This window comes from Ostrea edulis, chromosome 2 (genome assembly GCF_947568905.1).
Source record: "Ostrea edulis chromosome 2, xbOstEdul1.1, whole genome shotgun sequence".
Lineage (NCBI taxonomy): Eukaryota > Metazoa > Mollusca > Bivalvia > Ostreida > Ostreidae > Ostrea > Ostrea edulis.
In genome coordinates this window covers 89,726,915-89,794,468 of record NC_079165.1, presented here as the reverse complement: position 1 = coordinate 89,794,468, position 67,554 = coordinate 89,726,915, and the positions used below count along the sequence as shown (strand labels likewise).

At 35.4% G+C, this 67,554-nt stretch overlaps 5 protein-coding genes and 2 long non-coding RNA genes across 8 annotated transcripts in view; 3 read left to right on the top strand and 4 right to left on the bottom strand.

The window, feature by feature from the left end:
• The window catches only part of LOC125681565 (uncharacterized), a 28,461-nt gene extending 10,050 nt beyond the window's left edge, over positions 1-18,411 (bottom strand). Inside the window, exons 1-2 of the long non-coding RNA XR_007372273.2 lie at positions 18,257-18,411; positions 9,118-9,314 (exon numbers count right to left, since the gene is read on the bottom strand). This is a non-coding gene — a long non-coding RNA (uncharacterized LOC125681565). The remainder of the gene's footprint in view (positions 1-9,117; positions 9,315-18,256) is intronic.
• The window catches only part of LOC125681550 (uncharacterized), a 35,260-nt gene extending 12,540 nt beyond the window's left edge, over positions 1-22,720 (top strand). The window contains exons 3-8 of the mRNA XM_048921695.2: positions 5,125-5,213; positions 5,958-6,082; positions 9,134-9,316; positions 10,902-11,049; positions 11,228-12,729; positions 18,134-22,720. Of these exons, the coding sequence (XP_048777652.2) occupies positions 5,125-5,213; positions 5,958-6,082; positions 9,134-9,316; positions 10,902-11,049; positions 11,228-12,729; positions 18,134-18,186 (2,100 nt within the window). The 3' untranslated portion in view covers positions 18,187-22,720. The remainder of the gene's footprint in view (positions 1-5,124; positions 5,214-5,957; positions 6,083-9,133; positions 9,317-10,901; positions 11,050-11,227; positions 12,730-18,133) is intronic.
• Positions 22,721-26,941: 4,221 nt separating this feature from the next.
• Positions 26,942-34,240, top strand: LOC130051533 (uncharacterized). The gene is made up of 5 exons (XM_056153517.1): positions 26,942-27,010; positions 27,290-27,473; positions 29,260-29,397; positions 31,038-31,376; positions 31,573-34,240. Exons 1-5 carry the CDS (start codon positions 26,942-26,944, stop codon positions 31,848-31,850), a joined length of 1,008 nt encoding a protein of 335 aa, XP_056009492.1. The 3' UTR covers positions 31,851-34,240.
• Positions 34,241-40,449: 6,209 nt separating this feature from the next.
• LOC125681563 (histone H2AX-like) lies at positions 40,450-47,608 on the bottom strand. The gene is made up of 2 exons (XM_048921717.2): positions 47,474-47,608; positions 40,450-41,006 (listed from the first exon to the last, which is right to left on the bottom strand). The coding sequence occupies exons 1-2, from the start codon at positions 47,529-47,531 to the stop codon at positions 40,714-40,716; spliced, it is 351 nt and encodes a 116-aa protein (XP_048777674.2). The 5' UTR covers positions 47,532-47,608; the 3' UTR covers positions 40,450-40,713.
• On the top strand, positions 44,827-47,578 carry LOC125681564 (uncharacterized). 2 transcript variants are annotated; one of them, XR_007372271.2, is made up of 3 exons: positions 44,827-45,298; positions 46,430-46,589; positions 46,841-47,577. It is a non-coding gene; the product is annotated as an uncharacterized LOC125681564 (long non-coding RNA). The 2 variants fall into 2 exon arrangements; XR_007372272.2 differs by lacking the exon at positions 44,827-45,298 and adding an exon at positions 45,508-45,587 and having other exon boundaries at positions 46,841-47,578.
• A 5,000-nt stretch (positions 47,609-52,608) lies between the features above and the next one.
• Positions 52,609-56,913, bottom strand: LOC125681557 (gamma-aminobutyric acid type B receptor subunit 2-like). The gene is made up of 5 exons (XM_048921713.2): positions 56,502-56,913; positions 56,072-56,407; positions 53,429-53,584; positions 52,961-53,097; positions 52,609-52,890 (listed from the first exon to the last, which is right to left on the bottom strand). Exons 1-5 carry the CDS (start codon positions 56,622-56,624, stop codon positions 52,626-52,628), a joined length of 1,017 nt encoding a protein of 338 aa, XP_048777670.2. The 5' UTR covers positions 56,625-56,913; the 3' UTR covers positions 52,609-52,625.
• Positions 56,914-66,666: 9,753 nt separating this feature from the next.
• The window catches only part of LOC125681551 (mucin-2-like), a 3,430-nt gene continuing 2,542 nt past the window's right edge, over positions 66,667-67,554 (bottom strand). Inside the window, exon 3 of the mRNA XM_048921697.2 lies at positions 66,667-67,554. This exon is cut by the window's right edge and continues 684 nt beyond it. Coding sequence (XP_048777654.2) covers positions 66,794-67,554 — 761 coding nt within the window. The 3' untranslated portion in view covers positions 66,667-66,793.

Genomic DNA, 67,554 nt, shown 5'->3' with positions numbered 1-67,554 from the left:
GGCGCCAAATTCAAATTTAATAACACTATTTACATTACACTACCCCCTCCCAAGAGGAGTGCGTCCCGCATTTCTACATTCTAATCATTTCTATGAATCCACTTAACTAAACTCTTCATACTAACTGTAACTCAAAAACATCTTGGCATTTATCTCAAAAGAGCTCAAGTAAGACAAAAATTTTCATCATATATCAATATACATGTACAATATAATATGCAATACTACTTTAAGCAAATCTCTACATAACAAAGAATAAACCACATGAGGAGAAAAAAAATGTTATATTATATAACCAGTTTACTCAGGAACAAATATGAGTATTATCTATACATTAAACTGAGTAAACTAGAAAAATTACTGTTCCTTTTACAGTTTGATAACAACTTCTTCCTCTACTACATGACTAACTCTAATGGTACCATCATCAGATCTAGTGGTGACAGTCTTTTCAACTCTGCTATACTGAGTTGGCTCAGTCTGCACTGCAACATGTTTTAGTGTCTTATCTTTATTATTCACAGACCGCTCTTGAGAAGGTCCAGGGATAGATGGTACAACCGCATCCACTTCACATCCATGACCTGAGTTTCTTCTCACGTCGGGAGCATGCATTGTCTTTATACTTCCAGTTGAGAACTTGGATTTCTTTGCAGGAATGAATATTTCAGGCATTGTTCTTTTTCTTACGACTCTACCAAGAATCAACGAATTCTGCACCTCCGCTTCTCTCTCACTCACTTGATCTCTTCGAGCTGAAGACTCATCAGGATCCTCATCGAAGTTTATTACACTATTGTCAGGTACAACGTTGCTTATGTTCGGTTCTTCTGCATCAGTGTCATTAGGACTTGAGTCACTGGAGAGCTGTAAGTCTGCACGAAGACTAGATATAGGTGCTGGAACCTTCTCATTTTGCTCAGTTTTCTCATTTGGGTGCTTAGACTTTTTGTGTCTGTTTAAATTAACTTTTCTCAGTGAAACATAAGGGCACTTATCACACTTGAACTGTTTTTCTTGTTGTTTCTTTCCGCACTCTAGAACATGATTAAGTAGAGCTTCGGGATTTGATGTGCAAAATGTACACATCGGACAATTCTCAGGCTGTTTCCTCGGGGTTGTCTTGGTGTTAACCATGATGTGATTCTACAAAGAGAAAAATCATGACTTTAAATGCTTTAGTACCATTTAGTGTCATAATCAGCTAACCATGTTGGTAATTGCTTGGTACGTTGTGGTCTGAGATTTTGCTCAAGTGGAGATGAGTTATCTGACTCATTTGGTACATTATTATCTGACTCTTGTGCATAACTGTCTGCGTAAACTTCAGGTAAATTCTCCCTTTCACCTGAGATTAATTGAGATCGTACAGGTCTCATACGATCTACATGAATTACTTGAGGTATCCCTCTTGGTCCGCAATCTACTTTGTAATTTATATTGGAACATTTGGCTATAACTTGAAATTCATAAAGTCCTTTCTTTGTTGAAAACGCTGTCTTTGGTTTGTCTTTTTGGTCCAACTCCACTTGCCAGTACCCGGAACTCAAATCTAGGGTACTGAACCAAAGAGAATCAGCTAAGTAGTCTAGTGACTCATCAATGCGTGGTAGTGGATATGCATCCTTTACTGTCACAGCATTGAGTTGGCGGTAGTCGACACAAAATCTCATTGTGCCATCTTTCTTCTTTGCTAACACTATCCCCGAGGACCAAGGACTCGAACTCGGCTGAATCACATTTCTTTCTAGCATGTCGTCAATCTGTCTGTCAACCTCTTCTTGCCAATGGATAGGTACTCGTCTCATTGGCTGCTTTATAGGAGCTGCATTACCGGTATCGATCCTATGCTTTACGACATTGGTTCGTCCGAGATCTCTTTCTGAAGATGCAAAAACGCTCGCATGTTTAAGTAGAAATCCTTTAACCTGGGCTGCTTGTTCACTGCTCAAGTTTTTGACTGTCCTTTCATACAAATCTTCTAAGAATGAAGGTAATTTTCCATGTTGTCTCACAGTCGTCTGAGTACTCATTACTTTGTCAATTGGAGTCATCGTTCCAACTATGGTTCCAGGATAGATGTGCTTTACATCATCGGATAAATTGAGTACTCGTATGGGCACGTCTTTAGTTCCAAGCGTAAGTGTTCGTCCAAGCAACATTTGATCTTCGCCTTTAAACTTTTCGGACGGCTCAATTATATGAGTCTTTTCGGTTAAATATTCATCGCTGGTGAGGCACACATGACCAACTGTGACTGTCTCAGTTCGTGGGGGTAAGTTTAGGTGTTCAGTGACTGCTATACGATAACATCCAATTTTTCCTTCAAAGAATAGTGAGTAGGATTTTTCATGAATTCTCAATTTATTGCTATGTACGTCAATGACACAAGAATGGGTTTTCATGAAGTCTAAACCTAAGACACCATCCACTTGTAGATCAGCTACTATCACTTGCTGTGTGTAGGCTTCATCATTGTCGAAGGTAATCGAGACAGCTGTTTTCCCTTCTACATTTAGTTTAGAGCCGCTTGCACACAACACGTCATTTGTGTGTTCTGTTAAGTCAAGGGACGATTTAAACTCTTCGTAAATACAAGAGGCAAGGATGCTTATTGTTGCTCCTGTATCTACCAGTAGGTTTACTGGACGATTGTTCACTACTGCCTTAATGAACATCCCAGCTTCGTTCTTGTGACGACTAATTCCCACCTTATTTTGGACTTATTTTTCTTCCTCGGTGCTCAAAGATGAGAAATTGCTGTTACCTTTCTCTGCATCTTTAGGTCTTCTGTCTCCCGAATAATGATCAGTTCCTCTGCTTCTTCCTTTGTCTTGACTGGGTTTTGGTTTCTTACAATAAAGACTTATGTGACCACGTTTTCCACACGTATAACAGGTCCGTTGAGACATAGGACTTTTGGGTTTCTGGATGGTCGAACTCTTCTCATAATCCTTTCTCTGCTCATGAGTAACATCTCTACATTTCTTCAGCTGAGAAAGCTCACGTAGCATAGTATCCAACGTCTTTTCTATCGAGGCCATTCTCGACTCAAAATCTGAACCTTTAAATTCATTGCCGGACAATGGACGAGCAAAGTTTTTTATCTCTTGATTTCGCCGGTCAGATTTAATATAAGCTTCAAGTTCAACGGCAAGACTAATTGCTTCATTCAATGTCTTTGGACGACTTTGTTTAATACGTATTCTCATGTCCGAGTCAACCAGGGCATCAATAAATTGCTCTTTTGCTAATGTTTCTTGTAAGTCATTACCAGCTGAAGGATATGCTAAGTTCGTGAGTCGTCTGATCGCTAGTCCAAGTTCAGGCAATGATTCTGTGGCCTTTTGACGTTTTTCTCTCAATTGTACTCTATACAATTCCATTTGGTTTGCAGGAAGAAATCTTTCCTCCAGTGCTTTAACAAGGATTGAGTACTCGTGAGTAATATCACCACTCAAATTACCTAGTATACCTTGTGCTTGACCTCTCAACGAAACCGCGAGGTAGAGTCCTTTCTGTTTATTTGTCCATTTATTTAACTCTGAGCAGGCCTCGAAATGAGATTTGTAATCAAGCCACGATCCGCTTCCATCGAATGTTGCTGGTTTGATAAATGTACTCATTGGTGCTTTATCTGTTGAGTTAAATTTCGTTTCTGCTTTATCACTCGCTCCCTTTGTCTCACGTGAACGATTTCGTCTCATTGTTATGACGTCTTCATCTCTTCTAAGCGCATATGGACTCTCATTTTCTTCAAAATTTGGCAACTTATGCTCATCAATTGTTCTACTCATTGATCTTGAGTTTCTCACTCTAGCCTCTAAATGTTTGTCATTTTCTGTCTCTTCTACTTTTGCTGTTGAGAATCTTACTTTAGGTCTGGCACCACTATATTCTTCTCGATCACAAGTCTCCGTACCTGGGAAGTCTGCATACTCGGAAGGACGCCCCGATGCTAGCCCAGAATCATGCTCGTCAACTGGGTTACTCACTGCCAGAGTCGACTTTGGGGTCGAATGCTCAATCCTGCCGGCCTCTCTCTTAAATGAGTTCTCAATTCTTATCTGCTCAATTTGTCCTTCAAGGGCAGTGATCTCGTTCTCTATTTCTTCTATACTTTTATCCATATTCCTTTCAAGAGTACAAAAAAAACCAAAAAAACCTGAGTCTCGAGGATCCCACCGCTGCCACCAAAAATATGTAACGTGTTCTCTTCCGTTTACGGGATCCCTCAGTTACTAAACTGAGACCGAGACTCTATAATGATGTTTACTTATATATAAAACTAATAATCGCCTGCCAAAATATACAAATACGGCGAAACGAGTTCCTCTCGTGAAAATAAAATGATTACCCTTAATTACTTAACTAACTAATCACTAATAAAAATCACTATCAAAATAATCAACTAAGATCAACCAACTCTATGCAAAATGTTACTTTAAAAAAAATATTACTCAACGGATGAGCAAAACCTCCTGCCTTAAAAAAGGTGAAATGAGTGCTCAACAAATGAGTACTCAGCTACTCAGCACTTTTATTTTATAACGATAAACACTATATCTGTCCACTAAGGACTAGTCGAGCTATTCCCGCGAGAGTAAGGATACTTTATCCACGTTCTCTTATGGGAAACTGTCGGCTTACCTAAAATCTTCTCGCAGCAACTTTACACTTCGAAAGCCAAACTAACACTGAAAGGTGCTGACGCTAGCGGGATGACGTTTATATACCCTTATAGCGGAAGTCAAGGTCACATGCCAACTAATGGCGCCAAATTCAAATTTAATAACACTATTTACATTACAATACAGTAATATTGTGTTGTTGTTTTTTTTAAATGAAACCTGAAATTCATTTCTGGTTCAAATTTCATGAAAATTTTACTATGGATAATTAAATGTTGTTTTGCATAATTACGTATGACATGTACTTTACAAGTTTTAGTAAGAATTAGGAAATGGTGAGTTGATTACAAAAGTGGAATTTCATGTCAACATACTAAATGTTTATAGGAAATTTTGAAGTCTACATCTCAAATCGTGAATATTAATAAACATCAACTTTGAAAATTCTTTGAATACGAAGATCTTTGGGTGACAAAGGCTGTTGTTTTTATAGGCAGACCTGCTGGACCTGTTTTCAGGTTGTGGAGTGGTAGAAGACCTGTTTATTTGTGACAGAAATTCAACATCACAATGTCTCTTTGGGTAAGAATATATGCAGTATTCATGAAAATTGTCTTGTTATCTTGTACATACAAAATGTCCTTGTGGCATATAGTCCATTATTCCAGATTTATATACAAAATGTCCAGGTCTTTGTAGATCAAGCTAAAGGAAGTAGAAATACTTGTCTAAATATCATGCTTTACTAGCTTGTGATTCAGGCTTTTATGAAATTGATCAAATGTCTTGATGAGAAGTGAATATTATTGATTATCAAAAAGAAGTAGGCAGTAGAAGGCAGTTTCCTAAAGCTGTGTATTGTAAGTTTATGGACATACAACAGTACTTTTTTATCTATATGATTTCAAAAATGACGCTGTGCGCTATTTGAGAGATCTGTATTTTAATCAGATTGTGGCCTAGGTTCTTAAGGTTGAAATCAATAAATTAATGAACTATGAATATTTAAAAATCATTAGTCCTGATCGATTTATATCAGAGATACAGGTGATTCTGGATTGAAGTTTGATTAATGGAAGAGGAGTTTACCACCATTCACATATTTGTTTTTCCATGAGCATAGTTTATACATTGTCGCAAACCACAGCCAATATGTCCAATTCTCCCGGGGAGAGCTATATGCGGACTCCAGACTGTGGCTTGAGACGATGAGTTTATAATGCTGGTGATATTGTAGTGAGCCCACAGAATCTGGCTGGGTTGAAATTATCTCCTTTAACAAGCAGCTTGTTAACATTTTTTTTTTTTTTTTTTTACCTTTTTCAGTTTTGTACGCTACAGAGACATAGAGTCAGTTTACAAAGCTGTAAAAACTCTACACAGATGGTCACTAAAAGGGAACAAGCTGGTTGTAGACATCGCCAAAGACACAGGGGATAGAATTAAGAAAGGTAGTAATTTGAAGTCAGTCATGGTTCAGGGGTCGAAATTAGCGAGAAATACTCGCAAAATGCGAGTACATTTGAAAAATAGCGAGTAAAAATAATGGACACTCGAAAATCTTAGCGAATGGTGATTTACAAACTATGATCGTATCGTATCCTTTTTATACGGTGATGGGCTATTCGCTTTTCTCAAACTTGCACTCTGAATCATACAAACGCTTACATGAACGACCGATTTCAATAACCGTTTTTATCCGGATTTTTCTTTTATGATTTTTTAAGAAACTCGGAGTCAAACAAATGCTTTAAAGATTGGACATCGCATATCGACATGTGCCACGAGTCCTGTTCACCTATAGGGGTGATTAAATTGAATAATTCCAAGTATGATGTTTTTGTTATTCATTTATCTACAAAAAATATCGGAATCTATGTTTTACCAAGTCTTCCGGTAGTTATTTTTATCAGAATCATGAGAATGTCATTGTCATATTGAGGTCGGGTTGTAGTGACGACACGGGTGCATTTCTACCGCGTAGACGATTATCAAAAAAGTCATAGGACTCGTGATCGTGCTGCTTATAAAACCATGAGTCCTGTATTCGCTTTAAAAAATCACTAGTGACAACCCTGATGTGGCATGAAATTGGAAGACTGGATCTAGACCTGCGGTAAACAAGTCGTGGATTAGACTGTTAGAGGTGCGATAATCAAGAGACCTAGACATTGCACCATATGACTTACGTAACTTAGTGTCTTGTCCAAACGCTACCTGTTGACCCACTAGGCTCAGTAATGATGGGGGAAATCATTGATTGAAAAAAATATATATATAAAAAGAGCACTGCTTCATTATTTTCATTTTAGCTTGTAGGTTTTCATTTTAGCCTGTGGATTTTTTACCCACAGGCTAAAATTAGCCTGTGGTAGAAAAAGTTAATTTCGACCCCTGTGGTTTATCAATATCAAATAAGCAAGAAATAATTATATTTTGTTGTGCTGATAATATGCAACATTGTGCAAAAAGATCAAATGATGCATGTCTTTAAAATTTGTATGCACACCATTAAATTGGAACTGAACTGTTTAGATACATGAGATACATGGAACTGAATTGTTTAAATGCATGGAACTAGTACTGAATTGTTTAGATACATGGAACTGAATTGTTTAAATGCATGGAACTGAATTGTTTAAATACATGGAACTAGTACTGAATTGTTTAAATACATGGAACTGAATTTTTGAAATACATGAAACGGAATTGTTTAGATACATGGAATTGAGTGAAATATTTAAATACATGGAACTGAATTGTTTAAATACATGGAACTGAATTGTTTAGATACATGGAACTGAATTGTTTAAATACATGGAACTAGTACTGAATTGTTTAAATACATGGAACTGAATTGTTTAAATACATGAAACTGAATTGTTGAAATACATGGAACTGAACTGTTCAGATACATGGGACTGAATTGTTTAAATACATGGAACTGAATTGTTTAAATACATGGAACTGAATTGTTTGGAACTGAATTGTTTAAATACATGGAACTGAATTGTTTAAATACATGGAACTGGGTGAAATATTTAAATACATGGGACTGAAATGTTTAAATACATGGAACTGAATTGTTTAAATACATGGAACTGATACATGGAACTGAATTGTTTAAATACATGGAACTGAATTGTTTAAATACATGGAACTGAATTGTTTAAATACATGGAACTAGTACTGAATTGTTTAAATACATGGAACTGAATTGTTTAGATACATGGGACTGAACTGTTACACATGTGAGACTGAACTGTTCTTGTACATATTTATACAAGTGGTTCATACCTGATATCATTTAATACAATGTTCAAATCTTACTAATTTGTATTAAAGGGACTGATTCATGATTTTCCCCAAAATTTTGTTTTTCACTGTTAATGATCAAAATCTACTGTCTAATGTGTTTAAAAGATTTCACAAAAAAATTAAGATATACATTATCACAGAAGTTCATTTTAGGGAGTTCATTATTTGTTTTGTAAACAAAGATCACGGTATGTTATTGTTGTAGAAATTTTCAAAAGAAATGGATATTGATCAAAGTTTATTATATCTTTCACATTTCAACCATTCCTTGAGTAAAATGTGTCATCTAAAAGTTCAAATTTGTGACTCTGCAAAATTAAGATGCTTTATATTACAAAATTATTATTTCACTGGTTTGTTTGTATACATTTAAAGACCCGAGTCTGTTTTTACATAACACAGGTTTAAGGCTAAAATATTGCTCTTATTCTTGCATTCACAAAACGGCATAAAACCTCAATCAATCAATATTCTTGCATTGAGAAGGTCAAAATTTTGGCTGGCAACATTAAATGAGTTATATCTTTAATGTTAAAAGGGACTGGTTCACGATTTTTGATAAAAATATTTTTCATTTTTGATGTTAAACATTTAAAATATAACTCATTTAATGTTGACAACCAAAATTTTGACCTTCTGAATGCAACAATAAAAGCGATGTTTTAGCCTTAAATCTGTGTTATGTAAACAAAGACTCGAGTCATTTTATATATACAAATAAACAAGTGAAATATTGATTTTGTAATATAAAGCATCTTAATTTTGCACAGTCATAAACTTTTACTATTAGATAACACGTTTTACCCCAAAATTGCTTGAAATGTGAAATATATCTTTTGAAAATTTCGGAAACAATAACATACCACAATCTCTGTTTACAAAACAAATAATAAACTCTCTAAAATGAGCTTCTGTGATAATGTATAACCTTAATTTTTATGTGAAATCTCTTAAATACATTAGACAGTAGATTTTGATCATCAAAAGTGAAAAAGAAAATTTTGAGGAAAATCGTGAATCAGTCCCTTTAACATCAAAAATGAAAAATATTTTTCTAAAAAATCGTGAACCAGTCCCTTTCTTGTGAAATTTAAAAGAAAAATAAATAATTGTTGTACTGATCTATTAACATTTTAGACAAAGAGCATAAACAAACATAATTGAATACCTTGGTACTATTGTAGAAGGTGGTGTGACAATTAATGTGAACAAATTGTCATCCACATCCACCCCCAGTGCTCCTCTTGTCAAGGCGCGCCCTGCTGCAGTGGCTACTTCTAACATCATTCAGGATGTCATGCATCTGGGACGACTAAAGGAGTGCTATTCCACGGTGTCAATGGAAGCTAAGCACCACTCTGGCTCCTGTAAGTTTTGAAAACTTTTAACACAATGTACAGACAAATTTGCTGCAAAGGTTTGGTAGGTTTGTTGTGTATTGTGTAACATCCTGCTCAAGCAAGGTAAAATTGTTGAGTTTGCTGGATCCCAAATCACATTGGTATCCATGGCAACAGAAAAGCAGACAAAGTGGCGAAAATTGCACTGCAAGATGATATTGTACACTTCAAAATTTCCGACACTGATATTAAACTAGTATATGTAAATTCTCTTTGGCAAATCTGTTGGGATTTCTGTGACACAAGTAAACTTTATTCTATTCAAAACAAAGTAAACAATTCGTGTAACATTGTAATGAAACGCCAAGACGAAGTGATTATTTCGAGAAGACATTCAAAATTGACGCATTATTACATGTAATGCTATACGGTACAATTTTAATGCACCAGATGCGCATTTCGACAAATAATGTCTCTTCAGTGATGCTCAACCGAAATGTTTGAAATCCGAAATAACAATGAAGTTTTAGAACTATATTTTAGGGGAAAACAGTGTGCCAAATAAGTGGAGTCAAATTCGTGTAAGGATAAGAGCTATGCGTGAGGGAGATAATCTTTAATTTTGAAATGAATATATTAAACAGAGAACTTCAGCCTGAATGCATATCTTGTGACTGTCCATTAACTATACATTACATTCTTTTAGAATGTAGTGATTTTACGCCCATACGAAATTGACTTTTTAATAGTGTTCAATCAATGAAAGAACTTTACAAATATCGACAATCATTATATTATACAATATTTACAAGAATGCGACTTTTACAGAAAAATTTGAAAACTTTTATAATGCAACTGTTTATATACACAAATTATTATTTTTTAACCTATATATGTATTTTTAACTTTCATGTCCGTCGGATGGGATGTTAAAGGGTGTCCTGTGTCAAGGATCGCTACCTCCTTGGCATGCAAAAGATCGTTTCCCTGATGTTCAAAGAAGAGTAGGCTCACTGGGAGCCACCAGGGACACTCTAACACTCACAACCAAGCTTAATTCAATTAGTTAACCACTTTAAAATGGCTGAAATATTGCCAAAACAGCGTAAAAGATCAATCAATCAATCCTGCTCAAGAATCTTTCACTCATATGAAGACATTAATACCATTGCTGGTGAAGGGTTGCAAAATTCAGGCCAATGCTCAGTGTTTACAGGCGTTGAGCATGGAGGAATGTTTATGGTGTCACATCTGCTGTGACACGGGGCCTCGGTTTTTGTAGTCTCATCCAAATGACTGCCCCATTTAGTCGCCTCTTACAGCAAGCAGGGGTTATTTGAGGACCTATTCTAACCCGAATCGCTACGGGAAGGTTTGGTAACTACTGGGATGCTGATGTAGATGTTGGAAATGCTAAAGTTCAATGTGATATGTATAGATCTGGACAGAAACACAAAATAAAAAAAGGGAGAAAATAAACAACCAAGCAGAATTACAAATCTGTGTAAATATTAGTGGTTTAGTACTACCATATTAGTTAATGTAATTATTTCATGGAATAATTTGCACAAAGAAGTAATTATTTCAATAAGTTCTTTGTTTTCTATTTCAGTTGCTGATCAGAAAACGGTGAATGTTACGGACATTGATGATTTCATGGCTGATATTGAGCAATCTGTTGGGGGTAAATCTGCTAGGTATGATGGGAAAATCCAGAAGGACATCTCACCAGAAACTGTGTATCAGGCACTTCTGAATAGGTAACATACAACTTATTGTCGTAAAATCAAAAGTGGGGGGTGGGGGTTTGTAGTCTTCTATCTGTCTGCAGCTTTAACTTTGGTGATGACGTAAGTGTCTGAGGTTTGAAGATCTGAAACTGTTGTAGTCATATTAGTCATCATTTAGTGAAGGTGTTTATTTTGTATTTGATTTTAGCGACGATTTGAATCCTGCATTTGGAATGAATCGAGCCAACCAATTCTTATCATCTTTGAAAGTGGTCATGGGAAACATGGCCTCATTTCTAAAAGATCATGAGCTTATGCCCACTGAGGCAGGGGCAATCTCTAACCTGTGTGCTGGGGAGGAAGAGGAGGTGGAGGAGGAGAAATCTGCAGAAGAAAACAGCCATTCTTCACAGGAGGAGGGAAAGGTCTACCGAGACTCTGGATTTGAGTCCGAGTTAGAAGCGAGGGAGAGGGAGCAAGAAAGCCCAGGTAGCAATCCGTTTCCAATGCAAAAACTTGTGTCTTCATCTGTTCCCAAGAGTGTGTCTTCTGAATCTTCTCAACATACCAGCAAACAATCTGAAAATGATGCACTTAATTCTTACAGCAGTAAATGTTCCTCGTTTGAGCCAGAGGTAATGGAATTTCACAAAAAATCAGAAGAAGACTCAGAAGAGTTAAATGACAGAGATTTTGATCACGTTGAGGAAGAAGCAGAAACAATACTAGAAGAACATGAAGAGCTGGTAGAGATTGAAATCATGCCAACTTGTGGGAAGTCTGATGAGATTATGGAAGTCTTTGATTCATTTTCTCTCAAATTGAAGAATGTAGATGATAGCAACTTAAAAAGAGAGATGGTTGAAAGTAGTCAAGGCAAAGACATATTGGAGACTGATGCTCCATTAGATCATAGTAACAGTGAAAGTGGAGAGGACCAGATATTGTCTTCCAGGAGCAATTTGTCATCCCATTCAGCATCCTCAGAAATTGCAAGGCCAAAATCAAATTACTACAGACCACTTTCACCAGTGTCCCCTGATGTATCAATCATTTCTTCAGCTCTTCACGCAAAGCCACCACCTTCCATTTCATCACCAGTTTCAAATCTATCAGCAACCATCAGTTCATCTCTTCATCTGAAATCAACAACAGACACAGAGGCATCTCGTACAAATGTATCACTCACTGTTGTTTCATCAAATCCTGAAAGGTTACCATCTCCAGCTATTTCATCACCCACCTCTCATTCTCATTCAAAGTCATCACCACTCGTCAGTTCTTTTGCACAGAGCTTGAATTCTTCCACTGAAATTCCTGTGGAATGTGCACACAACACTATCCATAGACCCAGAAAACATCCAAGTTTCCATAAAAGCATCTCAGATTCTGAGGTATCAAGATTTCACAATCCCAAGGAGCTCCAGAGGACAAATTCGACTACATCTGATAAAAAGGTTCAGTCTGCCATAAGTCCTAAATATGAAGACTCTAAGAAACTCGATGTTGGCGAATTGTTTAAGTTGTGTAATGGACAGAAGCAGGGTGTGGTTACAGAAAAAGTCAGCCTGCATCAGATTTTCAATTTGTGCAATGGACAAAAGCAGGAGCTGTCAAAGGATGCATGTCTTCAGACCAAAGAAGACTTGCAAAAGAAACATGCTTCTTCAGGCGTCCATCAAGGGGAATTTCAGAAATACTTGGAGTTGGGTAAGTTCATATGAAACTTAGGTATGTTCCTGTGTGTACAAATCAGTGTTCAAAAATGGCCAAGTAGTGAAACATAGGTGCAGTGCTCCCACTGGACCAAAATTCCCTTTCGCCACTTTTTCGGGGTGCAGCGCGGCGCAGATAATCTCATGCTATACAATTATTTCCATCATATTATTTTATTCATTACACTGATTTTAGCATTTGGAATCAGTTACATTACTTAAAAATATCCAGCTACCATACATAAACACTTCTTTCTGAAATGATAAGTTGATTTGTTTGATAATTAAATTTTATTGTGGAAATCAAAAATCAGGTCATAAATCATATAAATATAAACTTCATGATGCTACACCCCTCAGTGAAAACATTGTCTACATTGCCCGAAATGCAGATGTCACAAAACATCAAGCCCAATTTAGAGTTGTATCTCAACCATTCCCTATCAAATTTCCGTTTTGGTATGGTAGATTTTGCAATTTGTTTGAGCCGGTGGGGTTGACTGTAAAGCCAAACATAGATATTTTTCTTTAATTTTAGGCTGACTAGAGTCAGAAGCTACAAGTTTAGTGTCAAAATAGAATGGGGTGCATAGTCTTATGAGATTAGCATCTTTATACTGTTGCGCACCGAACTTCAAAGAAAATTATTTATCAAAATTGCTACATCCATATCAATGGTGACCGACCGCATTGTTAATGAAATATTCGAACTAAAATCAAACACATCAAAATCTTGTAATCAATGAGCTTGGCTGCAAAAACAAACAATTGATGTACATGTATATACATTATACACAATAATACCAGTCGGTTCTGTAGTTAAGAATTTACATTAATGTAGAGATGATAACACGATAATGAATAAGATTTTAAATGTTAAACAATTGACCACAGCAGGGTACACAGCTGTCCGATGGACTTTATTATATAATCACCGACTTTTTTGCAGCCATAGATTACCTGAGGCTATTATCTGGCCTTCGTGACCAGCTCTGTGTGCACTGGAGCGATGCGAGATTTCCGGTCGCACGCGTTGACTGAGTAAACTGATTTTGACTGCATAAACAAACAGCCGATAATATGTCACTGACAAAGGAAAACACAAGACAGATTTTAAAATACAAATTATTGCAAAAAGGGATTTTCGCAGCTTTAATTTTTTTCCCGCCATTTTTGAAAAAAATTCGCCATTGGCGAAAATGGCGAAGCCCAGCTCGAGCACTGCATAGGTGTAAATTTTCTTTAGAATTCCACAGAGAACATTGACAGAACATTGTGTATTGACACAGTGGTACCCCCCCCCCCAAACACACACACACACTTCAGTTCAAAATTAATTTTTTTTTATATAAATAAGGATAAAATTTGATGAACAATGTTAGCAACATACATTGCCTTTATTTCAAAATTTTTGAGCAAACTACTAAGCTGTAATGACTGACGTGCTATGGGTTGTGAACTAAGTGTTTTAAAAACATTCATGATTTATTTCACCGTTAGGGCCCATAACAAAGAATATTATAAATGGACACTCTGAAACATCCATTCATAATCCAGCTATGGATTGTAAAATATTCAGAATTTTGACAAATGCCTTTAAGCAATTACTTAAGTGTATATAAATGATTAAAGGGACTGATTCACGATTATCCTCCAAATTTTGTTTTTCACTTTAAATGATCAAAATTTACAGTCTAATAGGTTTCACAAAACAATTAAGGTTATTCATCATGACAGAAGCTCATTATAGAGAGTCTTATCATTTGTTTTGAAAACAAAGATTGAGGTTTGTTATTGTTTACGGGGTTTTCAAAAATAAATGGATATTGATCCAAGTTTATTATGTATATCATATCTCAAGTATACTTTAGGTAAAATGTTTCATTTAAAAGTTAAAGTTTGTGATTGTACAAATGAAGATGCTTTAATTTGCAAAATTAACATTTCACTGGTTTGTTTACATAAAAAGACTCGAGTCTTTGTTTACATAACAAAGAATTAAAGCCAAAATATTGCTCTTATCCTTGCATTCAGACGGTCCAAATTTTGGTTGTCAACATTAAACGAGCTATATTTTTTGCTCTTCTGAGCCGAAGGCTCAAAGAGCTAATGCTATGGCCATTTGTGCGGTGTGCGTAAACTTTTTAGAAAAAGGGCTATAACTCAAGAACCCCTTGGCCAATTTTTTTCAAATTTGTTACAGGGTATCATTGGCCCAAGGGCTTTCATACATACTAAATAGAGGGATGTGACCCTTTAACAAGGGGAGATAATCAGGAAAATACAAACAAAAGTAGTGGTTGCTAAAAAATCTTCTTCTCAAGAACCACTGGGCAGATTATCACCAAACTTACACATAAGGATGAGGATATGTTTTAGATTAAAAATTGTTCAAGGCATTACCCTGGGGCAAAGGGCGTGGTCTCAAGGTCACTTCAAAGTTGACCTAAATTTATATTTCCTTAAATCTTTGATATTTTAGTCATTATAAGGACTAGGATCATCAAATTTTGACAGTTGATGCATCTTAGGACCTTGTGTCAAGTTGTCTCAAAAGTAGGTCACGGTGACCTACTTTTTGAATTTTGCAGGTATTTATTTTAAAACTAATTTTGATGCATATCTTGGACACTTTGAAGCCTATGATCATCAAAACTTGTCAGTTGGTGGATCATGGGACCTTGAAATGCGTCAACTGAAAAATAGGTCACCGTGACCTACTTTCTGAATTTTATGGCTTATCATTTATAGATATATTTTAAGTTGTTATTTCAAATACCGAGAGGTTTAGAATCATCAAATCTTGTAAGTTGATGCATCTTGAGGCCTTGAAACATATTTATAAAAAAGTAGGTCACAGTGACCTACTTTTGGTATTTGACAGCTAAATTACTATATTTCAGACACTATTTGACCTACAATCATCAAACTTTGTCAGTTGATGCATCTTGAGTCTTCGGAGTGTATCGACCAAAAAGTAGGTCAGTGTGACCTACTTTTGGCATTTGACAGTTATATTTATATATTTCAGTCACTAATTGACCTACAATCATCAAACTTTGACAGTTGATGCATCTTGAGTTTATGGAGTGTGTCGACCAAAAAGTAGGTCACCTTGACCTACTTTTGGAATTGGACGGCTATATTTATATATTTCAGATACTATTTGACCTACAGTCATCAAACTTTGTCAGTTGTTGGGTCTTGCATGTTCGAAGGGTTTCGACCAAAAAGTAGGTCACCTTGACCTACTTTTGGAATTGGACGGCTATATTTATATATTTCAGATACTATTTGACCTACAGTCATCAAACTTTGTCAGTTGTTGGGTCTTGCATGTTCGAGGGTTTCGACCAAAAAGTAGGTCAACTTGACCTACTTTTGGAATTGGACGGCTATATTTATATATTTCAGATACTATTTGACCTACAGTCATCAAACTTTGTCAGTTGATGCGTCTTGCATGTTCAAAGGGTGTCGACCAAAAAGTAGGTCACCTTGACCTACTTTTGGAATTGGACGGCTATATTTATATAATTCAGATACTATTTGACCTACAGTCATCAAACTTTGTCAATTGTTGGGTCTTGCATGTTTGAAGAGTGTTGACGAAAAAGTAGGTCACCTTGACCTACTTTTGGAATTGGACGGCTATATTTATATATTTCAGATACTATTTGACCTACAGTCATCAAACTTTGTCAGTTGATGGGTCTTGCATGTTCGGAGTTCGCTGACCAAAAAGTAGGTCACCATGACCTACGATTGGAATTTGACAGCTATATTTCAATATTCAGATACTAATTGGCTTAAAATCATCAAACTTTGTCAGTTGATATTTCTTGGGTTCTCAAAATGTGTAAACCAAAAAGTAGGTCACATTGACCTCCTTTTTTTGAATTCTTAGGATTTAACTAAAGATTTAGAATACTAAGAGGCTAAGAATAGAAATGGTGGGGTTGTACAATTTATCAGAAGAGCGATTCTAGGCCCTTGGGCCTCTTGTTTATTTTTAACATCCAAATTGAAAAACATTTCTTTCGAAAAACGTGAACCAGTCCCTTTAACAGCCCAAATTGAATCACATTCATTTACCAAAACGATGCCCTAATAAATTGAATAACTTTTGAATACCTTATGTTGCTTACATACACATTCAGTCTTACAACAACAATTTCATGCTGTTATTTGTGATTGAACGTGCAATGAAGTAATAGAAACATTTTCTTTTGCATAATTCACTTTTTTTCTTCTTGACAATTCCTATAAAATAAACATACCTTTAACCAGGGTTTGACATTTACTTTTTTGAGCACTAGACCAGTCGGGCTACTTCAAATGATTTTTACTAGACCTGACCTTACATCCACTAGCCCCGACCAACTTTCCAGAAAAAAACCCGATAGATTCTCCATATATATCTAAATACTTAATTTAAATTACAAACGTTAAGTTCCAACTAAAATGTATTTAATTGTCTCAAAGAAATCTTTAATCTCGTCATTCAATTTGATGCTTTTATTTTCAAACACATTTTCTGTTTCTTTAAATTCTACCCTTCACGGAAATTCTTTAGTCCATTTAGAATAAAATGACCTCAACCTTTTTTTGATTTTTACTTTATAAGCCCTGCTTTCCTTTTCCTTTTTTTTCCCCCTCTTGGGACATCTTTCCTTGAGGATGAGAAGTCGTATTTGTATATAGAGACATTCCCGCACACATTTCAACAACGAGAAATGGCTGTTTACGACGTAATTTGTTAATTTGATAAACACTTTCTTATAAATATTTCATTCAATTAAACTGTTTTTAAAAAAATGAAAATGAATTCAATTTATATCTATTTATCCGAAACATAACTTTACACACACATTAACATCGAGTAGATGTCGTAAAACATCAATTCCGACAGCGACTTATTTATTAGAACTAAAAATAGAGATTATGTCACCTCGCGGTTCAAAATTGCTCTCAAACTCTTTGCAGTTATCTTTCTGGCTAAGAATAAAATATCTTCTGGTTTGAAGTAAAGTTTCTTATTTTTAACAAGACCAGTCGGACTAGTAAATCGACATTTTACCCGACCGGACCTATCATTTAGTAGACTCGGTCGGTCGGACGTGCCTTAGTGTCAAACCCTGCTTTAACTAAATTTCACACTTGAAATTTTTATATGTACTTTCATCTCCATTTATTCGGTATAATTGTCTTTCAAGCAGTATATCATGTGATCTTCGATTCTGCTGCAAACGCACAATATTCTCTACGATATAATGTTACCATAACAAATGCAACATGTTATTTTAAAAGAAATCAATGTTTTGTCAAGTTTTTGTAATGTAATATCAACAAATTTGGCTGCAGTTTGAACTCATGAAAAATATTCTGCATTGTTGCAGCAAAGCTTGGAAGAGGCCGAGGACTTGGGAGTCAGAAGAAGACAGCTGGTTAAATCTACAGGCATTACCAGGTATCTGATAAATATGCAAAGAAAGACCAGGATATTTATCATAAAATCTTACCTAGTTCCATTTGTATTACCTTGGTCATTGTATTTTCAATAATAGAAAAGGTATATATTATTCCTGTTGTGTATAGATGGTTATTAAATGGTTTTTCTTTTGTCTTCATATTTTTGGTATTTCTCAGTTTTAACAGATCCAGAAAGGCATACTGTAAAATTGATGTTGAATGAGCAAGTTGTTGTCAATTTAATTTTGTTTAAAGTAATCCTTCAATGATGGATGACCTAGCCATGAAAAAAAGGTTCTTGATTACAAATGTTAATGCACAATAATTACAAACAGGTATATCATATTCTGTTATTGTTATTTGCACACGTTCTGCCTGTAAAGAAGACATTTTTCTTTTGTTTTTCTCCATGATTGTAACCATCATAATAATTTTTTTTCTAGATAGCACTCTTTTGTATAAAGCATTTCTTCATAACAAAGATGGATGTCATCTACATAACATAACAGTGGGTCTATGAATGCATCCATGCTTGTATAGGGGTATGTGTAACTGTATATTAGTATCCGGTTGAAAGGATGCATAAGAACTTGTCATATCTTGTCTTCAAAATGCTGTCAGCTGGTTACTATCATTTTGTTGTACCATTAGATACAAAACTAGATTTTTTTTGTGTCCCTGTATTCCAGATTCGGGACACCTGCAGTTTTCTACTTTTTTACCCTTTTTTTAATGAAGAAGAAGTATTCAGTTATTAAGGAGGCATATCACATCGTCATACTGGCTGTGTATTTCCCCGCCTTTCCATCCCTAACAATGTTCTCATGTGTTATCGCTACTTATATACATGCACGTCACAGTGATATCAAATTTTCTTTGGGACCAATGTGACAGTTTTCAGTTTGTTAATTGGGTCTATATCAAACAATCAATAGATTCAGATGTGTGACTACAATTTTATACATTCAGCATGAAAAAAGATGTTCAGTATGTGTCATCTATCATTCATAAAATAAGGTCTGTTGAAAGTTTCATTTCAAAATGTTCATGACTTCTCTACCCGTTCTTCTTTTGCTTGAAGTTGTTTGTCTAATATAAGATTTAAAAAAAAAAAAAGAAGTTGATTCTTGTACAATTTTAATGAACTACATATATTATCAATCTGAATATAGAACATGATGTATAAAAATTAAGGTGTCCTCTTTGTTGGCATGGTTTGTACCCAATTTTGTTACTCTTCTGCTCTGTTAGTTTTATTCTTCTGTGACCTTTCTTCTATGACAATGTTAGATGGCTTTTTGATAGAAATTGGATGAGCATTTGGTGTATATTCGAAGGCTACATGGTGGATATCTGATGGACATTGGATTTTGCTTGATGGATATTGAATGGTTGATATGTGCCTGATTGGTTACTTGATATATATTGGATGATGACTTTGCATTTAAAAGTTATTGACTGAATTATGTCCATCTAAAGTCTTTATGTTTTATGTGGTAAAATGTATTAGGCTTGCGAGTTCCACATCCACGCAACGATTGAGGGCAGCCATAATTTCCAATTTTCAGTCAATTATGTATTACTCAGATTCTCTGCACTTCTAGTTCTAGAAGTGCATTTCAGAAGGAGGAGACAGAGTGTTCAGGTACGTTATTATTTGTAAACAGATCTGACGTCACAATCATCTACTTAACGTATGGGTATTTGAAGTTGCAATTGAGTGTGGAGTCCTGGGACATCTACAGTGGGGGTGTTTATAGCTCAGTAAAAGCACTGCTACCTTGGATGGAGTCTTTAAGAAACTCATTAGAATATATAATGACTGTAGATACTGGATGACCACTTGATAGATAATGATTTATTAGATGACTGTTTGATAGATTCCAGATGGCTGCCGATCAGTCAAGTGACCGTCTTATGGGATGTAACTCTTGTCTTTGTGAATAGATTAAAAGTCTGGCCTGAAGACCATAAACTGAGAATAGACTTGAAAGTTAAATGTTTGATTACTTATATCTAACACAGATGATTAAAAACTGCTGGTTTACAAAAAACAAATAAATGCAAACATATACGGAAAATTTTATTTGGTTTTGAAAACTATTTCAAAAGTTATTTGGATTCAAAATTTAGGCTTGAGTCTATTCTCAGTGTGTGGTCTTGAAACCAGGTGAATGAGAAGTACAGTATTTTTTTTTAATTGACAGTGTTGAGTACATCATTCAGGGGATTAACAGTGTTGGGTACATCATTTAGGGGATTAACAGTGTTGTGTACATCATTCAGGGGATTAACAGTGTTGTGTACATCATTCAGGGGAGTAACAGTGTTGGGTACTATTGCAGTCTTTTTGGTAGAGCATGGGTACATGCTGTCTTGGGGGGAAATGTACCCCTTTAGTTGTTGGTTCACTTCTTACATGTGCAATGTAGTCATTTAGATGACCTTATATGCATGTTAGTAGTATGTGCTTAAAATAGGTGGTATGCACTTTTAATGCATGCTTTTGGAGTAGTTTTTGTAGGCAAGTAGATGTAGTTGTGTATTCTTTAAGTGATACTAGAGGCAATTTTTGCATTTTTTTAATCTCTTGTTCAACACTATTTACACAGGATACTGATTCTATCAGGATTATGAAAACTAAATATTAGAAACAGTATGAAAACGTAGATGGTAGTCGCAGCAATCAACAACATTGTTTCCTCTATATATTAGTATGATCAGGGTATTCAAAGTCTAGTTATTTCCTGTTCAGACGTAAATTTACGCATTAGATAGCAGGCATTTTATGATAAAGGTTTGTTATTATAATTAATCTCGACATCGTCTCCATGCCCATTTAAAGGTAAATTTAAGGTTTTATGATAAAGGTTAATTATAATTAAGCTTGGCATGTTTTTTTAGAGGATTGTACTTGAGACTTTTGTTTCCTTTTGATTATAGTAAAATTATGCAATATTTAAGACCCCTTTTTTTTTCCTGTGGAAATTAAAGTAGCTGTAGTGCACATTTAAGCATTCCTCATTTCAGTTACTTTTACCTGTCAATGTTTGAAACTTTAGATTCCATAAAAAAGGTACATGTGTTAACAAATACCGAAATGAAAGTATAAAGTTTAGAAACAGTGTTTCGTTTGTAATCGAGAGACTGTGTGTGGTTTTGTGGCAGGTTTCTGTTTTTGAAAGTTTTAGATCTCTCCAGGAGTTCTTGAACGTTGCAAATTAAACAATTCATTTCTTCGTTATTTTGCCTATTTACGACAGATACCTTCTGATACAGAATATCTTTTGTGATATGGTTTCTGGGTACGCATTTGATTTGATACTGAAGGAAATGTTGATGTTTAGTTATATCTCTTGACACCGCGTTTAGGCTTCACACAAGTTTCAGCCATTCCGTTATCTTACAAGTTCCGGATCATTCATTAGCATTTGACGTGTTGGGTTAATTGAACAAGGCTTCATTCTTGCTTTTATAGCTATCGAACATGTATCAAACAGACCTATTGGTTTACATTCCTCGTTACACTCAGATGTACATGAATCATTGCTTATCTTTAGCAGGAATGACTTCAATCCAAATTATAATTGTAGTCGTCATTTTATCGACAGTTCACTTCACCGAACATGTCCATTACAATCACGTGTTATTCAGTAGATTTGTCTAACACTCTATTTTGTTTCAGTTTGCAAAGTGTATTTATCAATGCACATATTTTTTTTTCATTGTCATTTTTACAGTAGAACGAGAGAATGATCACAAAACACAATTGAAATGTTCGTTGTTATTGAGGAGGAAATTGTTCGATGTTGTTGAGGAGGAAATTGTTCGTTGTTGTTGAAAAGGAATTGTTCGTTGTTATTGAGGAAGAAAGTTTTCGTTGTTGTTGAGGAAGAAAATGTTCGTTGTTTCGGTTTGTTTTGTATGCTGAATGTGTATATGAAGGGCAAGGTTGAATAGTAAATAAGCTAAATTTCTTGACAAAACTTGATTGTTTTTAGCGTGCAATATAGTATTCTTCTCACAAAATTTTGACGATGGAATAATATAACTACATACATGTATTTCAAATTCACATAAAATTTAGTAGTACGGTACCTGTCGCTCAGTAGGGTAAATCACTCCCATCGAAACGAAAACGGACATTTAAACGAGATTGGGGTTTCGTATTTATAAATTTGTCGGAAACCCCATACTGAATGACGTGAATATCGCCTTAACGAAGTAAAAAGCTATGTTACATGTAGATGATCAAATATAATCCCGGATAAACGAGGGTTGCATTTTTCAGCACATTTGTGTTTTTTCTTCAATGTGTTTAAAAGTGATGGAGGCATACTTGATAAGAATTTTGAAGGTTACCTTTTGTAAATCCAGGCCATGACTGTATCTCCTAGAACAGCTTCCTCTATATTCCACGCATTGTCTTTGTAACCAGATTGTATTCATGTTACTTTTACATAAAATGTTATATTTGTAAAACGTATGTTAATAAAGTTACTTTTTATCATTTATTTCGTTTATGAGTTTTTGAATGGCATTGTATAAGTTTGACATTTTTATGATCATAGGTAGGTAGGTAAAACGCACTAAAGACTTATGCTCAAGATCCAAAGTGTCGGATCTAATTGTAGATGCTAGGTCAAATAAAACAGGATAAAAAGACAATAAAATGACCAACGACATCAACAATATTAAATTGTCAAACTTTCGCGAATACCTGTCCCTTCTTCAGAACGATATAGAATATTTACATAGATATCAATGAAAGGTAGGACAACGAACATTGATCAATGTCAACCCCCACAAGGAATACAAAATAGAGAGTTGGATAAACACGGACCCCTGGATATATCAAATATGGGATCAGGAAACTAGAAGGAAAAAGAATCTCCTATCGACCCGTCACACCCGCCGTGAACAGAAACCTATATCTTGATCAGGTAAACTGAGTAATCCGTAGTCAAAATCGGTGTGCCATGAACGGCAAAACAATCGGTATAAAACATGTCGGACAACATTTGACCCAAAGATAGGTTGTATTCGCAAACTAGATCATCATAACGACCATTGAATTTGCGAAAAGCTGACTTTAAACGAGACTGTTGAAACCCCTGCACCGTCAATTTGTCGGTAGCCGGCCTCGATCTAAAATCTGATCATACGCAGAACAAGCTCTTGCGTATCGAATCAGTTGAGAGATATAATGACCATATGCAGGTGGTATTGGAATACTGCTACATAGATATGGGAATTTGATAATGGAGAAGCTGAAATCATCCGGATTGTCATAAAGTTGAGTTTACTTTGCCGTTACTATTCATTTTCAATAAAATACCTCAAGTACGAGGCAGATATGGACGACTGTGGTGTTTTTTATCTCAGGTTCACAGGGATATATCAACATATGAATGAAAATTATTATTGTCAACAGATAAAACGTCGATATATATAAATGTCGAGTTGAAGGCCACAGCAAGATATTTTTTTTCTCATGTAGAAGGTTTTGAATAAACGCTGCTTCATCAGAATATCAGAACAGGTCAACTAACAAAGGAACACAATTCGTGCCCATGGGAATTTCAACAGACTGTTGGAAGACCCGATCACCAAAGATTACGAAGATATTGTCAATGAGGAACTATTGTCACAATTTTTTATTTCAACATCAAAGTACTTGTGCATGGAATCAGTGGTGTTTAACAAAGTATTTTTTGGATGACTGATCACTATATACGAATATATCCTTTTTCCATTTTTGTTGAAGTAACTGTCTATGATTTCCAAAAATCTAGTCATTAATTTATGGGGAGGAATGGTTTTGTAAAGTGTTGAAAAGTAATGTTTTGATGTTTTTGATTTTAGATAGGTTTTGCGATTTCAAATTAACTAAAGGTTTTTTAGAATTTTTCAGAATCCTTATTTGATTGACACCCTTTCTGGCATATCTAGTGGTATAGTAAGTTTGAAGCTTCTCCTTCACAGCTGTTAATATTTTCGTGAGGAGTAAAGAAAGGGGTTTGACAGAACATTTACTGGATCCAGCAATGTATCTCAGTAAGGGTTTTGTGAAGTTTAGTAATCCAGTATAGGTACGGTAATTCATATTCATCCATCCCATTGACTGGGATATTTAATGTGTCTAAGACTGAAGCATGATTTTGAAGAATTTCATCTTTTGAAAGGGCAGTTGGAGTATAGGTACGATTACCAAAAGTGGAATTAATGACAAGTTCGTTTAAAATAAAAATACAAATGAACCTTACAAACAAAGACAATGTTGTTGCAAGCTTTGTCAGCTGTAGCCAAAACATATTCCTCATGTAACCTATCTAATTCTTTATCACTTCTGGTTAACTAAACACAGAATGATAAATGGTACGTACTTATGTGTTTTGATGTGTTTAATGCGAGATTTTGATATTCCTCTGATAGTTTTAATCCATTCTGACAATGTGTGATAATTTATCAAGGTATTGAAAATCTTGGAGTTATGTACTGATGCATCTGAGATCTACTGTCCCAAACATCATGGAATACAAGAATTTATTTAAAATTACCACATTTTTGCAATAATTGTTTTATATAAAGCAGTCATGGACCAAGTACATCATGACATCAATTTGAAAATATCAAAAAGATTAAATTTTGATTGTATATTACTCTTCCTGACCTGTGCTAATATTTAGAAATTAACAGTTCTTAATGATCAGAATACATATTACCAGGGATATGCTTCATACAAAACGATACAAAATAGTCCCAATTTTAATATCTGAGGTGGTAAGACACCATCTAACAAGAGTTATCAACATGATAGATTTACAATTCTTATCAACTGATTATTTTAAGTTCTGTGTACAGCCTACAACTAGATGGCCTTCATTATCATCGCTATGATCTTTTACTAATTACATGTATTGTTATTAATTGCAACTGATGGGTTTTTTTTAAAATATGTATGCGATCGATCTAAATATATACAGTACAGGCCAAAAGTAAAATAATGATTTCTCTAAAATAATACCTGAAATTAAAACGGTACTCCTGGTATCTAAAGCAGAGTTATGAGAATAAAATGGAAAACCCCATGAATATAACATGTTGATTCACACACACACACACACACACACACACACACACACACACATATATATATATATATATAATGATAAAGTCCTGGAGGCGTCCACGATCGTCTACCCACTTCATCTCAATGTCATCTATGAAACATAGCCAACTAAGAGGTTTAACTGGTGAGTAATGTAGAAGACTACGTTCCAGTCTCCCCATAAAGATGTTGGTATAAGATGGTGCCATTTTAGTTCCCATATCTATGCCACCTATTCCCAGAGATAGTATTCACCGTTGAACGTGAAGTTATTAAGCTATTCTGTTTAAGGACATTGAATACTCTTATCATTCCAAACCTCTCAAGAAGCCTCGATATCCTAAGGTATGACAGCCGTGTCTCTCAGGTAGGAGGGTAAATCCACTACATGCTGACAGAATGTAAATCAATGAAATATAAGAGATTTTCTCCGTGAGATGTCCTATGGTTATTGGACGGACTGGCATGTCTTCTTTATGTTAGTTTGTTGTACGTCTCGTCGAAATTTAAAATTTCCCCCTTATACTAAGACGTCAGCAGTTGTAAGTCAAGTACCATCAATTTAGACCTATGTTTCGCGCTTATGGCCGTAACAGTGGTTATCTATACGCCTGCCACGACACGGGACCTCCGGGTGTTTTCCCATTTGTACATTATAGGTGCATTACAACATATAGTCACCTCAGCAACGCTCGTTAAAGGAAGTAACATTTTGTTGTTCATATCTTAAAATGGACGTGATTTGTGAAATTGCTCTGTACTTTTGAAACGAAAAACATGTAAGCTTCAATATGTTGTTGTTAGAATTATTTCATTGAATCAAGGTATAAAACTCAAACATCATCTACACGATATTGTGGCCCTTTTTTTAATTTGAAGTTAAAGGTCCAGACCAAATACAAGGATGACTCTTAATTCTGATGTTAAAGGTCAAAGCTACAGATATTGAATATCAATTAGGCGTATATATCATTACAGCTGTAGCAATCAAACTTATACTGAAATATTTGCATGTTTCAAGAATTAATGAGGTACTAGTATGCTACACCAGATAAATTTGATATGGATGAAAAGTGGAGGGTAGAGGATATATACATTAACTTTTTTAATAATAAAAATGCAGTTTTAGTAGTAAACAATCGGAACAAATGTAAAATAATAATTTTAAAAAACCTGCAGAACTCGAACACACGATCTACAGTTCAGCAATCGACGTGCTCACCTACTGAGGTACTTAGCTAGGCGAGCATTTATAAAATGAATAGACAATTATTGCTGATATTTATATTTTCACCCATGTTATGAAAATGTAGAGTACCTCCTTAAAAATCTCCCTTAAAACACATTTTGATTTCAACCTAGAATATTAAGTTAGCTATCTATGGACCACGTACTGCAGTCCCCTGTTAAAGGATAACAATAAGCCTCAACATTATGACAGATATGTTGTAATAGAACAATACCAAACTGTGTGCTAACATTCATCTTTTTAAATTATGCTTGTTATAAAGGGGCGTTCATGCAATTCAATAGAATATGTTCAAATTGTTCCAATCGATAGAATTGTGGATCAAATGCATACAACTATAAATAGTTCAGTGACACCTTTAACCACACTGTCAAAATGGCGGATGAATTACATATTTATGAAGACATTTCTGATTACAAATATTGTGTGAGTGAAAAGATCAATGTAAAAAAAATTGAAAAAATCTGTAAAATATATCCAACGGATTGACAAGAAAGCCAAAAGGAAGCGAAAAAGTATCCGACATTATATTCGAAACATCCTTGGATTCCAAAGTCAGAGAGCTTAGATTTTCTGTGGAGTTTCCAACATTTTACCAATGCAAAGGTATTGCATACAATTTAAAAAAAAAAAAAACCAATGCTAAATCAAAAGACTGGGCTTAAGGAAATATTAGGTTGAAAATGAACATAATTTTTCTGCATTATACGTGTGTATTTTCAGAACAAAATACGTCCCCCATTATATGGTCAATTTGCATCTCTGTATGACAGTGTACCGGCAAATGATTATCTTAACTATCCGAAACCATTGCCAAGAGAATTTGAAAAATGCAAAGACTTAATAGAAAAATATGTGGATGCCAGAGAGGTTATTCCATTCATGAAAGCAAACATCGAGGAGGACGGTAAGAGAACATGTTACTTTTTAATGTATTTTTACTCCACCCAAAACATTGAATTTTACATCTGAAAACAATGAATGTTATACCAGACCAGATCCATTATCAACTCATAAAACACCTTCCTAAATCTATCAAAACATTCCTCTGCAACTCTTTAACATGATCTGGGAAAGTTTTTATTTCCCATCTTCCTGGTCGAAGGCTACAATTATTTCTAATCCAAAACAAGGAGTTAACCACTCAGCTCTTATTATTTCTATTTTGACCATCTACCCCACACATGATCAGTACGGGGGTGTCTGATGGTGATATGACTTTCTAGGCGGCTGCTGTTTTTGGAGTTGGATTTTTGAAAGGCCAATCGAATCTTGAAAAGGGAAAGCAGTGACATGCCAGATATACATAAATTAAGAGTTTGAAGGAAAAAAATTAAAAAAAAATATTTTCCTACAGTGCATAATTCTGTATTCTTGTGAAGATGCAATTCATGCCTACAATTTGCCATATATATGAAAATCTAAAATCAGTGTTTGTAACAAGATGTGCAGATAGGCTCCATATTGTCATATGAGGCACATTATCACAATAACCTCATTGAATACAAATGGCATGAAAGAAACATTTAGTAATTGTACTTATACTTCCAATTGCCCTTTCAGAAGATGAAATTCTTCAAAACCATGCTTCCGTTTTAAACACAGTCAAAATCCTAGTCAATAGGACAAATCAACTTCACAAAAACCCTTGCAAACATAAATACATTGCTGGGTCCAGTAAATGGTATACCAGTAAATGTTATTGTGCCACAACATATGCCAGAAGTGGTGTAAATGAAATGTGGATTCTAAAAACGTTTGGTAAATTTGAAATCAGAAAACTTTTCTCAAATTTATAATATCAAAATGGTATGACTTTTCATCGCTTTACGCCATCATTGTTCATGATAAATCAAACGCTAGACTTTTTGACATCATACATGTAGACCGTTGCTTCTTCAACAAAACTGTAAAAAGGATATATTCATATCTAGTGATCAGTCATCCAACAAATTAGCTTGTTAAACACTTGTCTGATTCTACGCACAGGTACTCTGAAGTTGATATAAAATATGCTGGAGTTCCTCATTGGCAATATCCTCGTAGTCTTTGTTGATCAGGTCTTCCAACAGTCTGTTAGAATTCCCATGGGCACGAATCATACTCCTTTATTAGCTGATCTGTTTTATATTCTTACAGGCGGAATTTGTTCAAACGCTTCTACAGAATAAATATCTTGTTCTGACCTTCAATTCCATATTTAGATTTATTGACAATGTTTTATCTGTTAACAATTCTCATAAAGTAATTTTTATTTAAAGTCGGAACTATTTACAATAAAAAAGTAACATGAGCTGAAAAGCTCTATAACCGACTATATAGCATAAAACACATAGCGCAAATGGTATGTATACATGCACAGTCATAAAACAAACACATTTTGAAATAAAGATTTACAAAAGACACATACATAAATAACAGAAAAAAATTAAAACTGAAACAAAACATACACATAAAAGCTAAGAACATAAAACATGAATAGATATACAGGGACTAACTAAACACAATATACGTGTAGGAATTCATGAAAAAATATTCAAGACAATATACTTTATTTGAATATGTTTTTGATGCGGCACCGTGCCGAGTACTATTAATTGTTTTACGCATCAGTGGCATATAAACTTTACAGATTGTTTAACAGAGGTCATAAGAAAAATATATTCATTATAAATATATTCGTATCGCTTCAGATATCAATCGTATCATAAATAAGAGTAATTATTCAACCAGCGATGGAACAAAGGAGTTCCTGAAGTGTCTGCAAAAATACTCCAGTAGTCATGCACCATTTATATGGAGAAGTTTTGAATTGGCGCTCAAAGAAGCAGGTACAATATTGTGTCTTATTATTCATCGAATATTTAGTGTTAATCATTACGTTTTACAAACGCATGTATATATTTGCAGGCTGCACAAGACATATAGATTTATGAAAAGGTAAAGATCACGACCAGTGATTAATCTCCGTTTACCTGATCAGGATATATGGCTCACGGCGGGTGTGACCGGTCAACAGGGGATGCTTACTCCTCCTAGGCACCTGATCCCACCTCTGGTGTGTCCAGGGGTCCGTGTTTGCCCAACTATCTATTTTGTATTGCTTGTAGGAGTTATGAGATTGATCACTGTTCGTTATCTTCACCTTGCATGAAAAGGTGAAGGTAACGAACAGTGAGCAATCTGATAACTCCTACATGTATAAGCAATACAAAATAGATAGATGGGCAAACACGGGCCCCTGGACATACTAGAGATGGAATCAGGTGTCTAGGAGGAGAAAGTGTTCTGTCGACCGGTCACACACGCCGTTAGACTTATATCTTGATCAGGTAAAAGAAGTAATTCGTAGATTAGAATTTGCGAAATGCTCACTTTAAACGAGACTGTTTAAACCCCTGCCACATCAACTTATATTTCAGTAGCCTGGTTTGATCTTAAAACTGATCATATACAGAATAAGCTCTTGTGTATCAAATTTTATAAATATAAAATCTGATAAACGTTTCGTAACTCACTAATCTGTAATGATTTAAGTTTTCTTAGCTCAAGTGAATCTAGACCTACTGATATAAAGTCCGCCATCTGTCTGTTTTTGATGTGTAATGTTTACATGTTTTCAACGTTTTCTCCTAAACTGTGGTAATTTCACACAAATCTACTGAAAACCATAAGCTACTACAGGGGATCCATGTACCTTAAATGTCACACCGTCTTCAAAGATAGAGTGGTGTGTTAAAATCATTTTTTTTTTCAACACTACGTAATCAGAAAAGCTTATATGAACCGTATGTTACTTATTAAAGATTTGCATCTGTTCAAACAACGAACATCCTGTCAGAATACACCTTGCTTATCGTAAGAGGCGACTAAATATGGTGGTCCTTTGGACGAGACCGCAAAAACCTAGGCCCAAATCATATGGTGCTCTAAGGCTGTAAGCGCCAATCATAAGCCTGCAGCCCTTCACTGGTAATGGTGACGTCTCGATATGAGTGAAATATTCTCGTGTTTAAAGGTTAAAGTTAACGTTAATGTCTCACGTCCCATGAAACGATTTACACCAAACCATCAAACAATGATCCGCAAAATCAGGATGGTTCATTGCATAGCAAATTTCAGAAAATTGCTTGAAATTCTTCTCAAGAACCACCAGAATACAATATATCAAAGTAATTCGGAAACGTCCTTGCATGATGAAGATCAAAGTTTGCTCATATACCAGGGCTGATGTATTGCTACAGGAGGGGACCAATTCTTTGCATTGAAAAGAGCTTTCACTGCTAAGGCCTTGGTACTAAACTTTGCTGCACTTCACTCACAACTGATGGCGTTTCTATGTAAGTGAAAGAGTTTCCAATTCGACATGAAACTACAATCAGCGTAATTCGGATAATCTAAGTAGCGATGAGGTTGCTAACATTCATTTTGGTGCACTAGAACTATTTAAAATAAATTCGATATATTTCAGATTATGACTTTGTTTGGAAAAGAATCAAAGGAGAAATAGATGGCCTACAAGAAGAATGTCATGAAGAACGAAAGAAAAGAATTCAAATAAATAGAGGTCTAATTTATCAACACGTAGATGCTTCTGACATTTGTCCTGATTTAGTGTCGTACAAAGTGATCAGTCATGCACGATATGAGATCATAAAATCTGAGGAACAACAACGTGGAAAATGTAATGCAACTTCTCCATTGATAGATTCCATATGGAGACTCCATGTCAACTGGTTTGAAATATTTTTGCGTGTATTAAGGAATCATAATCACGGTTTCATTGCTGATGAAATTAATAAAGCAACAGGTATACTTTCATTTATTTACATTGATTTCAGTTTTACAAAATCGTATATAAATTGAACATATTTATTGAGAGACAATATTTTCTATATATAAGTCATATTATGATTTTTGGTTTCCAATGGGATTTTATTTTTCTTCAATGTTTTAAAACTTTGAAAACTAATTATGGAATTCCAAAATATTTTCCTTCATTATAGGAAAAAGCGTTAAATTCAACGACACAGGACACTATCACAATACAAAAATGTATGATATACCCACTACCAAAAGTAAAGTTTATGGTGAATACCAACCATGTTGTCCGTGTCCGGTACGATATTTTCGTTTTGAAAATAATGGAATCGAGCAAAGAAATATAGAGAAAAGGGAAGAAAATGTCTCCTCCAACTATGACTCTATTACCTATACCAGACAGGTCGATGGATATACAATATACACTCCGCCATCTTACATGTACCTTCCGTATAGTGAGTGAAGCTATCTCATGGGATGTAAATATTATGAATCAGTATCAGTATTCGTACCTCTAGTGAATATTTACCGGAAATATTACGAGTACAGTATGATGATTAGTAATATACATATGTATTCTTTATACCGAATATCCGGTGATTTCTATCATGTGGATGGACTGGAATGCAAGTAGTTCATTTAGAACACCTCATATTGCACAAGGGACAACCGAACTCTTTGAGGGTGACATCGTGCCAGAAAATGATACAACTCACACCAATGTTCGTGCAACTAGATCTTGGACGTGACCATGAACAACTATGTTATAATATTTAGCAGAAATAATGTCTGATAACGTGAGTTTGACATTGAACGTGTTAACGACATCGAAATATACACCTCGTATTTACAAGCAGTGTTTTCTGAACAAATAGTAAATCCACCAATAATAATAGCAATATTAATGCTGGTCATTCAGCTATCATTGGTTTTGGTCATCCGAGTCAGTTAGGTGACATTTTGCGAATGGTGCATGTAGATGTCCGTCGTTCCTTACCATTTGCATTTTTTAAAGAATAATATTATTCCAAGAACGAAGACCTTTACCAAAATTATAAATTTCCCATCTCCTGGGTCAGAGCATCTCATATATTCTGCAATCTTTGTTCTCTGTACTCCAGACATATGATAAGCAAAAATACATTTATGAAATTGTAAATTTTATGGCCCCTTTCAAACATTCTTTTCCGATGCACACCTTGAAGAAAAAAATATATACATAGTTATGAAGAGTACAGGCCTTTGTGGAAATTCACAATCCCCAGTTACTGAGACCTCAAGTAGCAACAATCATTAATTATAAATACTCAGCTCAAAAAATTAACCTAACATATACATTTTTTGAATAAGTATATTTCTACTAAACAAAGGCGCAAACAAAAGATTATGATGAGTTTTGCAATTTTATAAAGACTTTTATATTAATGATTGAAATTTTAATTTCTTGCATTTAGTTGTTCTCCTTTTGAACGAATAACAGGCACGTACTAAACTAAGTTTTCACAGAACCTTTTACAGAAATGAGCACTGTATTCCCTAAAGTACCTTCCACATATCTTAATTTACAAGTCGTTGGCATATTTTGAGTAAGGTCCGATCTTCTTTGTTTTATTTGGGTTTGAATCAGGACTGATCCAGGACAACGGAAGTGTAGAAATAACACATTTTTTGCATTTAAGTAATGACATACTGCTGATTATTGCAAATAATTTTTCTGTAAAATAATAAGCAAGTCCATACATCTTTCAATATCTCCTGACTAGTAAAATACAGTTCTTCAAACGCAATCAATGTTTACACTAACATGGCCGGAAAGAAATCTTGATTGAAACTCAGATCTTGAACATTTAGGGCAAATTTTGACAAGAACAACGCATGAAAATATACCCCTCAAACTTATAGTTTCATCCAACATATTGTACGAGTGGAAATGAAAGGTCAGGTGAAACCAGTGCAACACATGCAACATGTGCACCCCGGTATGACCATGCAACAATTACCAAACCATTCGAATGCGACTCAAGTATCCCCCCTCAATGATCCCGAGACATTACTTCACAACTGGTCATTATAAACAAAAAAATTGAAAAACTTGATCACATTAAAAAATCCCTTTTGCATGTGTCTGAGGTAGAGAAAAGTATGGGATTCGTTTCATATTCTTTGGAGGAAAATGCGAGATACTCTACTTAAGCTTTCGATGATTTAAATGCCCTAGAAACTACACTTGCGAACTGAAAAGTTGAATGAACAACTCACAGAGGATATTCTTGATCTGAAATGTAGGTCACTTCGTGAGAATTTACTCTTCTATGGTGTGACCAAGGCTCCAAATGGGGAATCGGGGAATTGTGAGGATCTTTATCAAAAGGGATTATGGATTAGTAAGCGTCCTTGTCCTATCGTGGCAAAGTTTACTATGATTTCCTAGAATGGACTTGTAAATCAGGAATCAATTGCCTAAAGCAAATTACGAGTGACAGAAAATATTATATCCCGCAACGAAGGAAGCCAAGGAAAAACATCGAAAAGCCGTCCTAGTTAGGATAAGCTGTTTATTGATGACAAACAGTATCACTCAACTCCTATTGACGAGGAACCGCTAGTACAATTAGCCAATTGAGCAGAAAACAGTAAAGCTTTAATAGACCCAGAAGAGAGATGCGAGAAGAAAGAAAACATTAAGAAAGTCGGGAGAACAGTGAAACTGAACTCAAAACTATCTTAGAATTTACACGGAGATTTTGAAAATAAATTGAAAGACAAAAACTTTAAAACCTTAATGTGTACGTACGATGTAATTTGCTTATCAGAATGTTGGATTGATAAGTATTACAATATTGACAACCCACATTTTCAATCGTATATTTTTCCTATAAAATCAAAATCAACCCAAAGTGGAGGAACTGTTTTTACACGTTATATACCTGTTGTTGAATCTTTCCGTGATTGTATTACATCTTTGACAAAATGCTTGTAAAAGGGGAAGGCAGCCCCAAAGAAATTTACATGATAAATAATAGGATTAATTATTTGATAAAATTTCTCATACTATTCTATTGATATACGACCTAGGTAAGCTTTAGTGCTAATTTAAAAACGTTGAAAATTGAAATTCCCGCCAACTGATTCGATACGTTAGAGTTAGTTCTGCTTGTGGTCAATTTTTAAATCGAGGTAAGCTACTAACAAACAAGTTGGTGGTACAGGGGTTCCAACAGTCTCGATTGAAGTCAGCATTTTGCGAATTATATGGTCGTTATAACGATCCAGTTCGTCAATACAACCTATCATTGAGTCAAATGCTGTCTGACGTGTTTCATACCTATTGTTAGGCCGTTCTTTCCACACTGATTTTGACTACGGTTAACTCCGTTTACCTGATCAGGATATAGGGCTCACAGCGGGTGTGACCGGTCGACAGGGGATGCTTACTCCTCCTAGGCGCCTGCTCCCGCCTCTGGTGTGTCCAGGGGTCCGTGTTTGCCCAACTATCTATTTTGTATTGCTTATAGGAGTTATGAGATTGATCACTGTTCGTTATCTTCACCTTCAATATAAAGGCTGTCATATTGTGGAACTCTTTCGTATTGAATACCACAAAAGTCAATAATTATACCCCCCGAACGAAGTTCAGGGGGGTGGGGGTATATAAGAATTACTCTGTCTGTCTGTCCGTCCGTCTGTCTGTACAGATTCGTGTCCGGGCCATAACTTCTTTGTTCTTTGACATAGGCATACCATATTTGGAACACGGGTGGATCACCATGAGACGATGTGTCGAGTACCTTCATAACCTCTATATGACCTTGAACCTTAAAGGGTTTTTACAATGGATTTGTGTTCGGGACATAACTTCTTTGTTCTTTGATGTATGCATATAATATTTGTCACATGAGTGCATCATCATGAGATGATATGTCATGACCTCTATATGACTTTGACCCTTGACCTCAAAGTCGAAATCAAAGATTTTTTACAATGGATTCGTGTCCGGGCCATAACTTCTTTGTTCTTTGACATAGGCATACCATATTTGACACATGAGTGTATCACCATGAGACGATGTGTCAGGTACTTTCATGACCTCTATATGACCTTGACCTCAAGGTCAAAATTAAAAGTTTTTACATTGGATTCCTGTCATGGCCATGACTTCTTTGTTCTTTGACATAGGCATACCATATTTGACACATGAGTATGTCACCATGAGGCGATGTGTCGGGTAACTTCATGACCTCTATATGACCTTGAATTTTGACCTCAAGGTCAAAATTGATTATAGGGTTTTGACATAGTCATACCATAAGACATGGTGTATCACCATGAGACTATGTGTCATGTACATTCATGACCTCTTTATGACCTTGACCTTTGATCTCAAGGTCAAAATCATAGGTTTATGCCATGGATTTGTGTTCGGACTATTCTTCTACAAATTCATACCATATTTTTACACTCAGGGAAGAGGTAATTTATACCTATTAACAGCACCCTTTGGGAGATTGGGGTAATCGGGGGTATTCTTAGTGAGCATTGCTCACAGTACCTCTTGTTTTGACGTCACATTGCTGTTCCGGTTTTAATGAGATTCTAAGATCATCAAATATGTGCATATTCTTGTGTATAATACTATTTGCACTCAATTGACCGAGATTATTCTAGAGAAGTGATGTGTATTAAATTGACACCTGTGACCTGGATTGTTCTAGAGCATGCTGTTTTAGTAGTAAGATTACGTAAAGGTTGCATCATGGTCTTTCAAGATTGTAACAGAAAATTAATTCCTATTATATATTCACTGAAATTCTTTTGATGAAAAAGCTCTGGTTTAGACACTTTACATGATATTTGGATTTTATCATACTGGGAACTACGATTTTGGACCCATAACATAATTGGGGGGCTCTTCCGGGATAAGAAACAAAATATATCTAATTCTTTTAAAATTTACATTCTATTTTTTTTTTCTGAATTGATTGAATTTCATAGACACCTGAATTTATACAATGTTTTCGGTCACAGATTTTCTTGATTCGCCAAATGTTCAGATGTTCGATGCCTTAAAAAAGATGAGTTGATCAGTTTATCTGTACACTTCGGGTGAGAGATTAAAGCAATACAATATGTAACTGACGGTATATTTTCAACTATCCAATTATGTACCTATCGGTATAACTAATATAATGTCCAAGATCTGAGGAAACAATCAGCAAAATAATGAAGGGAATATTGTTTAAGAGCATACCTACAAGGAGCGTTTGGTATAAACCGCCATTGCATTGTGTACACGGACATGAGAACAATGATTGCCGAACATAATCGGGTTGCTGAGATCGAGACGGATACACACGTCGTTTGTATTAAAATATTACATCGTTTCATAAATGACATGAAGTACTATAAGTGTAAGAAAGTAATAATTATGCAAGTGTGCCACTCAAATGAAATTTTATAGTTAATTTTCTATAAGATTAGCATGCTACAAACTCGACACGTGTTCAGTGCCTTTCTTTCGCTTTTTCCGAACTGATGACCTTCGTGGTCAATACACATCGAAGATTACGAGCAGGAATTACTGAAAGGATGACAATGATTCGTTAATCGACATTTTCTGCTGATTTGGGGGGTTTGTTCTCCAGATTCACTCTGATTCTATGAAGTTCTATATCTTCAATCACAACTATGTTAAATGTTTGTTGTTTTATTTCTTGATTTGCCGTCAGTTACAGTTTGTATTGCTTTAAATCTGCAATGCATAAACAAGATATCAAAGTTATGGTCGCTAAAAAACTTGTAAAAAAAAAATTGTAAGTCAAATGATTTTCCAAAACAAATAGTGGAACAAGCCAAAATGACGAAATTTGAATTAAAAATATCAATATTGATATAGTGTTTGGTCATACAGTTAGAGGTCCTTTGAAAATTGCTGAAAGAAAAATGACTAACTGAAACTAGTGATCTTAAACTTTTAGACTATGTATATAATTTCAAAGAGAAACTTCATACTGCTTGTAGATTAGCAAAAGAAAATCTCAGGAGTTCTCAAGCCAAAATGAAAGTTTGGTATGACTAAAAGGCTAGGAACAGAGTTTTTAAACCAGGTGATAAGGTTCTTGTATTTTTGCCTTTTCCTGGTCATCCTTTGGAGGTCAGGTATTCTGATCCATATGAAAAAATTGAAAGCAAGCTTAGTGATGTGAATTATGTGGATAAGACACCTGGCCGGCGTGAAGAAAAACCGAGTTTGTCACATTAACATGTTGAAAGAGTATTTTGATAGATGTGACGGAAATTCTGTAAAACCAGTTTCCACTTTAGCCAATATTTAGACATTACAAAATTGTACTGATAATGAAATTAGTGTAGAAACTTGTGAAAAAGACTTCAACCAGAATGTCCGATTGAAAAACTCTGAAATTCTTGCTAATCTGGATACCAAACTTGGACATTTGAATATTCACCAGAGAGAACAAGTTCAACGTCTCATGGCTAATTATCCTTCAATCTTTTCAGATGTTTCACAAAAGACTGATGCCGATTGTCATGATGTTGTAGTTTGTGATGCTTTGCCCATCAAGCAGCATCCCTATCGTTTAAATTCATTCAAATTACAGTACTTAAGAACAGAAGTGCAATACATGCTGGACAATGACATTATCGAACCAAGTAAAAGTGACAGGAGCTCACCTTGCATTCTCATACCGAAACCTGATGGTACCTACCGATTATGTACTGACTTTCGAAAAGTGAATTCTGTCACGAAAACATACTCTTATCCGATTCCTAGAATTGATGACTGCATTGGCAAAATCGGAAATGCCAAATTTGTCAGTAAATTTGACCTGTTGAAGGGTTACTGCCAAGTGCCATTGACTGAGAGAGCCAAAGAAATCTCTGCATTTGTGACTCCTGATGGCCTCTTTCAATACAAAGTGATGCCATTTGGTATGAAAAATGCTCCAACGACCTTTCAGCGAATGATTCATTATCTTCTGCATGACCTTCAAGGATGTGAAGCCTACATTGATGATGCTATTATCTACAGTAACACATGGGAGGAACATATCCAAATCATAGAGTATTTAGGTCATAAAGTAGGTCAGGGTTATGTTACGCCTACTATGGCTAAAGTGATGGATATTGCAAAGTTCCCGATTCCTATAAACAGGAACGAGTTAATGGGATTTTTGGGCATGACAGGTTTTTACAGAAAATTTTGTCCAAATTTTTCTTCAACAGTTGGTCCACTTACCAACTTATTGCAAAAGAGGGCTAACTTTGTATGAACAAAAGAATTCGACGAATCATTTTGTAAAATTAAATCTGTTCTCATGAGAAGTCCAGTTCTTTCGGCCCAAGATGTTTCCAAGCAATTTAAGTTTACTGTAGATGCTGCTTTGTTTCAAGAACATAGTGACAATGTAGATAGATTTGTTTCTTATTTTTCAAAGAAACTTACAAAATGTCATCATAATTATTCAACCATTGAAAAAGAGTGTTTGCTTTGTTATTAGCTTTGCAAGGTTTTGATGTTTATTTGAATGTTACTGTACATGCAATTCTTGTTTTTACGGATAACATCCCTCTCACTTTTTTTTTTGCATAAAATGTCAAACAAGAATCAAAGACTCACAAGACGCAGTTTATTATTGCAAGAGTATGATATTGATATCAAACATATCAAAGGCAGAGACAATGTTATAACAGATGCTGTTTCAAGAGTGCCATGAGTATGTTCTGTTATTTTGTTGTTGCTTTGATTGATGTGCATTGTATATTTGAGTTTTCATTGTCATTCAAACTTTTTAAGGGGGAGGTGATGTGTACATGTGTAATACTATTTGCACTCAATTGACTGAGATTATTCTAGAGAAGTGATGTTTATCAAATTGACATTTGTGACCTGGATTGTTTTAGAACATGCTATTTTTAGTAGTAAGATTATGTAAGGGTTGCATCATGGCTTTTCAAGATTGTACTAGAAAATCCATTTCTATTACATGTATATATACACTGAAATTCTTTTGATTAAAAAAAGCTCGGGTTAGATACTTTACATGATATTTGGGAACTACGATTTTGTATCACTATTTTTGTGTGTTTGGGTTCATTGCTCAACTACCGTAAGTTAATATTGTGCTAGTGTAACAATTTTCTTTCAATTGTTAATTGCGAATTGCGTTAATTGCGTTAATTGTGTTAATTGTATTTTGTTAGTACATTATGTTGCGCTACATTAAGTTTTTGTTCTCTACCATAACAATATGGTAGATTTTACGAATAGATAGGTTTAAACCCTTTCTTTCAAGCTGTTAATTGCACTAATGCGATGGTGAGATTTGAACAAGTTGCTTGGTTTTTTTTAAATTCCTGACTCAACCAAGTCATCTGAAAAGAAAAGACTATGTAAACTGTGGATCCATTATTTGCGTTATGACAAGTTGATGTTTGGGACATTTGTATGAAGAAACGTATACCGTCTGCTTGGTCTGTGACTCGATTGAACGTCTTCTTTTCTCAATTTCTTCTTGCAAAAGAATGGGCTCATATCTATACGGTTCCACACTTTCGTGATCTGTCATGTTTACAGTGCTGCTACTGAAATAAAGCGGAACCGACAATGTGACGTCATTAAATAAACTTCAATGGCCGCTCTCTTAGCGGCGAGTAATTTAAAATATATGATAGATTAACATTGATTTAATCGTTAAGCAAGGATTTTTGTTGTTAAAGACTGTCGTTTACGATATCAGTAAGTAATACTTAATTCATGAAATCAACAATGTGGTTAGGGTTGCTTAATTCATGAAATCAACAATGTGGTTAGGGTTGCTTAATTCATGAAATCAACAATGTGGTTAGGGTTGCTTAATTCATGAAATCAACAATGTGGTTAGGGTTGCTTAATTCATGAAATCAACAATGTGGTTAGGGTTGCTTAATTCATGAAATCAACTTTTCCCTTTAAACAGCAAATTGATAGGTATATGGCATTTAATGATGAAAGGTGAAGATAACGAACAGTGTAGATAAATTTTTTGAGTTAGAAAAACAGTGGAATAATTATGTCAAATGGCCATATTTTGCTAGGCGATTTTAATAGTAGAACTAAAGATAATCCAAACTTTAAAGTTTTATATGGGACTACACACGAAATCAATTCAAACAAATTCTTTTCTATTCCAAATGCGCATTTCTTTGGTATATGTGTTCTATAACTGCTGAGATGACAATCATTATCATGTGATCTATACCTGACACACCACACATCGTTCTCTATGATGGCGTTATAATACACGAAATGTCTACCATGTGTCTGTCGTTTACAACTTCTGGGACTGTGATGAGTTTTTGCCTGCTGTTCCTGTTTTCTTTGGTAAGAGCACATCCTGGATGTTAGGCAAGACACCACTTTGGGCAATAGTCATTCCAGACAGGAGTTTGTTCAGCTCTTCATCGTTACGGATGGCCAGCTGAAGGTGACGGGGAATAATCCTGGTGTTCTTGTTGTCTCGGGCAGCATTACCCGCCAACTCCAAGACTACTGTTGCCAGGTTTTCTAACACTGCTGCTAAATACACAGGGGCACCTGTACCCGCTCGTTCTGCATAGTTTCCTTTTAAAACAAATGGCATTGCAATTGTCATTCTCTTTAACCCTTTCTCTACTGATACTGTGTAAATTCAAACTTTGTCTGAACATTGAAGTATTCTGGGTCAAAAGTCATATGCATACAGATTTATTTTCAATTCGGAAAATCTCATGAATATATTTGTCAAGGTCTCGTTAGACTAAAAAATAAACTCTATTGATTCAATTAATTTCATTGTTATATATTTATGTTGATTTGCTTTGTAACAATACACTTTTGGTACAATTTGTCCTAAAGTAATTCTATTGCCTCCATGCAACACATACACTGTCTACGACAGAACCTGGAATGCAAATGGCTACAGATGGCCATGTGTCAGAATTTCATGAAACTTGGTATATATATTCATGAAAGAACATATATCGAGCGACAAGTATCCTCGGAGACAGACTGTTTACCAGCAGAGATACATGTTCGATGGTTCCACATAACACTAACTTGAATATAATAATAACGATTTTTTGATTTTTTTATTCCATTCCATTGGTAACCGTGGAAATGAATGACACTAGGTTTTCCTTTTTTTATTTACAGATATATTGACACACTGTTTTCCCCATAATAGCTCTAATACTTCATTATTATTTCGAATTTCAAACATTTCGGTTGAGCATCACTGAAGAGACTGTCGAAATGTGCATCTGGTACATCAAAATTGGTACCGTATAAGTTTTAAATTATGACCCCAGGGTCGAGGCCTCTGCTGGTGGACTGTTAGTCCCCGAGGGTCTCTACAGCCCAGTAGCTAAGTACTTCGTTACTAGCTTGAAAATACCGATGTATATTTAATTGCTGTTATAAAATTTAGAAATTCATTTTAAAATTAAGGATTATCTCCCTCACGCATAGCTCTTATCCTTAGACGAATTTGACTCCACTTTTGTGGTACACTGTTTTCCCCTATACTAGCTCTAATACTTCATTGTTATTTCGAATTTCAAACATTTTGGTTGAGCATCACTGAAGAGACATTATTTGAAATGAAAATTGGTACCGTATCAGTTTTACATATATTGAAAAAAATCAACCAATATGGGTTTTTTTCAATTTGGTTTATAGCAAAATCCACGCATTATTAAGTGATGCTCATTTTATGATATTGCAGATATGGCAGAAACAAATAGGAATGTGTAACACATAAACAATAAGATTTTAATATACAATGCACAAATATATGAAATTGTTAAAATGACAAGAATGCTGAAATTTCACCTATTTGCATAAAAATAGGTATAGCTGTCCAATAAAACGCCCTTCAGTTGATATCACATTTAGTATATGAAATTCAGTGGAATATTTGGAGCGAGGGTGGGGGTGTACTGATATCGGTTATGTAAAGTTAAAGACTTCAGATAACAATACTTTACACATAATAGTATTACACATGTGTGCATGAGCATTAAAGATGGGGTTCATTAATTACTCATTGTACTTTTACAGAAGAGGGGTTACATTACACAAACCACCTACCTGATTGTAGTCATATGTATATAAAATTACTATTTTCAGAGGTTTTTCTTTATATTAAATTAGACAGGCAATTACACATTTATTTATTTATTTTTACATTTATCGAATATTTCTCATATATTTAATTCACTCTGTATGTAGTTTTATTGTAAGTAAAATCATAAAGTACCGGGGGTCAGGCGATGCCAAAAATTCTTGAAAATCACATGCACGATTATGAACTACACATTCATTATAAAGATAAAGGATTAACCATTACGATTCTATTTTTACATTTATCTCAAACTATTGGCAAAGGAATACACTTCTATGATCGTTAATACAATCTATCATTGGGACAAAGGCCACAGCAACAGATTTTTTCTTCTCACGTAGAAGGTTTTGAATAAATTCTGCTTCATATGAATATAGAAACAGGTAAGCTAACAAAGGAGCACGATTCGTGCCCATGGGAATTCCAACAGACTGTTGGAAGACCTGGTCACCAAAGATCATGAAGATATTGTCAATGAGTAACTCTAGCATATTTTTATTGCAACTTCAGAGTACTTGTGCATGGAATCAGAGTGGTGTTTAGCAAAGTAATTTTTTGGATGACTGATCAATAGATGAAAGGGGAAGATAACAGTGATCAATCTTATAACTCCTAAAATCAATACAAAATAGAGAGTTGGGCAAACATGGACCCCTGGACATACCAGAGGTGGGATCAGGTGCCAAGGAGGAGTAAGTATCCCCTATCGACCGGTCACACCCGCCGTGAGCCTATATCCTGATCAGGTAAACGGAGTCATCCGTAGTCAATATGACATGAGTATTTCCGTTTTCCATTTTTGTTGAAGAAGCAACTGTTTATGATGTCAAAAGTCTGGTCTTTAATTTATCGTGAGGAATGGTCGTGTAAAATATTGAAAAGTCATAGGTTTTGATGTTATTGATTTGGCAAAAGTTTTGCGATTTCAAGTTTACTAAAAGTTCTTTAGAATTTTTTTTAGAATCCACATCTGATTAACACCACTTCTGGCATATGTAGTCGCACAGTAAGTTTGACGTTTCTCCTTCACAGCTGTTAATATTTTCGTGAGGAGCAAAGATAGGGGCTTGGTAGAGCACTTACTGGATCCAGCAATCTATCTTTGTTTGTAAGGATTTTTATGTAGTTTAGGAATCCTGTATAGGTAAGGTAACTTATATTCATTCACTGATGAAAGCAAATGGATCACATACATGTAGTTGACAAGATCTTGCTGAGTTTTAGTTTGTAGCTGTCTGTGGAAAGGGAAGGATGGCTTGAACATATATTATTGTAATTTTACAGTGTTTGTATAAATAAAACGTTCTCATTCATACGGAGATATATATGAAATCTCCGCTAGATTCATCAAAGTTGGATATTTGGACTGACGCCTCTTCTGAATCTCAGACCAATGTCACACAAAGTGATTCAGAAATCTTGCCTAAACTGCGATTAAAATTGGTTAAACTGAATTTCTTGTTCGCTTCAACGTTTTGCCTTAGACATCCTATTAACTATCTATCAAGTTGATAATTTCGAAGCCGCTGCAAATTAAATGACCTCCAATTAATTTTATACCTTCTGAATGCTGAGGAGTTTTAATAGTCTAATTCATGATATGTTGTACCATTATTTAGTACAGAAAACTGTGTCTACAGGTACAGAGATTTCTAAATGAGAACTACTTTACACAAAACAATTAAGCATGAATATCAAAAGCAATAAAAAGATAACTGTAAATTTTGACCAGTCTTTTGAAGGTGTCTTTAGAATGTTCAATACCTCCAGACACAGGTTTCTGTAAAAGTAACAGTACAAGCTATGAAATAGACTATTGGAACTCTTTAGTGCTGAGACGGTATACAATTAAATGGTGGCCAATTGTCACGGTTTCAAAAATAACCAATTTGATTTACTATGGGATTTAAAATATGTAAAGGTACGAAATGCAAGTTTCATAGGGATAAGGAGTCAATAGGATGTCTGAGGCGAAAAGATAAAGCGGACATTCAGTTTAACCCATTTTAATTGCAACCAGCGGAAGAAGTTCAGGCAAGATTTCTCGAATCACGTTGTATGGCATTAGTCTACATGTAGTTGATTGGTTGATTGATTGAGTTTGTATTGTTTAACGTCTCTCTCAAGAATTTTTCATTCATATGGAGACGACACAAAATTTAGGCTGCAAAATTTAGGCATATGCTCGGCGCGTACAGCCTTTGAGAAGGGATCTATCTTTATCGTGTCACACCTGCTGTGACATGGGATCTCGGTTTTTGTGATTTCATCTGAAGGACAGCCCAATTTAGTCGCCTCTTATGACAAGCAATGGGCACTGAGAACCTATTCGTCTGAAATTCGAAAGAGGCCTCAGTCCAGATATCCAGCTTCGACAAATCTCGCTGAGATTAAATCATATGAGCATCTACGTTTGCATGCATATCATTGTAATAGAGAATGTCAGTTAGTTTCTGGAGATTGTACGCCATAGTATTCTGTTTCTTATTCTGACATTGTGCTAACTGTCAAATCATCGGAGTTTTCCACAGCGTACACATGTTGTGTGTTAGAATTACAATCCACTACTGTGTATTTCATGTTTGTCCATGTGTGCTGCAGAAGTGCCAGAGTTTTGGAAATGTACGAGGACACCGAATCATGACTTGTGCATTTGTTTCCTTCTCTGGCATTGATCAAAACGAAGCGACGTTCAACCACCACTAAATCAAACTCCGAGTCGGCGACTAGAGAAGAAAGTAATATTGGAAAGGTAAATGTAAACAAAAGCTGTAAGCTAAGTAATTCGTTACTAGCTTGAAAATACGGATGTATATTTAATTGCTGTGATAGAATTTAGAAATTCATTCCAAAATTAAGGATTATTTCCATCATGCATAGTTCTTACCCTTAGACGAATTTCACTCCAGTTTTTGGCACTCTTTTCTCCCCATAAATAACTCTTGCAAGTTTATTATTTTTAGACTAAAAGTTCACTACATTTGACCTCCGTATGCGATTTGGTTAGATCCTTGTGTAGCGATATACGTAAGCAGATCAAGGTATCTAATTTTAATTAGATTGTTTGCAGGGAAAAGAGAGGCATTATATGTTTATATAAAAAATGTAACCCCGTTCCTTTTACACCTAAGGGCTATCACTGTATCGTCTATATGAAATTATGACACGAATCCGTTTAAATGATGGATTGGCAATCGTGCAAAATAAAACTAAAGGAAAACAACTTAAACTTTTAACCACCACCACCCTTGAAGGAAGCAAAAAAAATAATAAGGAAGTCATCAGCAAAATGGTGAACAAACAAAAACGTATAGAATCGTTATCTTCACCTTGCATCAAACGGGATAGCTTTACAGATTATATTTATGAATGTTCAGATAAAAACACGTGTTAGTGTTTATTTCAAGAGTTATTGATAGTATAGATTTTTCCAGGTATATGTAGTTCTAAGGCTTTCGATATTTCACTCCTCTACGTGCAACAGACCCCTTCTCTCCCCTTAATGTTTTCTATATTTGATTTAATCTTTGTCTTATTTGTAGAATATCGATAATGCTTAAAGAGTAACGAAGTAATCAATGTGTACATATGTTCACTGTATAAGCTGTTGCACTAGCACAGGCGAGCCAGTTCCTAAATACATCCTTGAGTTTTTGATTTATAGATATTTAAGTTCGTTTGAACTGGTGAATAAAAAGATAAATGTTTTTGTTTTTCATTATAATACACAGATGAACTCTTCATGAAGAAGTTGAATGAAATATTTTGTTTTGTGATATTCTGCACTCTCAATAAATCGTACAAATTGACAATACTTTTATATTACTTTTTGTAAAGAAGAAATATTTCAATACTTGCAACTTTAAAATTATTTTACTTGTAGGTTCTCTGTTTGACTACGATTGGAGGTGACACTATGAAAATCTTTGTTTGTAGGAAAACGAAATTTCTAATAACCAATTCATTTTCCGCCAAGTATAATTCGATTGGTAAGGGAGAAAAGCTACCCTTCCAAGACTTGACGTTAAAGACAGTCATTCAAAGTAAGTATATAACTCTACAGACTTCACCTTGCACTGTATTCGTTATCTTCACCTTGCATGCATAGAAAATTACGCTACCAGTTATTCTAATAATCTTTCAAACATGTACAGCAAGACGAAACAAACCCTTCTTCCTTTTATCTCTTCCTTAGATTTAACAATATCTTTAATGAGTCTATTCATTTATGTAGAAAACTATTTTGAAAGTTAAAAACAGAAGTGTATAAGTGCCAGTAACTATTTTTTCATAGTGTTCGAAGAAACTGTGCAACAGCTGACGATGGAAACGACTATATAGAAATGATTGTGCTATGCCTAGGACAGATATGGGGGACGAAAGAAGCGTTGAAAAATACACTTTTGAATTTTGAAGTATTTTTAAGCCGAATTAATTTTGTCTAGTTGTAGTAGATGTTCTTCTCAACTGATCTCTTACTTATACATTTTTATTAGGCATTGGTGAATATATTCTAGCAAATGGAATAGACATTTGTATTTCTAGCTCTTTTAAAGTATTAATGAAACATAAGAAAACATTTGTAAGGACCAATATCAAATTAAAAATGCACAATAACACTGGATTTTCATTGAACCAGTATGTAGGTGAAAGGGGAAGATAACGAACAGTGATCAATCGCATAACTCTATAAACAATATAAAATAGAGAGTTCGGCAAACACGGATCCCTGGATATACCATAGGTGGGATCAGATGCCTAGGAGGAGTAAGCATCCCAACTATTTAAATTGTATTCTTTATAGGAGTTATGAGATTGATCACTGTTCTTTATCTTCACCTTTCATTAAGGAGAGACATATATTTCTTCTGATGTGTTTTCTTAATATCAAGTAAAATGAATTAACTGTATACAGATTATAACTAACCTTTGGTGTGCTGAATCGTAATCCCGAAAAATGCTCCCACCAACACGTACAGTTTCATCTTTGTTCTAACGTCACATTGACAAGATCATGTAATAAAAGCTTTAATTGGTATTGCTTCTTCTTGACATCTGCTCCCTTCAATAACAGTTTTATTTCATTTGCATTCAGCGAGATGGCGTGCATGTTTTAGATATGAGTCACCCTACTTAAACCTACATGATTATTTTTGCTGGTACAGAGTACATAACAGCAGCTGATTCTGAAGCTTTGTGAATTATTTCAGCTGCTCCGAACCGTAGTGGAAATTGTCTTCCTTTTACTTGAAAAAAAATTCATAGCATTGAATTTCGAGTAGTTTTGACATTTTCGAAATAAGAGTTTAATTTTTGTCTATCTCACTTCTATATGGTCTTCATGTTCGTAGTCTTCATTTTTCATTATTTCTGCAGCAATTCCAATGAATAAGAAAGGTGAAGATAACGAACAGTGATCAATCTCATAACTTCTATAAGTAATACAAAATAAAGAGTTGGGCAAACACGGACCCCTAAATATACCAGAGGTGGGATCAGGTTACTAGGAAGAATAAGCATCCCCTGTCGACCGATCAAATCTCCTGTGAGCCCTATATCTTGATCAGGTAAACGGAGTAATCCGTACTCGGAATCAGTGTGCCAAGAACAACCTAACAATCGGTATGAAACACATCAGACAGCAGGTGACCCAATGACCCAATGACGAGTTGTATTGGCAAACTTAATCGCTATTAAGGCCATATAATTTTCGAAACACTAACTTTAAACGAGACTGTTGAAACCCCTTTAAGCAGACCAAGCTCTTGGGAACGAATCAGTTGAGAGATAGAAAGACCTTATAAAAGTGATAATGGAATATTCCTACATGAATATCACAAGTTAACAATGAGGAAGCTGAAATCATCCCGTTTGTCATAAGGTTGAGTTGTTAGTTTGCCGTTAGCATCTATGTTCAATAAAATGTATAAGTACTAAACAAATATGGAAGACTTTATGGTGTCAATTAGTTCAAGTTTACTGGTATATATCAAATCCACATAAGAATGAAAATTATTATTGTTGATAGATAAAACGTCGTTGATATATCTAAATGTCGAGTTGAAGGTCACAGCAAGAGATTTTTCTTCTCATGTAGAAGCATTTGAATAAATTCTACTTCATAATAATATACAAACGGGTCAGCTAACAAGAGAGCTTATTTCATGCCCATGGGAATTCCGACATACTGCTGAAAGACCAGATCACTAAAGATTACGAATATATTGTCAATGAAGAACTCCAGTAGATTTTCATATTTTTTTATTTCAACTTCAGAGTACTTGTCCGTAGAATCAGAGTGGTGCTTAATAAAGTATTCTCCTGAGACTGTATCCCTTTTCAATTTTTCTTGAAGTAGCAACTGTCTATGGTGTAAAAAAAAAAAAGTCTAGTCTTTAATCTATCGTGAGGAATAGTGGTGTAACATGTTTTTATGTTGCTGATTTCAGAATAGTTTTGTGATTTCAAATTTACAAGAAGTTCTTTAGAATTTTTCAGAGTCCACATTTGATTTTCACCACGTCTGGCATATGTTGTAGTACAATACGTTAGAAATTTCTCCTTCGTAGTAAAACAAAGATGGGGGCTTAGTAGAACTTTTTCTGGATCCAGCTATGCATCTTTGATCGTGAAGTTTAGAAATCCAGTATGCATGTACGAGGGCTGTACGATATGTAATGTGTATTGTACAACAGCGTGATACCGCTTCGCACGATTTCGTGGATGATGATACTCTTGAATAGCTCTATTAAATACCTTACCAACGGTATAAACACGAACCTTCAGCTCCACATAGTTTTAAACTTAGTCATTTCAATAGAGCCAGTCGTTGACCACTGTTGTAAAAATGGTTGGGAAACAGGTTGAGAATGTTGAAGAAATTAGAGTTGATATAAAAGTTCTCACAAACCTCGGTCATTCGATAATGCAGATTTCTACTGAATTGGGGGAAGTTTATGGGTCTGATAAGGTATCTTATGAGACAGTTCGTAGGTGGAGAAAGAAATTTCTGACTGACAAAGAGTCTGTCAAAGATGCAGCAAAATTTGTCCGACCTGTGACAGGCAGGGAAAATGTCTCAAAAGTCAGACAAATAATTGAAAATGATGGCACATACACGATTCATGGAATAGCCAAAGCCATTGGCAATTCGCTATCGCGGGTGCAGTTCATTTTGAAGCGTATTTTGAAAGTACGAAAGATTTCTGCCAGATGTATACAGCATATATTGACAGATGACCAAAAACGGGTACGAATACAAACCGCTAGGCAATTGCTCAAAATGTTTCCAAATTCAATCAAAGACAATTTGCAAACATTGTTACTGGTGACGAAACATGGGTTTACTATTTCGATCAAGTAAGAAAAATTGGAAACAAAATATGGATAATTAAACACGGTAGAAGGTCTGTAGTTGCCAAAAGAATCATGAGCACAAAGGAGGTTCTTTATTGCATATTCTTCGCATGTGATGGTATAGCCGTACAAATTCCGGTGCCAAAGGGCAAAAGTGTTACAGATCGGTATTACCGAGATGTTATACTAAAAAATTCAAGAAATATTATCATAAACGACGCCCTGTGTCTGTCATGTTCATCTACTTCATGATAATGCTCCATCACACATATATCTGAGCTTGTGAAGCAATTTTGAAGTCGGAGAAAGTTACCGTCTTGCCACACCCACCATACTCTCCAGATTTAGCCCCATGCGACTCTTTCCTTTTTCAAAAACTTAAAAAGTTCTTATCTGGTCGTCGTTACAAGTCCCGACAAGCCCTTGGCTCAGCCATCAGTCAGTGCCACAGAGGTCTACCTAAATCAACGTACCGTGACGCATTTCAGAAATGGATTCAGAGATAGAAATTCTGTATTTCAAACCGTTGAGGTTACTTTGAAGGGATGTATGGTTTATTTCACTATTTGAGTCAAATGCTTTAGAGATATCGTACAATACACATTACATATTGAACAACTCTCGTAGATACGGTTAACTCATATTCATCCATCTCATTGATTAGGATATTAATTGTGTCTAAAACTGAAGCGTGGTTTTGAAAAACATCATCTTTTCAAAGGACAGTTGAAGTATAAGTAGGATTATGCAAGGTGAAGATAACGAACAGTGCTCAATCTCATAACTCCTATAAGCAAAACAAAATAGATAGTTGGGCAAACACGGACCCCTGGACACACCAGTGGTGGGATCAGGTGCCGAGGAGAATTAAGCACCCCCTGTTGACCGGTCACACCCGCCGTGAGCCCCATATCCTGATCAGGTAAACGGAGTTATCAAATGTGGAATCAATGCCAAGTTCATTTAAAATGCAGTTGTAATAATGATCCTTACAAACAAAGACAATGTTGTTACAAGCTTTGTCAGATGAAACCAAAACATATTCCTCATGCAACCTATCTAATTCTTTTATCATTTCTGGTTCATTAAGCACAGAAGGATAAATGGTACGGACTTTTTTTTTATGTGTGTAATGCATGATTTGAATATTTTTGTGATACTTTTTATCCATTCGAACAAGGTATTAACTTCTTTTTCATATTTAGCCAATCGTCTAGCATAAACTCTAACAAAATTTATGATAGAGTTGAAGTTTTTCACCAAATGAAAGATCGATGTTCTCTGAATTAGAATAAGTGATTTCAGATCCACATTTTCAACTATATTAACATCACCAGTAATGACATGCAGCCGGACTATCTTTGAATGAAGACAAAGAACACGTAGGTGGATTATGTATAAGATGGTCTTACTGTAACGTTTGTAAAAAGTTATATGTATGGTCATTATATCAAGACATACCTGTAGGGATCATGACGGAGGTGACCGATTAAGAGAGGATGCTTACTCCTCCTAGGCACCTCATCCCACTTCTGGTGTGTCCGGGGTCTGTGTTTGCCCTACTCTTAAGTTTATATACTTGAAAGGATTTACGAGATTCATCACTGTTCGTTATCTTTACTTTTTCATTGCAACAGCACCTTAGCGACCACTGTATCCTGTAAGCTACTATTAATATCATAGCAGTGCATTGAGTATATGTAACATGTATTTTAATGCGCAAGTTTGATTGATTGTATATTGTTCAACGTCTCTCTAGAGAATTTGTTCATTCATATGGAGACGTCACCATTACTGGCGAAGGGCTGCAAAATTTAGGCCTATGCTCGGTGCTTACTGCCTTTGAGCAGTGACATGGGCCTCGGTTTATTGCGGTTTCATCCTAAGGACCGCCCTATTCAGTCGCCTATTATGACAAACAAGGGGTTCTGGGGACCTATTCTAACTCGGATACCCACAGGACCTCAAGTTTGAAAACCTATCAGAATATCTGATGCGATGGTTTATAAGTCTTTTTTTTCATTTGTATTATACATGATATTGTATATATGATCAGCCAGTATATCTGATGAGACAAGAGTACTATATACAAGGTTATTTTCGCCTTTCTGCACTTGCTGGCGGTTTCGCTCCGTTTTAACAGTTGTGATAAAAGAGAGATAAGAGAAAAAACAATTTTGCAGTCTTAAATTTGCTCACTAACAAGGCGGGAGGGACGAAAATAAAACGGGGGCGAATATTTCCCTGTATACAGATTTCATTCCTTTGTAACCCGCTCCCTATTTTTTGATTTGAATAGAGTGGAGGTGTGATTGAATGATGAATGAAAAAGTACCCTGCACTCCTTAGTCAGGTGGGTTTGTAAGTACATGATAAAACCCTGACTGTTAATATGTGAAAAAATGATTTTGAAATTAACAAAAATGTTTCAGAAAAATTTTGTTCAAATAATCCATATAACTACATATGTAAATGAATTGTCTCTTTTAAAAACCAACAAAATCAGCAATATTAGGATAATTACACTATAGTCAAACGAAATTCTACGTCAGTAATGCTGTCTAAATTTTCGTCATGTTTTCCATAATATTATTACATGGTTACAATTTCTTTAGGTTTTCGTAATCCCCCATCCCAATGTTATTAAAAGTTTAGAGAAAAGACCAAAGTAAATTGTTTCAATCTTTTTTTGGTAAAACACCTTTATTTCTATTATTTTATTATTACAATTCAGCATTGACGTCTATCCCAGTGATCTCTATCAGATTTTCCACATCGTTGAATTTATTTAGTGTGATTTTCCACACATCTGTTCCTCTCCTTTCCAGATCCTTGTTTTTATCTGTGTTTTGTCTGCATAGTTCAACAGGTGTCCGTGACAAGATCACACGAGGAGGAAACAGTGTCAAGTATACACTTTCTTCTGAAGACTCCGAGGACACGTCATCGACAAAGCTACTGAGCTCAGTGCTTCTAACGGACAAATTTCTGTATAAAGATTGACAAGTTTAGTCATATTAGTAAGTGTGCTAAACGAAGTTAAATCGACAATGTTTACCTTTTGTAAGATGGTATCACGGACGAATGATCTACAAGCGACTCCGGAAGAAGAGAAAGTACATCTTCTGAAATAACGGGATAAGGCTTTGGTTCTGTTTCCAACAACCTTTCTAATCTGGAAACCTTGTGTTCTAACTGAAATGGCAACAGTTGTTTATATGTGTAATAGATAGATTTATTTCAAAGGAATTAAAGACCTTTTAAGAAAGCGTGAATGCACATTAACATGGGAACAGTGACAAAGCACTAAGTAGCATATAATTTAGAAACCTATTGGATACATGAACTTGAAACATATAAAATGTTCTGCTTAGATATATGAAAAGAGAGAGAGAGAGAGAGAGAGAGAGAGAGAGAGAGAGAGAGAGAGAGAGAGAGAAATGTAGATAGATAGATAGATAGATAGATAGATAGATAGAAAGAAATGTAGATAGATAGATAGATAGATAGATAGATTATGATATACCTCAATGAGTTCTTTTTTGAAGGCCCTGTTTTGTACTTCTGCTCTAAATTCCTGTTCTTGTTTGTCATCCACTGGAAAACGTCTCGTGTTAGCTGATACTATAATTCCACGAGCAGACGGTAAACATCCTTGTTTTCTTCTCAGTATGGAATATGCCTTTAAAATTGATTATTCACAGAAAGATTATTTTTAAACAATATTCAAATTTGCAAAATGAATACAATCATTAGTTTGATTTGTTTTACCTATATTAAAAACACGCACAATTTCATTTCCTTGGGAAAATGCAAGGTTTGTATAGATTCGGGAAAAAATCCCATATAGATGAGGCAGAAGGGTTTGCACTTATGCTACCTATAGGAACATTTATAACTTTATTGACAACATGAAAAAAGTCACAACAGCGCAACTGTTCGTGAAAAGCTGCTTGCCATTCAATTACTCTGACTCATTAGATACTACAATGAAGGTAGGGAAACAAGTATGCCTATTTTGAGGAAGTTAACCGGAATAATATATATTTAAACAAGACCTTTCTTTGGGTACCATGATTATTTCGCTGCCATACGGGGGCATCGGTGATAAAGAAACCCAAAAGAATAGTCTTGTCACGAGGAATACACATGTAAAATATGAAAGCCCTACCACTAACCATTCAAAAGTTATGGCCAAGTTAATTTTTCTAAACATTGGTCAAACTCCAAGGTCTTGAATAACTAAAGAAAGGTATTGTCACTATGAACACACATGTGAAATACGAATGCCCTGTCACCATCCATTCAAATATTGTGGAAAGTGTTCGATTTGCGGACAAATAAACAGACGAACAGACACATGGACAACCCAAAACCTATATGCTACCGAATCGCCGATTACAGATATTTTAACAATGAAATGATTTGAGAATGTAAGTGTTTACGAATTTTACTAAAAGAAAGATTTTATAGTTTTCTGGAGTTTGATTTAGCCAGTTTTTTAAATTCTTGTGGATTTGCTGCATAAATTTAGTTGAATATGCTCCCCAATAATGTACAATGTATTGTTATTTTCTCGTGAAGGTAACTGTGATACATGGAACAATTCCATGGTGTACCGGCTAAACGGAAATCCACAAAATAGTACCAGTGCCACTAGATGAGTATATGTATCTATAACAAGAACTGCTGGAGTAGACCTCGGTCGATAGAGGGCTAGCATCGTCAGTGAAAGTGATTCTTCGATCCAAGATCGCATGTCCTACAATTGGTGGGAACTATCTCTTTGACATATTCGATACTAGATTCAAACGAGACCTTGGAACGAAGGTCAAGAAAAATCAAAGATAAAACTCATGGCATTCAAGATTGAAAATGATAAACGTAGAGTAAATGAGTGTAATGATCAACAGGAGACATTTATTCCTCTTAGGCACCTGATCCCTCCTCTGGTGTTTCCAATGGTCCGTGTTTGCCCAACTCTCTATTTTGCATTGCTTGTAGGAGTTACGAGATTGATCCCTGTTCGTTATATTCACCTTTCATCGATCACTGTTCGTTCTCTCCATTTTCTACATACAAGGTGATCTGCCTAGGTCAGCAACAATGAGGGTTCCGTAATATGTCTACTCTTAGTATCTCATTTGACAGACCCTCGACTTTTACTTTCGACGCCTAGCGCTTGGTGAATGAAGAAAGGTGAAGATAACGAACAGTGATCAATCTCATATCCTGGATATACCAGAGGTGGGATCAGTTACCTAGGAGGAGTAAGCATTACCTGTCGACCGGTCTTACCAACTGAACACAACGGCTTAGAAATCGGTATGAAACATGTCAAAATGTTTTTGACCCAATGATAGGTTGTATTGGCTAACTAGATCATTGAAACGACCATAGAATTTCCCAAATGCTGATTTTAAAAGAGACTGTTGAAACCTCTATAACCTCAACTAGTTTGTCAGTAGCCTGCCTCGATTTAAAAACTTGTTATATGTAGCACACATTCATGCGTATCGAATCAGTTGAAAGATATAAATATCATATGTAAGTGATGATGGAATATTGTGACATAGATATAGGAAATTAAGTAACATTCTATTACAACAAAACAAGTCTGGATTGAAAAGGAATCAAACCCAAACTTCTTGCGCACGAAGCGATAGTTACATCGACGGAGCGGTCCTCCATTTTGTCTGATTTCTCCAAAAAGACTTGATAAAGTGAGTGTGCTTCTTTAATTATTGATGACACATTAAATAACAATTATCACAATTAAAGGAATATTGAATCCTTCACTAAATACACGAACAGGTGAAGATAACGAAAAGTGATCAATCTCATAACTCCTGTAAGCAATACAAAATTAAGAGTTCCGCAAACACACCATAGATAGGATTTGGTGTCTTGGAGGAGTACGCATTCCCTGCCAACCGGTCACACTCGCTGCGATGCCCAAATATGTATTCATCTGTTATTCGGTCAAAATAGAACAATATAGCTATTCAAAAATAAGGACCGTGGTGTTGATGACCGACAAAAATTTACAAGTCTAACTAATGGACACGAAGTCAATGATTTAGTTCTAGTACCTTCAGATCGGTGTTATAGATTACATAATTTCAGATACTAGTACAAAAGAATGTGTCTTTTACAAAGGATTATATACCTTTGGAACAAACAGGAAGCAAATCACAAGAGTTGTAGAGACCAGAGTACACAGGCTTTCCAATATCACAGCAAGGATTGGTTCATCAGACAGAATATTGGATAATATAACTACAATAACACTCATAACGACAACATTGTAGACACTGAGGCCAATGTAGCGAGAGTCATTCAGTGCCGGGATGCTCACGTTGCGGGTCTCCCAAGCCATGTAACTGCCAAACACTAACAGAAGGCCTTTAAATGCATAGAACCCAGAAAGCCACTTCTCCATGTGTACGGAGCCGCACTGTGTTGTCTGATAGACATACAAAATGTCCTCTTCTTCTATCAATTCCTGCATGATAGTGTCATTTAGTATAGAGTGATGTGAAGTCAACAGAATTATCAAATTGCACTGAAATAGAGAGGACTTCAAAAATGACACGTACCACATTTGTTAGGTTTCGGACATGTTTGGACATGGGGTCAATCAGGATCCAGGCGACTGTTGCTAGAATATCCAGTAATGCTAATACGCTTACAATCATTAACAAGTGCTTGTCGTGCAGCATCTGTAAACATAAACATCAGACAGTAAAAACCCAATTAGAGACACACCATCCTCTGCAATATTTCATAATGAACTTGCCTTGTTTCTTACGATCCCATTGTTCACGTGTGTAAATATCTGGTGAACTCTGTATGTTTTTGTAAACATTGAACCAAATGCCATTGAAAATCCAACGGAGAAGACAAAAGATTTCCCCTACAATTAAAACAATTCATTAAAAAGATCAAAATCTATCATCATAATTCTTTAACAATGACTACCCATACTTACATGACACAAAAGAGAGAAGAAGTTGTCTTGGTAAGGCTGTCCATCAAATCCAAGAAGAAAGACCCCAACATAAACACAAACGCATCCTAACAGAGCGACGTTATTCAACTTCGGACTTGAAAGCTTGATGAATCTGTTGATTTAATATTCATTTTGAAACAATACTGCTTTTCAAACTAGTATGCTATGCATAGTACTTAAAATTCCTTTCTCGTTCACAAATTACAAACACATGCATCAATTACAGTATGCAGATTGAATGATGATAAGAAGGGATCATCTACAGACGGTCTACATAGAGAAAAACGATACAAATTACAAACCTCTGCTTTCTGTGATGAAAATTAAAAGCCAGAAAAGAAAAAGACATCACAATTCCTATGGAACTTAGAAAGAAGATAATCATGGACACAGTGGCATAGATACTCATATGCTTGACCAAGATCAATCTGGAATCACGCGGAATATGTCCCCTGTCTGCACGAGAAAACGCCAATACAATAGAAGTATACCATTACAGCTATATGTAATTCAACAGAAAATTGTGATATTCTTATACTTCTCCAGATGATTTCTTGACACTCAGAGCAGGTAACATTAAGATGATTTTCCACCACGTCATGTACTGCGACAAGCTTTCTATAGCCATCTATAACAAGAATTGCATTTTAGACCACTTTCGTGTATACAGTACAGGAATTATTGGGGTTTTAATTATTTGTTATAAAATCTTATTTTTCTGTAGCGTAGTGTGAGCGTGAGGCCTTTCTTGACTGATTCTCAAAACATTTTCTCAAATAGATATGTCTTCCGCTTCATCTATCTTTGTCCTAGGGTGATACTACGAGAGTGAGCAGATGATGATGTTTTCTAGTTATATCAAGACAGGTAACTCTGTATGTACCTTGTATCTGAAATAATGACACTCCTTCCATTCTGTCCGAACCATCAAATGACACAAGTCCCTTCAGTAAAAAGGTATATATGTTATCTTTATCCTGGTGAATCGAGTTCAACTAGCTTTAAATGATGATGTTATTATTAATTGATATTACTCGTTGCGTTTTCTAAGTTAATGTTTTAAATCAAATGATATAAAAAAAACAACAACAACATATCGACCTGAGATAGGTAATCTCTTGTACAGTTTGCACTAACAGACACTCACTGAAAGTCCTAAAAAGTTTATTTTGGATATTGTATCCATCGTCTTCTTCATCAGTCCCTCTCTATGTTTGTATGAAGCGCTGCTGAGAGCTGACAAAAGTCCATCTCTCTGAAGGTTACGCAGAGCTAAAGCCACCGTCCACATGGAATCGTATGCACTGTACGTGTATGGACTGAGAGGAAACGATCCATTTAGCTTGATATAAAGAGCCAGAAAATCTTCTTTTGTCTGAAAAAGAGAGCTTAGTCTGGTTCGAAAAAGAGCAGAAAAAACGAAATCAGCAGCTTAAGGTCACTTTATACAAGGAACTAAATGGATCCCTGGTGTGACGTATATATTCGCTTAGTTTGGCTGTAATAAGTACAGATATAACATTTCTTAAAAGATAAGGGAATTCTAAATGTTCTATGATATTCAGAAGTTGAAACATATCTCCCCTCCCTATATAACTCTATACAATTTTCCTCCACTTTTTTGGACTTCATTGAAAAATTACAAGAATATGTTACGTTCCATACGGTAAATTGTAATCATTTTACTTTCATTTTCACCATTTTTTAATGTTTGTAGCGAATTTCTTTCAGTAGGCGTTAAAATACCATGGTTTATTGTGTATGAAAAGTGAAGATAACGAACAGTGATCAATATCATACCGGTAACTCCTTCAAGCAAAACAAAAAATAGAGAGTTGGGCAAACACGGACCCCCGGATATACAAGAGGTGGAATCAGGTGCCTAGGAGGAGTAAGCATCCCCTGTCGACCGGTCACAACCACCGTGAGCCCTATATCGTGATCAGGTAAACGGGAAAAAATGAAAATCAGAATTATTTGGATTTATATTACAAACATTTAAATTAACCAACCACATTGTGAACTTTGCGTCTTACATCCGTGGGTCGTGAGGTACTTCCTGTTATTATACTTCCGTTTGTTGCTTGTTTCATTTGTGATAAAGTGCAGTTTGTGCCGTCTGTTTCTTTCCACCATCCCTCTTCAAAATTTCCAACGAACATCCAGACATGGAGAGGACCACACAGATGTAACCTGAACGCCTGAGGGAAGATCAACAAATCGAACATGAACAATTTTATACCCTGCATCTGTTTCAAAGTTGAACCATAAGACTAACATTGCATTTCTTTGATGAATATAATTAATATCAAATACGTACTTTGGATACATGTGCATTGATTATTGAAGATATCACAGGTTTTATAAATGTCAATTAAAGCAATACAATCTGTAACTGACGGTATTTTTTTAACTATCCAATTATGCACCAAATAACACCTACATGTGTGTATTTGTATAACTCATATTATCCACAACATCTGAAGAAACATTCAGCAACATATACAAGAGAATATTGTTTGAGAGCATATCTACAATGAGTGTTTCGTATAAACCGCGATTGCGTCGTATATACACAGACACGGCAACGATGGTTGCCGGACACAATCGGGTTGCGGAGACCGAGGTCATACACAGAGACGCAAATTAACGTGAGTAACTACACGTTTCGTTTGTTCTAAAATATTATATCTATTCATGATTGACAAGAAGTACGTAGTGTAAGGAAGTAGTAATTACACAAATGTTCCACTCAAATGAAATTTTGATGGTGAATTTTCTATAAATCTGACACGTGCTCAGTGCCTCTCTTTCGCCTTTTTCCGAACTGGTGACCTCCTAGGTCAATGCACATCGGAGATTACGAGCAGGAATTACTGACAGGATGACAATGATTCATGAATCGACATTTTCCGCTGATTTGAGGTTTTTTTTGTTTTTTTTTTATTTTTATTTTTTTTGTTTTTTTGCTTCAGACTCACTCTTATTCTATAAGATTATATATATTTAATCACAAATATGTTATATATTTGTTCTTTTATTTTTTTTATTATTATTATTATTATTATTTACCGTCAATTAAAGCTTGTATTGCTTTAAGTACATTACTCTACATTTTCATGCGAGATGAAAACACATGGTCGTAGGATTCTGTATGGAAACAGTTTATCTGAAACAAAACTATATTATCACCTATATTGTATTGAAGATTTATAAGTGCAAAACACCTTTTATATCTATCAGGATAGACGTAAAAAAAAATTCCCATAGTCTTGGAGTTGATATTAAAGTTTCTCTGTTGAAAGATGAACTATTTATGTTGTCATTTTCTTAATTACACAGATAAAATGGTATCATATTTTTTTTAAATATGATTATGTTATTGTTGAATTTACATTTATTTTTCTATTTGTTCTGACTCGGGACTAGTTCTGCATTTGAATTGGGTAATTGTATAAACATGTACCCTCGATATGTGGCAATTATTAAATAAACAAATTAAGGGGAGGAATATTCCATTCCAATTTCAAATCTAGTTTTGATAAATATCCATCTTATGGATCTCATTCCTTTGGACTATATAATTCTTGTGTATAATTTCTTCATACAAGCTATTGTATTTCACTCATTAAAAACATCCATTATCACATACAAAAATCATTTGTAAATCCGTCTGATAAAATATTCAATGATTTGACTTGTTTTCAATTTACCATCGTATATAAATATAGGCTATAGTGGTACATGAAAAGTTAATATCGCATAAATCCAATAAAATATACAGCGTGACGAGTGGGCCGAACACGAAACCCTGGACACACCAGAGGTGGTATCAGGTGCCTAGGAGAGGTAAGCATCTCCTGTTGACCGGTCATCCCCGCCGTGAGCCCTATGTCTTGATCAGGTAAACGGAGTAAATTATAATAAAAAATCAGTATGTAAAGAACAGTCTAACATGTAAACAGACGTCATTGTCAAGTATTTCTTACCTCACATAAAAGCTGCCTCCCTGTTTGTTCGGATGACGCTGCTATAATAATCCTTGCATCTTTGGCCTGAAAACATTATGATGATATGAATTTTGTATGTGATTTAGAATATCGTTTTCCCAAAGGTTTTCTTCTACCTTTAGTTTGGACAATTTTTCTTGCATATTCGTTAAATCTTTATCCAGTTCAACAGACTCTCTGACTGTGATGTTGGTTTTATATAAGATGTCGACAAAACTTCGCATTACCTGCAAAATAGGAAATCTCATATCATTTGAATCATTCTGTAACACGCGTTCAACTATAGATAGTATGTACCAAATACAGCCATGGACTGTCTAAACGCTAAAAATAGACAGTAAATTACATATGGCGGATTCACTAAGTTTTGATTGTTAGATAACGAAATGCATTTAATGGATTGACTTGGTGTTACTATTAATAAACAGTAAAATACATATAGTGGATTGACTGGGACTATTTTATTTATTTGTTATTCTCATGTGGATATAGCCACAACAATCCTCCATAAATTAGAGTCTGAGAAGTTATCACGAAGATCATCATTATATGCATGGATAAGTACCGACCAGAGACCACGTCTCCTCCGTTACTGTGGAAACTGTCCGCCAACCAAAGCGGGCGATAAATTCACTCCTTGCCACATTCTTTGTGTATTCAGTAGGGGCCAGCCTAAAAAATGTCGGATATCTCACTCTCTTACTCAAGGACGGAGACGTGGAAGCGTGGGAAATCTGAAAGTATGGAAGCAATTAGGGAAGCTGGTAAACAATTAATAAAAACCCACCTTTTCATCATTGGAAAACTAGACAGCAAACAATGTTCTACCAAGATAAATTCTAAAAACATCTACATCTTACCAAAATTGTGCTCAGTTGATTTAACATTGAACCATTTACTAATTCATTTATACTCGCCAATAATGCAGGTTATATCAGACAGTGTAGGGACAGTGAGTACAAGATTCTTTCAGTCAGTAAAGTGATAGACAAATAGTGTTCTAGAAAGGGACTATTTCAGTCAGTAAATTTTAAACTATTTATTAAAGGCGGTAATGTCATTTGCCAATGTTGTTCCCGTATGGGTTTATTTCTTACCATGGAAAGATAACGAACAGTGATCAATCTCATAACTTCTATCAGAAAATACAAAACTAAATAAAGAAATATGCAAACTTAAGACTTAGACAAACACGGAACCCTGGATATACCAGAGGTGGAATCAGGTGCCTAGGAGGAGTAAGCATCCCATATCCACCAGTCACACCCGCCGTAAGCCCTGTATCATGATCGTTTAAACGGAGTAATCCGCAGTCAAAATCAGTTTGTAAAGAACGATCCAACAATTGATATGAAACACGTCAGAATGCAATTGACCCAATGACAGGTTACATTAGCAATCTAGATTGAAAGAACGACCATAGAACTTACAAAATACTGACTTTAAACGAGGCTGTTGAAACTCCTGTAATATCAACTTGTTTATCAGTAGCCTGTCTTGATTTCAAAACTTGTCATACGCAGAACAAGCTCTTGCATATCAAATCAGTTGAGAGACATAAACACCATCAACTCGGTCTCACTACAGGTGATATTGTAGTACTGGTGTGCGTTTATATTGGTCATTAATGTGGTATACATCAATACAGTGTTCTAATATAGTACTATTTCAGTCTCTTAAGAGACTTACATGATATATTGTTCCAGTACAAATCTATGTTTGTCATTAAAATGACATATACATGTAAATGCAAATTAGTCGCTGTAGCTCACTAGTAGAGCATTCGTTTCGTAACCGGAAGGTCGAGAAACCTTCGGCATACGTCACTGAGAGTCTCGTGTCTTTCAGATATGACCTTGAAAACAAAAGTCTTTTCCTTGGCACGTCCCTCACTGCTACGGCCGTAAGCGTCAAGCATGGAATTAAATTTGTGGTACTTCACCTACAGTGTGTGACGTCTCAATATCAGTGAAAAATTATTGAAGATACATGAAACAAACCAATAGACAAATAAAATACAAAAACTGACCAATACAGTGTTCCAGTATGGGACTATTTCGGCCAACGTCTCGGTCACACCTGAACATCCACTGCCAATTACGGCTGCTAAACGAGGCTTCTGGTAAATAAAGTCAAATAAAGCGTCCGTGGCAATCCCTGGGTTACACTGAAATAAAATCAGATTGAGCGTTAGTAGTAACTCCCAGGGGTTACAATAGAATGAAGTCAAAAAAATTATGATTTTCCAGCGCATGCTGCTCATGCAAATCGCTTTACAATAGAGTTTTACATCAAGGGTTAAGGGTAATTCATTCTAAATTAGAATTGAATAAAGTCAAATGAAACGTTAGCAGTAAAGTCAGATAAAGCGTCAGTGGTAATTCTATTGTTACTGTAAACACTTCTGTAGTCAGATAGAGCGTCAGTGGTCATTCTATTGTTACTGTAAACACTTCTGTAGTCAGATAAAGCGTCAGTGGTAATTCTATTGTTACTGTAAACACTTCTGTAGTCAGATAAAGCGTCAGTGGTAATTCTATTGTTACTGTAAACACTTCTGTAGTCAGATAAAGCGTCAGTGGTAATTCTATTATTACTGTAAACACTTCTGTAGTCAGATAGAGCGTCAGTGGTAATTCTATTGTTACTGTAAACACTTCTGTAGTCAGATAAAGCGTCAGTGGTAATTCAATAGTTACTGTAAACACTTCTGTAGTCAGATAAAGCGTCAGTGGTAATTCTATTGTTACTGTAAACACTTCTGTAGTCAGATAAAGCGTCAGTGGTAATTCAATAGTTACTGTAAACATTTCTGTAGTCAGATAAAGCGTCAGTGGTAATTCTATTGTTACTGTAAACACTTCTGTAGTCAGATAATATAATTATTAAATCCGCCACTGATCCAGGGCCGTAAATTACATGGAGGCGGAGGAGGCAGCTGCCTCCTCCAATTTTTGAGCCAAAAAAAATAAAATTTAAAGTTCATTAGAATTTATGTTGTTTCCAATAACTAAGAACATGATACCTCCCTTAAAAAGCATTCCAAATCTTTCTTTTAGAATGAGTTAGTCAAGTAACATCTTAGAAGGCCCTAGAATCAAGGATTTTGCACGAAACGTGTTCAGTGTGCACAAAATGTGCTCAGCGTCTGGGGGCCTGGGCGGCCCCCAGACCCCCGCCTAATTTCCTGCCTCCTCCAAATTGAAGGTTAATTTACGGCCCTGTGATCCCTACAAAATTTTAAAAATTAAAATGCAGGAATGTATGACAACGGTGAAAAATATCAACGAGTTGTTTTAGACGTTGAATTTAAACTAATTTTCAGTATTTTCCTTTAATTTACATGTATATGCTAATAAATTCTAATATTTTTCGAAAACAATTCAGTGACTTACAACCTAGATTCAATAAAGCTTCAAAACATCGATCGACCAATTAATCAGACAATGGATAATTTGTAGCAAACCCGCACTTACAGCAAGGAAGCCCCTTGTATTGTTTACACCTGCCAGGTACAGGTATAATGCAGACATACATGTACATCCAATTTTGCGTCTATGTAAACAATAGCTTTCCCATTTGTCGCTCCATTGACTACAGATCGTCGTTATACTCATCGCTCCAATGAGTAGATATTGCCTTTACAAATCTTCTAATTTACCGCCCCTGCTACCCCTTTGCCGACGCTCCTGAGATGGCCGATGCACTCAGAAAGTTACTTCTCTCGTTTTGTTCTCCAGATTTTGACAACCCCACAACCATTCATAGTTACTGCCATTTCATCACTGAATATGACCTTACTCCAATTTACAGCTACTGTCCATGTTAACTCGACGAAGTCTAATTATTTGTCCGACTCCCAGCTTCTAGATGATAGGTCGCTTTCTGGGGTTATACGTATGAATTGGTCGCTGGATTGTCCTTCTTGATACAGATACATAATGTACATGGTTAAAAGTATTAACTTGATTAGTAATATCTACCAGCGTCGATGTCCGGTTCCCCAGAATGATACGAGTTTGTGTTCAACTCCGATCGCCCATCGTTTACGGTCGTCCTGATCAGTGGCGATTTTCAATAGAGCCGATGTCGTGATACCGCTTCAAAAGCCTATGGATAGTTGCTGGACTTATTTTCAGTGCTTGAAAGATTTCACTGCGTTTGAAACCACTGTTCAATAACTCCAAAATAATTGTTTGCGCGCTATCCGTCATTTCTCGTCGTTTGGAAGCCATTGTAAACTAATGGCGGCCTATAGCAGAAACAGATGTTTGTACCTCTAAATATTGAAGAGCTGACACGGTCGTACCCAAAAGCATTCTTATACGTGACATCAGCATGGCGATGTATTGGGTACTTTAATTATTTTTATAAAAGCGACATAGGGAATCAAAATGGTGGCAAATTTACTCACTTTTGTCACCATCCTGTTCTTTGAAATATATAATGAACTGAGGTTGACTTTGCCTTAATATATTTGATAAACAGCTGAAGTCTAATTAACCTTAAAAAGTCAATTCACAGCTGTCATCTAATTTACTTTGAAATCATAACTGAATAACTTAAATATAACTTACCTTAGAATCCTAAATGAACAACCAAAGTCTAATTTACCTTGGAATCGTTAATGAACAACTGAAATCTAGTTTACCAAAAAATATAAAGGAATAACGGAAATCTAATTTCCCTTGAAATCGTTAATTAACAACTGAACTATAATTTATCCTGGAATCGTTACATGTAATTAACAAATGAAATCTAATTTACCTTGAAATCGTTAATGAACAACTGAGATATAATCTACCTTTGTATCGTTCTTAAAAAATTTTTATTTTAATATGATTACCTTGGAATCGTTAATGTACAACTGAAGTTTGAATTTCTCCATCCTTTCGTTAATATGCTGTACGGCCACCCTGGCGCCCATTAATTCTGATTGTCCATTATTTTCATATCCCTCTAAATCAAACAGACCTCCGATTGGAACGGTTAATGTAGTCATTTCAAACGAAGGTGTTTGGCTTACAAAAACACACACCAGCCAAAAAGAGGACGCCATTTTTTACTGATAGACTACTTGCCTGCTTCACGGTTTGATTGATTAAAAGGCGGGAAAAGGGTCGTGATATTTGTCATATTGTCTCTCCTTATCCGAGACAACGCAAATGATTAGCCTATAAAGGGAAGAGTTCCATTCAACATCGATGCCTCGTGTTCATTTACTTTCTCTATCATCATCACTTCATTAACCGAGTTAATATCAAATACTAGAAGAAAGAAATAAGATAAAATATTACCGTACTGTTGGATCAATGCTAAACTGAAACATGCTTCAAATGAAAAGAAATTGTTTTTGCTTCATTTGTTTATCTATTAGCCAAAAATGTTTTTTTTTCTTTCTATCTAATCGTGCAAGCTACATTGTAAAATATTGCAATGTAAATAGGTCAACTGGCAAATTAAAGATGCTGGGAGATATTAAACTGGTCATTTACAGAAATATAAAGAAATGGTAATCATTCCTACTTTGATAACACTTAATCAATAATATGAGGAACTCGTTCTCAAATAATTCGACCAAACCCCAATTGGTAAATTCGATCCAAACATTCCCGTACTTCTCGGGGAAAATGAAAGGTGTCATCTCATGACCCATCATTCATAAGACTTCAAAACTACCTTTGTCACGGAAGACTCTCGCCTCGTAGATAAACTATGAATTCAATTGTTTAAGGTTTCATGTTGGTTTATTTTAAAAATCAAACAAACAAAACAATGAGTTATAGATCAATGCAATTAATATGTCCATGGAATATAGAGGTGACACGTGACTATTTACACTGTTACTGCGCTGAACCAATTGATAAGATCACGTATTAATGACATATGTCAAGAATAGTGACGTCACAAGCACCAGTCCACTGAATTTCTTGTCTGGTGCCCAGCTGTAGTATCTTATATTGTGGATGAATTTTCTCTCATTTTCACTCGATTCCGGTCTTTTTCCGTAATTAGTGTTTTTAATTGTGTTTGTGGATGGAGATTTGGTATCATGTGTGCTAATCGGAAATGCCTGTACAGTAAATAGAGATTTGGGATCACGCGTGTTAATCCCTGATGTCAGTACAGAAGATGAAGATTTGGGATTATGTGTGCTAACTGCTAATGTTTTTACTGTTGATGAAGATTTGGGATCATGTGTGCTAACCGCTAATGTCTCTACTGTAGAAGTAGGTTTGGGATCATGTGTGCTAACTGCTAATGTTTTTACTGTTGATGAAGATATGGGATCATGTGAGCTAACCGCTAATGTATTTTCTGTAGAAAGAGGTTTGGGATCATTTGTGCTAACTGCTAATGTTTTTACTGTTGATGAAGATATGGGATCATGTGAGCTAACCGCTAATGTATTTTCTGTAGAAAGAGGTTTGGGATCATGTGTGCTAACTGCTAAAGTCTGTACAGAAGATGGTTTGGGATCATGTGTGCTTATTGCTAAAGTCGGTATTGTTGATGAAGGTTTGGGATCATGTGTACTTATTGCTAAAGTCTGTACAGAAGATGGCTTGGGATCATGTGTGCTTATTGCTAAAGTCGGTATTGCTGATGAAGGTTTGGGATCATGTGTAC

Excerpts from the sequence above, each read along its gene's own strand:
- LOC130051533 (XM_056153517.1), top strand. The coding sequence starts at position 26,942 with ATGGCGGATGAATTACATATTTATGAAGACATTTCTGATTACAAATAT. Across the intron at positions 27,011-27,289 it reads GTGTGAGTGAAAAGATCAAT|AACAAAATACGTCCCCCATT; the intron begins GTAAAAAAAATT and ends GTGTATTTTCAG. Across the intron at positions 27,474-29,259 it reads AGCAAACATCGAGGAGGACG|ATATCAATCGTATCATAAAT; the intron begins GTAAGAGAACAT and ends GTATCGCTTCAG.
- LOC125681563 (XM_048921717.2), bottom strand. The coding sequence starts at position 47,531 with ATGAAACTGTACGTGTTGGTGGGAGCATTTTTCGGGATTACGATTCAG. Across the intron at positions 41,007-47,473 it reads TACGATTCAGCACACCAAAG|GAAACTATGCAGAACGAGCG; the intron begins GTTAGTTATAAT and ends TTGTTTTAAAAG.
- LOC125681557 (XM_048921713.2), bottom strand. The coding sequence starts at position 56,624 with ATGCTGCACGACAAGCACTTGTTAATGATTGTAAGCGTATTAGCATTA. Across the intron at positions 53,585-56,071 it reads GCTTCCTGTTTGTTCCAAAG|GCATATTCCATACTGAGAAG; the intron begins GTATATAATCCT and ends TCAATTTTAAAG. Across the intron at positions 52,891-52,960 it reads GTGATACCATCTTACAAAAG|AAATTTGTCCGTTAGAAGCA; the intron begins GTAAACATTGTC and ends ATCTTTATACAG.